At 27.7% G+C, this 60,948-nt stretch overlaps 1 protein-coding gene across 1 annotated transcript; it reads left to right on the forward strand.

Annotated features, from left to right (window-relative positions):
- The first annotated feature begins 15,724 nt into the window (after positions 1–15,724).
- On the forward strand, positions 15,725–55,855 carry LOC113559421 (protein bric-a-brac 1-like). The gene is made up of 6 exons (XM_026965232.1): positions 15,725–17,011; positions 37,860–37,917; positions 45,581–45,847; positions 51,893–52,041; positions 54,393–54,668; positions 55,571–55,855. Exons 1-6 carry the CDS (start codon positions 15,998–16,000, stop codon positions 55,739–55,741), a joined length of 1,935 nt encoding a protein of 644 aa, XP_026821033.1. The 5' UTR covers positions 15,725–15,997; the 3' UTR covers positions 55,742–55,855.
- The last annotated feature ends 5,093 nt before the right edge of the window (positions 55,856–60,948 follow it).

Below are 60,948 nucleotides of genomic sequence, written 5' to 3' on the forward strand. Positions count from 1 at the left end.
GACACAAGCAATTAATTTACAATTTACCGAGTATTGTATTTTATATTACCTATACAAATAAATTCTGTTATTCGTGTCGCTTCGATGATGATAGTATTATACAACGTATGTATATTATACACCATAATCATTAAACCTATTGTGTGTCTAAAAAAACAAAACTTTGTATTTTTAAATGAAGGAAATTTTAATTGTAAAATGCATACGTTGGAACAGTTATTTGATTGTATTGTTCTTTATTATTGATTGAATACAGCTATGTAAGAAACAAAAATAAGGATTCAACTTCAAAGATAGTAGTCTATATATGTATATTGTATATATTTCAATTTAATTTCGTTACTATTCACACATACACACACATACACAAAAAAAGTGTATTTCATAATGTCCCTACACAAATAAACCAGACAAGGGCTATAGAGTACCCACTTGTCCTACACACGATAATTACTAACTATAATTGAATGTTTAAATTGTCGAAAAGGAAGAAAAAATAATCAAATGTTATTAACACGAGTGATGAGTACTTCAGACATATTATAGTAATTATGAATGAAGCCACTGCCACATATCCTACTCGTGATCATCTCGTAGAGGTTCGTGTGAGCAGTATACAAAAACGTGTAAATGAAAATATCATATTTTAATTAACTGATTGATAATCCTCGGAATTTCGCTATGTGCGGAAAGAATTCTCATTTGTAGTCAATCTTGTTTAAAAATACAATAAAAAGTAATTACACAGGTAGGTACTTTTCTACAGTACAACCAAAAACTCAAAAGTATAAAGTTTACTTGTATGGCTCTACATAAATTGATTTATGATGTTGTTAAAACCAAAATTTACTAAAATGTTGTTATTTCTCTTCAATCGAATTTATATAACACATACGTTTTAAAATGGACATTTATATGTTAGGTAACGAACACGTGGCTTGGGGAATATGACATTATTACTATAATATACCTAATGTATACCTAATGTAATTATTCTATTAAATTCATTATTTATTGGTGTATTAATAATACTAATAACAATGAGTAATTAGTATCCAAAATATTTTAGATATTACAGTGTTGTATATATAATATGATCATAAATATAAATGTTTTTAATTAAACCTAACATTAAGCCTAAATAACACTAATTATGCCGATTTATAACCAATTTATTTCTATAAACCTTTACAAAAGATCCAATATTAAATTTAATATAATTTTTGGCGTTCTGAATTTCTGATCCCGGTCCTTATTTTAGATTTCAATAACAGTTAAAACAATATTACAATTCTATACTAAAATAAAAATTGAATTAAATTAAAAATTATTAATTTACTATAATTTTCTACGTAGGTAAGCACAATTATTTATACAATATTATATGTAATTGATTGGCTATTAGGTATAATAAATTATGATTTTTTTATTTTATTTTTAAATTACATGTTATATTTTTTTTAGTATTCTTAAGTCATTTCTATATTAGATGGCATACTATTGCCTTAAATATAAATCATAAATACCCGCAGTTGTGTGTTATTCTATTCAAATTGTTTTTAATTTCTTTCAATAAAATGTAAAATTTGATTAGAGGCTGAAATATTAATAGAACATTCAATGATTAATATTTTACTTCTAAATAATTGTATATTTGTTAAGTATTCGGAGTACAGATTTTGTTCAATACGAGCTACATACTAAGTTTTAAGATTATCCTGAACATTTTTTATAATAAATACGAATTTAAAAAACATACATCATTGAACAACTCGCATAATATATAGTTTTTTTTCATTCAGAATCCAAAATTTCAAATATTTTGTACCTATACTTATGTTATTTACTTATTTATGAAAATATAATTTTTTAATATATGTTACCTAAACTTTAAAGTTATTCGATTATTGTAAATTTATAAATAAATGTTTAAATTTTCCTGATTAGGGTCATAATAATATAAAAAATTAATAATGTATTCTCTTCCATAACTCTCTTATCATTTATGTACCTACGTGTCAAGGACCAATGTATACATTAAGATATAATAAATTATATTATATTTCTTAACCTTTAGAAATATTTTTATAAAAATAAAACCACCAATTTTACATGCGTAAATTGCCAAATTGGTATAACTATATTTTAATTATATAAATCATATAAATCATTTTTGTTTGATGTTATCTTGTATCTATCAGACACCAATGGCCACGTTGTTCAATATTTTATTATACTTATACAAAATATAAAATAAAAACAATTTATTTTTTACGTATATTTCGAACACATTTTAGTTACTTTTTATTTCTTATTTCCCATTCCTTTTTACACGCAGGACATTCCATTTATTATTTTATATTATAATTTATTCTCTACGCCTGTCTCCAATATTTTAATAATTAAAGCTATTTATCACAGAATTATTCTAGTTGAACTAGAACTCAGATTTTTAAGTCGGTGAGATATATGTTTTTTTTTTCATATGAAACGCTAAAAGTTCGTTTGTTATTGATTTGTACTAATTTTGGTTTTTAAAAATTAGTCATTATTAATAACAGAAATAAAATACTTTATTTTATTCTAGTTACACCTATATGATATCGTTGCTTTTTAACTTGAAATTAAAGGTTAGCATACAGCAAATACTGGATAAGTGTGAATGTGCGATAGGAACAAGAGACGTAATATGTATTTATATGCATTACACATGTTATACACACAGGTATTGACAAAATCACTTTATAATAATTTAATTAACATTATTTTAATTTTGCTCGATTTACCGATGAACAATAATTGTAAATGTGATGATTTTTGAGAATTCGATGTATTATAAAATACATTTTGAACATGATAGATACCAATTATTGTATAGTATTAGATATTCGACTATTTACATTTTCGTAAAGTAATATTAATATTATTTAAATATTATTATGATTGAAAAAAAAAAATCCGTTGTCGTCTATTAATGTATATAAAAAGCAACTCTCGTTGTCTCGCCGTATCCGTAGCGGCGGCGACGGCGGCAGAGACGACAGGACAGATGATAATAATAATAATAATAATAATGATAAATAATAATAATAACGATAATAATAATAATAATAATAATATAAGCAAATGTGACTAACGATTTTCAAAGCACGGTAGAATTTCCCAAGGGGCTCCATCGTGGCGTCGGTGGCGGCGGCGGCGGCAGCCGCCGCCGCCGCCACCGCCGCTTCGTCTACGACGGGCGGGGGGGATAATTTCAAACGCATTGCTCACACACACACACACACACACGCACGCACGCACACACGCACACATGCACGTACTACACACGTACACATGGGTGGAGACGCGCGCGGGGTCCGGCCTTGACAACAGAAACGGCTCCATCCATTATTATATATTATTATTATTATTATTATTATTATTATTATTATATACATGCACATATTATTATTTATATAATACAGCGCTCGCGCGCACACACACACACACACACACACACACACACACACCCAATATAATATTATACACCGGCGCGCTCGCTCTTCGTATACACTATACGCACACAACGGCCACGACGCCGTACTATTCTACATTAAATGTAATGTATATGTATATATATATATAATATAATATAATAGCTTTCCGTATAGGCTATATAGTAATTACTAATGCATGTTTTCTATCTTTGTTTCTGTATGTGCATATATGTTATTATTATTATTATTATTATTATTATATATGTATAGGCGGTTTAATACCGGTGGAATCCATCCGTCCCCTTCTCCCATATAGGTATATACATTATTATATGACTCGTAATATATGTGTATATTATAATAATAATATTATTATTATTATTATGTACCCCGGACCTGTGCATACGGCTATATGTATACACATGTCGTCGTCGTCGTCGTCGTCGTCGTCGCCGTAGTCGTCTGTGCAACGACCGACGACGTTGGTCCGGGCGATTCGAAAACAATATATATATATATTATATAATATCATAAAATTATAGTAGTGTACATTCGTGTACGTATATTATTTCATAATATATTATAGGAAGGTATGTGTGTACAGTATAACCGCGTGTAGTGCGTGTAGGAAAACCGTATTGTTTCACCGCGGTAATCTGTAGGTATTATAATATATTCTACACTATCGGTTTTTTGTTTTATGTTATTTCGCTTTTTTTTTTTTTTTTTTTTATCAAATTATTACAATACGTTTACGACGTTATACAATACATTAACGTCTACAACGTTACAACTATCGTTACACAATAATACACGTCCAACGCGCGCGCGTTCGAATCCAGACGAACCAACATCGTGTGTCGAGTGCGTTCGGATGACGACGATCCATAACGCCTGCATAATATCGTTGTACTATAATATTATTATTAATAACATTACGGTCTGCTTCGTGTACCTACCCACTTGCAAACCCTCCTTGCGATATTGGCAAACGAATTATTGGCGACCGTATGGACAGCACACCAGCAGCGCGCGAAGTGGACGATATCCGAATCCGTTCTATAATTATATCAATCTGATATATTTCAAGCAGTTTTTTTGGTGTTGTACAGTGATTTTGCGTGTATATATATAAACACGTCGTCATGCTACAATCGGTGCACCAAAATCACACATTTATTCGAAACATCAATAAGTGTATAGAATCAAGTTTCAACAAGCATCACGTCCGGTTGTGCACAATACAACAAACCATTATTGTCGATATCAGGTCGAAATCTAGGGGTGAGCGGACCGCGAGGTCGAGACGAAGTTATGAAAATAGATTCGCTATTAACGTTTAGCTAGGTACCAAATATTAACAACTAGACTGCCCTAACCTATCTCAAAACAAAAAAAAAACATTAAAGTTAACATCCGGCAGAGAACTACTAATGCCTAGCGTATTATAATCCATAGTTCCTATATTATAATATGGTTATACGTATAGAAACCAAGTTTTTGACAAATCAAGTACCTACTTATACTTCGGTACATCATATACCTACTTCATACTCTTACTTGTATTCTAGGGAGACACCTACTAACGTCTATCCGAAGTAGTCTATATATATTTATAACCCGATAATTACTTTTTCTATAAATGGAAGAAATAACTCAATAATGTTGTTCATTCTTGAAAATAAAATAATAATTAAACTAATTAAACGATATTCTGAGTAGAAGAATAGCACCATGTGGTTAGATCTTAGATGTGTGTTTTGCTATTGCTTCTCATCGCAAGCCGTTTTTATAATGTGGTGAAATTACAATTAAAACTTAAACGCGAGTCACGAAAATTGTACGCGCTTATCAGTATTATTTCAGAACAATCCACACAAAATACAAAATGCAATTCTAAAAATTATTTTTTTTTTAAATATTACTGAAGTACAAAAAAAAGATATTCAATATTTAGTTAGATTACCGCCTGTATAATGTAGTTATTCTTTCTGATTTTTAAATTAGTTATTTTACACTAATTTTTAATAACGCCCCACAACAAAGGTGTCAAGGATGTATACAAACATAGTTTTTTATTTATTACGTACTGGAATGTTGAATAGATGTAAGTATTAAATTAAAGTGTAGGTGTATGTCTTAATAAAAATTAATTTTATCATCTGCTATATATTTTTAATTATGATTTATGCATAATAGTATTACAACTATTTTTATAAAAATATATGCAAGATACAAAATGTATTACATATCGTTATCATAAATAAATTATATATTTTTTTTCATAAATAAATTATATATTTTTTTTCATATAGAAATAATTATTTTATTAAATATAATTATATTACTAGATAGGATAAAAATATATTGGTTTATTTCATTTCCTTTATAAATTAATACATTTAAATTTTACTGTAGTTCACAACTATTATTAGTTAAGAAAAATTTAAAAACAATAATATGTCAGATAGATACTTACTACAGTTAACCATCAACAGTTTTTAATTAACAATCAAAAAACAATTCAATGCTAAACATTATAAATAAAACAATATACATAGTAGATATTTAATAACATACGTCATACATGGTATATGTATTGTACCTACCTATCGTTAACATCTAAAAATAATATGTTTTATCTACTTTTAACATTGATAGCAGTAATAACATTATATTTATGCTTTTTTGAATTTTGAATTGTGCGTCTTTCTTGTACAGACGTACAGTCTGTATAAAGTATAAACTATCACTGAGCTTAACTCATCCAGATCCTAAAGACTTATGCTACTCCATAACAACAACTAATACACGCTGTCTAAATTTTGTAGATACTTATTACTTAGTTAATATATTATAAGTTATACTGTCTGTTTGTTATTGGTAATTAACTAGTAAAGCAGTAACTAATAATATGCAGTGATAAAGTAAAATAAATGTTGGTTATTATTTTGTGGCCAACATTTATTATTATATTATTTTTATGACCAGCGGCCCTTTCAGACTGCTCGCTGATATTCTAGTCTACCATTATTCGTTGACATTCGGAATATAATAAATTATATGCACAAAAATATATATTGATTAAGACAATTAACAGTTTCACAGTTAATAATAAAATGTATAGGTACTGTTTTATGGGGTGTTGAAAACAAAATATAATTTATGTGCATATAATATATATATTAATAATATGGGTAAATGTATAAACGGTAATAATATTAATCTAAATACTTACTGAATTTATTCTTAAAATCTCTTCCAATCAAAAGAGAAATTGTCTTCTAACATAATGTAATGTAACAAAAAATTTTAAATATAAAATTGAATTTAAAATTACTATTGATATTTAAGTAATTTTTTACTTTTATAATAGCTAGTATTTATATTATACTAATTACAATTTATAGTATTTTATCGTATTATAATTCATCATTAACATATATATTTACAATTACAGATGTAATTAATATAAATTAAAAATTAACAAAAGAAAACCATATTAAACTAAAAATAATTCAGGGTTATTAATTTTCTAGAAATCAACACAAACTCATCTCCTCAAAAAAAAAAAAAAAACACCATTAGTTTTTTTTTTTTTTGGTTAATAAAAGAATATTTCTGTATAATATATTTTCAAAAATAGATTAGAAATATAAGTCAATATAAATTTTAAATTATAATATACATATAGCCATATGCACATATAGGTATCTAAAATCATACATTTGATCAATGTAAATAAGGTATGCTTCTGAAATAATAAAATGTACTAAAATAACTTAGATAGTAAAATAATTATAGTTATATAAATGCAATACAATATTATTAGACAACTTAAATGAATTGTTTAACAAAAAGGAATATGCTTAAAATTAAATGAACCAAAACTTAATTTTCCAACTTATTTATTAGATCAAAGTTACATTATTTTCATTTTCCTGAGTAATGATATGTGTCCCTATGATTTTAAGTTTACAGAATGATTATAACAATGAATATATAGATTGAAATATTTGACTGTGTATTTGAAAAAAATATTTTAAAATTAATTTATTATTTTCGATAAAATTTCAAAAATATAACAGAATGTAGGCAATAATGAATATTTATTGGATAAAATTTACCTAATGGCTAATTATTTACCTACTAGTACAACAATTAGTACCCTTTTAGTCAGTTATTTAGACAAAACATAACTTGAATCATAAATTTGTGATATAGGTTTATTGTTTGAAGTTATATACGAGTACAAAGGTAAATAAATATATTAAATAGAGGATATTATTTTATATTTTTTCTTTAATAAAATGTCCTCGAGGACAGTAATTTATTACTATTGTTAAATAAATGGTCGTAGATAAATGAAATTATAATATAATTCATTTTAATGCATCATAATATATTATATCTCTTAAGTTTATACATGACACGGCAATAAATAATAAAAATATAGTACTAATATGTATTTTTCATATGTTAATAAAAAAAAATTTAAACGTTAAAACTATGGATTCTTTTAAATTGTGTTTTATAATATATTTATATATTAATTATAAAACTAATAAAACCAACATAATAATTAGTTAAATTATTAAGTAAAACAGCTGCTCGAGTAATTTAATTCCAATATCTATACCTATATATATATACTGTCATGATACATAAAATCATTTACTTTAAAATTAGGAACTATTATTGTAATGAGTAATGATTATTAAATCAATTCATTGATACTGTTTTCATCGAATTTATGGGAAAAAAATGTATTAAAATCATTAATATGGACAATATAGTAATTAAAACTTATCAAATACCGACTCATTTAACACCTTTTTTTTCGTGACAATAAAATAACGGTTAATAAAATAATATGTGTATTTTTAATTTGTACTTAAACTTTTACTATAATTATGGCTATTATACAGTAACAGATCTTGAGCTAATATTTAATAATAATTTTTATAATATATTACAAATTTCCATAGATGCAAAGTATTAAAATTTACTTATCTATTATATTTAAAAGTTGTAATTTTGTAACCAATTCGCCAGGACGTAAAAGCTCTACCGAAAATACATCTCTCCTCCAAATAGTAAACTAGAATTCATTGAAATTGTGAGCTCATCATAATATTCATCTATGATATTAAAATATATTTATTGTTTATATATTACTTTGAAAACAATAGTTGAATAGTTTATATTAATTAGTGGTATATGGAATCTGGAATACTCATAATAACAAAAACAAATCTAAAAATAATAGGAATCTATTACAAAACTACTCATGTTTAATCTCAATTTTACATATTAATCTTCGAATGAATATGTTTTGCTCTTGACAGTTGAACAGTTTTATAATTTCTTTAACTGATTTCAATAAATAAACAATAATTTTAAAGGACTCCATGTTGTAAGCTTGCCAATAACTAACCAAATAAGATAAACAATTAATAGGAAGGGTTTAAATATATTCGTGTAAATACTTAGATATATACGTCACCAAAAAGAATCCAAATTTTTTAATTTATTTTTTTATTCGTATAAATAGGTAAATTTTACTTTTTTGTAAATAAATATAAATAACATATTATTTGATTAACATAAACCTATGGGTAATAACTAATAAACTAATAAGTAATAACTGATTATATTTTATAATTAATAAATAAAATACATAAAAAATACATTTAAAACAATAAAATAATTATATTGTTGTTGGTATTTGGTAACTTGATATTAATTTTCAGAAAAACTATGAATATTTGACCTTGTTTCTTTAAGGTTTGTTTATCGTATTTTAAAAGAATACTTACGTTAAAATAAATATTGGAAAGAGTGGAAATACGCAATACTTAGGTTTTTACTTTTTACACAATATTTTAATTTTAATGCGAGCTATGAGTATGTAAAATATGTATTTTAGTTTAAAAGTGCTCACAACTCGCTTAAAAATTAAAATATCATAAAAACTAACGTACAAACATAGGTAATGTTCTATTGCTTTAAAGCTTAGTAGTGGGTCAATTCAAAATCAATTTATGATGAACTCAAATTTGTATTTTTTTTTTTTTACTTTCAGTACAATACTATTTAGTTTGACAATTACGTAATTTACTTAACTAAATACAAATATACAATTTAACGAACGTCGAACAATACAACAGAGAAAGTAAGATTGCTAGACAACAAAACCAGCTTCCAAAATAAAGTTGAAAACAAATTTGCTATATTGTACGTTTTTAACACATACAGATACATACTTATATATAGTGTCCTTTTAAGATGACTCCAATTATTAGGCAAAAAAAAAACTATAATTGTTATAAAACTAAATAAATCAGTTAATAATTTATGTATATATTTATATAATAAATTAGTTTAGTGTCAGATCTATCTTGTATTTATTATACAACGAATATTGTATAAAATTCGTATAAAATGAATACAATAAGTAAATATACAAAAAAGATATTATTATCAGACACACGAAAACATGAGTATAGAATGTCCATTGACATTATTATTATTTTCTAGAATGTATTTATTAATATGCAATCTCTGAGCTATTTACGCATAAGCTAAACGAGATGGATTGTCAGGGAGAACGAAGGAAAAAAATATTGGATAAAAATAGATTAGTATGATCATATAAGTATTGTTACTTATTATTAAGAATCTACCTATAAAAGATAATTATTTATTAGATTACTACAATATTATGATTTTGAATAGATTAAAGTTATAATATACTTATACAGTTATATCAATTATTCTTATATGACATTCATTGATATAATAACACGCTTTAGTCTTAGATAAATTAATTTACTTACATATTTTTTTGGTATGTATCGAAGTAAAGCGATTTTGTATCTGTTTATTGGAATTAAAAGCCCTAAATTTGTAATATATTAAGTACATGATTTAATAAAGTTTTGAATTATACTTATAAGATATGAGTATATTTTACAGGTACCTACTGCATATAGTGAATATTTATTTTATAAATAAAATAAAATTAATTTTCTTAAAATTAACTATGTAATTGGTATTTAACATCAATGAGATTGTTTACAATTTATACATTGTGTTATGTTTATGTATTTAAACGAATTTAAAACAAATTATTATATTTGCAATTGTGGTAAATATTGTCCTTGATTAAGAGTAACAGTTATTAAATACATGTATAAAAAAAAAACTTGAGTGTTCACTACCTACTATACAGTGTTTCTAGAAAGTTTGTATTGATGGGTAATTAAACCATAATTATTGTAAAATAATATCATTATTTCTATAATCTCTCACTTCTCTGGGAGACTTATCGATCGATACCAGCAATATAGTATTAACTTTTAATATCCTCTGATGGTATCATTATGTATTAATTTATAATTATTGTTTTATGAATAGTAGATGACGAAACGCATAGTTTATATAGATTAAAGGCCAATGTTATGACTTTCATTCGATAATTTTATTGATTATAAAATATTATTTTATTATATTTTATATTTTCATACTATTTTAGTAATGCATATTATCAGGTGGATTATGGTTAAAAATTATTACAAATATAAAAATAATAAATTACTTATATTGTTCCTGATGCATTAATATTTATGTTAAATATTAGTATAATATGTATACTATTACATAATTACTATTATAGTTTATTATTATTGGTAACGTTGAAAATTTCATTATTTTAATTGAAATATTTTATAAAAATTTTTACTTATACAGGTACCTAATAAAATGTTTTTAAAAAAAGTACCTAATATTTAATATTATATGTAAATGTAAAATACATAATATCTTAATTCAATAATTATTCGAATACCAAATAGTAAATAATACTGAATCCCCTACAAACTTCAAAATAATATGTTGAACAATAATTTTGAATGATTAATATTTCTATAAAAAGTCATATTTGCATCAACTATGTAAAAATAAATAAGTGACGGTTTTTATTTTATAAAATATATACCTTTAAGGCTTTGAATTTTAATTAATATAGTATTAGTATTTTTAATAGTAATTAAAATATTATTTTTCAGGATCTTAAGAATGATTTTTATTTACCACTACTGTCAAATACCATTTACTAATAGTAATATTTTTTAGCTTTCAAGACCATAATATTTGTCAATTATCAAATGACAAATTTATTGTAATCGACAATGTCAGTCTAGTCTGCCGTCAGTAGATTCCATGTATATGACGTATACACAGGACCTATTTTTCTCGCGTCGTTCACTTCTAAATAAAAAACTGGTGCATCTGCATAGTTTCTATATGAATGTTTTTAATTTAATTAAGTTTAATTATTAAGAAAACAAACGAGTGTTGTGTTCAAAAATGATCTTAAGTCTAAGTATGGAGTTACGACAAAAATAATTAATAAATTATAGACCTATCGTTAATTTTAAATATGTTCAACATTTTTTTAAAAACTTTTTGGAATTTTTATGTTTTTATCAGATCTTTTAAATGCCATATTTTTTTATTTGAAACAGCATTTAGAGTACATATTTACAACCACAACAAATGTTTTTCTAAATAAAATATTATAAGCAATAATTATCAAACTGGTTTTCTTTTAATATAAAGTTTACGCCTATAAATATTTCTAAATAAACATAGCCACACAGGGCATAGACATTAAATAAAATATCATTACGTTTATTATTATTCTTTATTACTAATTCAAATATTCAATAATTGTCTTTTTTAAATAATTTCGATAACGACTTATAAATTATAGTTAATATACTTAATACCTTAACATTTAAATAAGTATATGATAATATCTCAAGATGGCACATTTTTACACATCCTTAAATATATAGTTGTATATTTTTTTTTTACCTATAAGCTTGAAAACACTTCAATATGTATGTATCAAGTACCTGTACATAATTATTTCTAACGTTACATTTTACAAACAAATATAAGCAGTATGTAACAGATACCTAGCTATAAGTAACAATAACTTTAGCACCACATTTAATTTGGTGTTAGCTCAAAATAAAATAATTTAGCCAAATTTATTTTGTGATTTATATTTACATAGTTTACTTATTGTACGAGTATACTATAGTTTATATAATATTAGAAAATTGAGTATTTTAAATATTAAAACCATGACAACTAAATACTGAGTAAATGAGAATATAGTATTGATTATATTATACTACTAAATATTATTAGCTAGTAATTATTGAATATTAAGGTCATTGGATGTCAATGTAATACAGGTAGAATAATACGTATAATTATAATATACATATAGTTAATACTATAGTAGAATAGATGTAAATGTAATATGTATAAGTATAATATAGATATTACCATAAATGAGATATTATAATGAAGGTAAATTAATAAATATATGTTAAGAAATTCATTCAAATAATCTATAATATAAGGTGTATTTAAAAATTTACATTTAGCATGAAATATAAACTTACCCGTTTATTTCGAATACTTCGATATAATGAATTTTTCATTTTCATTTTATAGTAAAATATCCGCCATTATAGGTAATCAAATTTTAAAATTTAGATTTTGAAAATGTATAGAATACTAACTATAATTTACTTTAAATTATAAATCAATAAATATTTATATCTTAATTAATAATTGTTAACCACTTAATTAATATAATGAGTATATTATAAACATTAATATAAGATATATTTTTTTGTTTAATATATTAAATTAATATAAATAATAACTGAAATAATTTTTTTACTGTTGCTTACTTGATTAACATTTAAACAAAACCGATATTATGAAGCCGCAGATAGTCCTAGTTATCGTAAACAACATCATTATCTTTCTATCTATACCGGACTGGATAAACTCATTTAATAATGACAATTAACCAATATAAACTCTATCATACATTTATATATAAAAATATGTAATTTAATCTATTAAGAAGTTTTATAAAAATATGCTTAAACAAAGTTGTATACGATAAATGAAAAAAATAATTCCCGATATTTTATAAACTGTGCCAACTTTTATTGGAAAATTGTATTTATTATTTTCCCTGTAGATGGATAAATTATATTATTATTTATTAGTTATAAATTATTACAATATATTTTCAAATTTGGTGAACTAAATTGATAAATGAGATTTTAAAATTTTAAAAGCGATTTTTTCTCGTTAAAAAAAATGATATACCTATTATAATGCATATATATTATATAATCTAATATAATAACAAATATATTTGATTTATAATCTTTTTTAAGTATATATAATTATTCATAGCTCCAAGTAATACCAAAGACTAAAAACAATAACATCTTCCAAAATGTATTTATTTTAAACTGGAATATTTATAATTAAAATAATAATTTATTATCTACAAAAATAAAACTAAACAAATTTAGTAAATGACAACATCATTAATAATTATAACTTTTTGTTTTGTTTGGGTTAGTTTATACATGCTGAGTATGCACACCCATTGCTAATCTCAACACTGAAATTTTGTAATAGGTACAGTGTAAAAAAAATTAAATAACAATATAAGAAAAAAACTTATCTTGTACTGTTTATTCAATTATTTTTTATGCATTACTATGTATTAATAAAGGTAATATAAGTATTTATATTTGAAATAAATATATGTATATTGTATATACTACATGTTATAGAATATATTTATACAATATGTTATATTATGTAAACTGTGTAGTGTGTATATATTAATACATGAATGAAAATTTTCATGGGAAATTTTTTTTTTTAATTTTACTTTTTACTTTAATATTATACTATTGTATAAGCATAATATAATAATAAATATTGTATTTAATATAATACTTACCTATATATTTTTGTAAAAATGTATAGTGAAAATACGATGTCCACGGTTTACTTTTTATTCAATATTAAAATTTTGATTAGCTCCAAACAAATATTTTCGTTTACTCAATAAGACATATTTTAATGAAATGTTGACATATTTAATCTTTAAATTATTTATAATCATTTTCTTCAAAAGTTAATTATCTTAAAATGTATATTTTATGTAGATATTTGTAATTTAAATTAGGAAATACGATTTTACATTTGAATACGTTTAGAGTTATAGTATAATATATTAATAATTATTAATAATATTTTACAATTATAATAATTCTCACTCCAAATAAATCCGATTAAAACACAATTCTGCTAAAGTTCGCGGAACTCTTTTATACTCTTTAATAATATTTCAACAGAACCCATTTCAAAAAACAATTGATTATGCATTTATAACATTTTTTATTTAAATATGTTTAATTTAAAATTATAAATCAATAATGCATGAATACGTTGCCTGTGCACAATATAATACAATTATATAAAAGGAATATTTTTTTTTATATATAAAATGTTTAACTTTTGTTATTAATATTAATACAAATAAGTTGAAAAATGCAATTTTGTTGATAATTTATTTAAGTATAAAAATGTATTAATTAATGTATCGGTAGTCGGCATGCAATATTATATCGGTGTATATTTGAAATTTGATATTTGAAAAACAGATATATTTTAGAGGAGCAAATAAATTAACAAATTCTTGATATCTGGAAGGTGCATACTGCCGAGTGCGTACCAGTATTACAAAATTAATCGTGTATGATGTTGCAAGTTACAAGCGTTATCTATTGAAAAAAATTTATTTGTTATGAAATATTTACACGCCACATGTACTTATACGAAGTTCGTGTTTTAAAAAAATATACCTACAGTTATATATACAATACCTGCGCACTGCACAGGAAAAGAACGTTTTACACGTTTAAATAAAATAGTAATACATTTTTTGTTCTTGTATATATAGCAACAGCAGTAGCGAGTTATTTATATACGTTTATTATTTGATTCGTAACAATTAACGATTTTATCGTAAAACCAACCCGGTGGAGGGTAATTTTATAAACAAGGCAAGACGTGTTACGATAAAAAAAAAAAAAAATAATGAAAATGAAAATAAATATTAATAACGGAGCTGTGGAACGCGGACGGTGTTTTTTTAATTTATTTTTATGTGGTACGGCGTGCAGAAAAGTCGGCACACGGCGGTACAGTAATTTCGTCCTGCGGTCTCTGGTCACACTGCGGCCGTGGCACAAGCACCCGCCGCGGCCGGCGTTTTCGTCAGCGCGCGCCACCGCCGCCGCCAAACAGCCAGCCGCCCGCCTACCAGCCTGCCAAACGCGGCACCCGACGCGACTACAGTCAGTTCCGCCGCGACCGGTGCTCTCGTCCGTCACGCGCGCGCCGCTTTCGTCTGTCGTATTCGCGTTGATAAAAAAACGTGTGCTCAGAGGTGATCGAACGTTGTTATTTAAATATTTTTTTCGTTTCGCACCCGCAACGGACGTTATCCGTAAGTTCGCGATTATTGTCAATTTCGCGCCGAAATTTTTTTTCTCGACAGTCCGTCCGAGTAGTCACGCACTGCACAGCAGCAGCATCCAACCGCCTCTGCCACCATGCAACCGAGCAACGGCTCCAAAGACGTGCCGTCGGCGGCGGCCGAGAAGACTTGCGGCGCGACAGGCGGTTCCGGCAACCAGCAGTTCTGCTTGCGTTGGAACAACTACCAGAGCAACCTGACCAACGTGTTCGACCAACTGCTGCAGAACGGCACGTTCGTGGACGTGACGATCGCCTGTGACGGTCATACACTCAAAGCGCACAAGATCGTGCTGTCCGCATGCAGCCCATACTTCCAGAGCATGCTGGCCGAGAATAAGTGCAAGCACCCGATCGTCATATTGAAAGACGTCCAGTGGCCCGAACTTAGGGCAGTCGTCGACTTCATGTACAAGGGAGAGATAAACGTTTATCAGGAACAGATTGGCCCGCTGTTGCGCGTCGCCGAGACACTGAAAGTCCGCGGTTTGGCCGACGTCAGCAACGAACAACTCACCGGCGGTGGTGGGTGTGAACCACAAGCCGCGGCCACTGTGGTGACACCCACGACTGTAGCACCCGAATCTCCCAAACAGCCAGCCCGGAAGCGGCACAGGCTGTCACCACCGGCGGCTAGCCCAGAGTCTGTCATATCCGACATGGGATCGTCGGTCGCGGACACGCCGCTCAACTTGCACCACATGCCACCACCTCCAGCCCCCCATCAACAGCAGCAGGCGCAGTCGCAATTATCGCACGTGCACCACCAACAACAACAGCAGCAACAACAACAACAACAACAACAACAACAACAACAACAACAACAACAACAACAACAACATCAGCAGCAGCAACAGCAGCAGCAGCAACAACAACAGCAGCAACAACACCAACAACAGCAGCAGCAGCAGCAGCAGCAGCAGCAGCAGCAGTCGTCACAACAGCCACCGGCACCACAGGCCATGCCGCCGTCCGCCTCGTCCGCTTCATCGTCGTCGTCGTCATCGTCATCGATACCACCGCCGAGCAGCGTGGCCGACGATATGGAGATAAAGCCGGGTATCGCCGAGATGATACGCGAGGAAGAAAGAGTGAGTTATTTTCCATCAGATTTAAACCTTAACATCATCTTTTTCTAAATAATACAATCGTCTCGTTTAACATTATATTTTACCATTTATTATTATTTATTAATATTTTATTCTGAAGGTTTTTTTTTCCCATTTCTCTCCCGTCCGGGACAACATCTATTTTAAGTCATATATATATATATATATATATATATATATATATATATATATATTATGTATATTATATTTTATGGTATAAATAACGGACCACACAGTGTGAGTGTGTGTGTATGTGTGTAATATGTAATAACACGTTTAAAAGGAGTTATTGATTGAAGAGCATACTCTCCTCTTCCCCTCATTCTCACTGTTTATATATATATAAATAAAATATGTATACATATATATATATATTCATCTCTCTCTCTCTCTCTCTTCTTCCTTCCCTCCCTTTCACGCCACCCGCCCGCCTCTTACACTCCCCCTCACTCGCTAGTCGTAGTTAAATGAGGCAAGTTGAATTTATTGCCTGAACCGCCCGCCCGCCCGCACGCCCGCCCGTTAACCCTATTTATTATTATTATTAATATAACAATAACAATGGCAGAATGCGCCTCCGTGTATACAGTGACGTCACCGCTCGCCACCACCAACGCCTCCCCCCGACACCGTAATTTCGTTCACACAACTTTTCGAAGCTTTCACCCGGAGCCCCCATTCCACCCCGCAATGTTAATTTTTTCACTCCGCCTTCTTTTTATATTTAAATTGTATGCGTGCGCGTGTTCTTCCGCATTTACTTCCTTTTATCACTACAAATAATAATATAGAAAATATTTATTTTAAAATTAATGTATAAAATAAAAATAAAAATGTAAGTAATACAAAAATGTCGGACGATAAAGGTACCTTATACATTTGTACGAGATAAAATTCAGTAATTATTTATAATTTATCAATAGTATATTTATTTTAATTTTTTATCAATTCAATTATTGGCTAAATTATATCGATAAAATTACAAATTCATTGAATTATTATGTTATTAGTGATATACCGGGTTCTTGAACATAATATTATATAATAGATACCTATAAATATTATGCGAATTGCTCATTATTATATTTATTACATTGACATTTTTTTTTGTTTTTTATACTCTTGCTTTTTAAGTTTGCAATAACACAAATAAAAATGTCATCATTTTTTAAACTATATTGTATACATCCAGTAAGTCTGACGTTATAAATACCCATTAACGATCATCGGGTTTAAGCACTCGCAGCCGATTTTAAAAGTTTCTATTTTTATTTCTTAAGTATCCGTGCAATGTGTTTTTTTACAGTTGGTAGTAGGAAAACGCAGTCCACGCTAATTGTCAAATTGTTTGGTATTTTTTTTTTTATGCATTTTATTATTCTCAAAAATTGCGTTTTTTTCGTTCACTAAATAACTTGTTGATGGGTTTATCTAGTCGATTTCAAAAATATTTATTATAACATTATTAGTTTGTCTCTGTATAGAGATAAAGAAGGATGTATCATACACTATTTATACTGAAACCATTTAAGATTAGTATACAGTAAAAATTATTTTTTCAAAAAATCGTAGCTATTCTTTTTGCGTTGAAGCGTTTAAACTTTACGTTGAACAATATACTTGTCGTGTGTGGTGTGATACGTTGAATTATTTAGTATATATATATATATATAGTCATGCTCACTGGGTGATAATTTAAACCAACCTCGGAGATAATGTGCTAAAGGTAAAATATCCTCTTTCCGAGTGAATTTTAAATCATAATGACTTGTTGTAAAACTATATTTATGTATTAAACAAATTTTGCCGACATATTTGTTGTATTAAAAAAAAATAAAAAAATAACGTAGCCTCATAAATCATTTAATTTCTTATTGTTTTACAAAATAATTGTGATATTAGTTTTAAACGTCAAATTGAATGAATGAATTTAAAAAGCTACAGGCTATAAAACACCTCTACAAGGCGAGAAAAATGAATTGCGTAGAAAAAGCTAAAAGGATCCTTAGAAGTTTGGGAAAATTATCCCCTTTCCCGACATGTTTACCCCTGACCTACAAGTTGTGGTTATAAACTTTATGTTTTTGATTCTACGTTTTTTTTTATTATTATTATTATAAAACATATTTTATTCTTGATAAATGTACATACTTGACTTTAATTGTTTGTAAAGTGTACATAATGGACACATAATACAAATAATACAAATATATAATGGATTTTATACATATTCTAATTTTAATAGATCAAAAGATAAATTTTTTAATAGAAAATTAACAATTTTTTTTATCCTAAAATTCTAAAAAGAACTTTGATTTGGTATTTTTAGATCTGATATAACATATTAAATAAAAGGGGTGAAACTGCCGAGAAAAGAGGTGAATACAGAGTAGGAACAGTAGCTATATTTTCCAGGAATCACTTCGAGGACGACAAAAACGTTTATATTTTTATTATTGTTATCATATTATATATACCTATATATTTTTAATGCGACGAATCACTATACAAAGCATTACTCCATTTTTATTATAATTTTTATTATCATTTGGCGAAACTCGACATTACCCGAACTTAACGAAAAAATGAATATTCATAGCTGGTTATGAATATGTAATTTTTGAGTCTCTGTAACATCTTTTCCGAGATAAAAAAAACTATAAACGAACATTTTATAAACCTATTCCTATTTAACTATTTGATTACCGGTGGTGACAATAATTATTAATTTGATAATTGTTTTAATATTAAACGCAATTATTTGTTTTCCTACTTCATAATAAGTTATGCATTTTTTGATAACGATCCATAAAAAATCAATCACCGAGTAAAATTGTTTCATTTATTTTTACGATGAAATATTTAATATGGGAGAAGTGTATGTATGCGTTTGTGTGAGAGAGAGAAAGAGAGAGAGTGAGAGAGATAGAGAAAAAAAGAGTGAGAGAAAAAGAGGAAATACATAATATGTGCCTTATGTTGTAAACGGAATACGACAGACGTCTGTATATCGAGCTGTTTTGTACTGACCTAAACGAATCGGTTTTGTATTTTTCGTAAATAATTAATGCCTAAGAATAAGTAAACTTCCGTTCGGATTGCAAATAACGCCTAAATTTATTATAAACACAACCATCAGCAAAATTCATAAATAATTTATTTTATAAATCTCCGGTAGCCCAAGTGTTTTTTTTTTTTTATCATTGTTATTATGTTAAGTATTTTGCAATACCACAATGTAGGCCAATCCAATAATAATAATACATAGCCTATTGTTTTATATTTATGTTCGTGGGAAACAGAACATTTATTACTAGGCTGTTATGACCTAAAGGTATGTATATTTGACAAATTATGTTGCCAACAAAATACAAATGGCATTTACATTCATTTTCATATTGTTATCTGCTGACATTAATTTTCATATATTTTGCCGAAAACTAATTTATAATATTATATAATAAATAAATTTTGTATGCACTTATGATGTTTTTATATTGTTATGGTAAATTCAAAATAAGTATCTCTATAGGTACTATTAATACTGATATACCCATTTTTTTTACCGTTTTCATTAAAAATATAGTTATTCTTACATGCTAGAGTTTCAGATTCAAATTTAATTCTTTCTTATTGTCTTATATTATACAGACATAAAAAATAATATAATCATAATTGTAAAATGTAATAATACTATAAAGTATAAATCACGAAGCTGGTCTCCTAAGTCCTGATGAAAAAATAATTGTTAGAACGTAGATTACAACCTACGTATATTGGACTCAGCTGGTCAATTTCAAAGTTAATACCCTAATAACTTTTAATTTTAAATTTTTTTATTCCTAAAACCTCATTTTGATTAATTATAAAAAAAAAGTTATTAAATTATATATTTATATATTATTATGTATATGATTACTCTACGGAACATTATAATGTTATTTTAACCACGATAAATTCCATGCATTCCATTTGTTTTTGTTTTTATATTTTCATAATAAATCAATAAATTTAATATATACCTATCCCATGTCTGTAGTATATCTTTCCGCGGAATCGCTGGACAGAGGGTTGGTATATCTGAAAATTTTATTATAATTTTAACGGAATAAAAACGAAGAGTTTTCTTTTGTAATACAATTATCTCTTCGACCAGTTCTCTTTTCTCGTAAAAGCTGATTGGGGGGCTTATTTATTTAAACAAATTAAACTTAATTTCTGGAATTTGTAAAACTTTAAACTAAAAAAACAAACCTTCGGCTATGCCGTTTCCCGGCACAGTGATAGAGATTAAAACCCCTAAAGGCTGGTACCAACTATAGTTTTAATTAAAACATTGTTTTATTTTTTTTTCGTGGAATATTTTATTCAGATTTATACACAAATCCATGCTGCAGTGTGATGAATATTATAAATATTTATTATCACGTTGTCCCTGGCAGAAAACGTATATAATATAATATATATATTATGTATTATAATGTAGGTATATGCTGTTGAGAATATATTGATCACAGGAAAGGCATTTTAAAATTTATAAAAAAAAAAAAAATATGTAGAATAGTACCCGGTAGAGATTATGTATCTTTTAAGTAGCTTTTGTTTTCTTATATTCATCTTGTGAAAAACAAAATATATGAAAAAATATTTTAGGTTAATTGTTTATTTCATCTCCATCTAATCTAATAAGCTAAATAGATGATAAATGGTAGTATTATATTTTGCTTATATTTAGTGCTATATTTTGTCATATTTCGATTAGAATTTAGGATTTCAACTTTTTCCCTCAAACTTTGACGTGACAATAGTCAATTTAATAATATAATTGTAGTTAGTTCTAAAAAAACTCACTAGCACCATCGTATCATAAACATAAAATGTCACAACATACGATTTTATTCTGAAAAAATTACAAAATAGGTACCTAACAGGCTTAATAACAAAAACCATTTACATAGATTAACAATAATACATTTAAATTATGTTGATTGTATAAAGACTAATTTCGAAATATTCGTATTATAAATAGTAAATACTTTCTTTTACCAAGCTCATGGCAGACATTGATAAATATTTTTATGACAATGGCTGTGAACGGCGTAGTTTGTGTGGGGAATTCATATAAAACCATAAAATATAACTGTTGTTACGTGGAGACCGATTAGCCTTTATGATTGTGATTTTTAATTAATAATTTATCATTATTATTATTATTATTATTATTATTATTACTATAAGAGGACATTAGTGGATGACAAGTTTTTCCATTATTTATATTCTGTTCAAAAATTAGCCTCGATTAATTTAGAATGCAGCTCTTGTTTTCCGAGGACATTGTTGCCGTTAAATTACTTTTGTCCGAAATATTCATTGATCACCATTATTGTTGTCACTATAAATGTGGATTTTGAATGTTTTCATAATAATAATAATAATAATAATTATTATTATTATTATTATTATTATTGTTATTATAACTTACTATACTCGGAGAGAAAAAGAGAATGAAGACGTGTTCTGTGAATATTGGTCTTAACTTTAGACTTTGTTAAAATTCATAGCAAATGATAAATCCCTAAAGCCCCAAGCGGTTGCATGTATATAAATTAAAACAGATAAGGAATCATAAAATAATTTAGATTGTATTATTTTAGTGTCATTGTAATATTATTCAAATATATAAAAAAAATTAAAATAAAATATTATGTTAATTCAATTTGAGAATTGTTTTAAGATATGAATTACAAACAAGTCCTATTTCATTATATATATGAAATGTTAAAATGCCTTTAAAATATTAATTGAACTCATAGTTGGTACGCATATGTTCTAATACATTTAGAATTGTCTATACTACTGTCAATTGTTTGACACGTGTCAAAAAATTAAATGCTTGTCAATGAAAATATACGCACATTTATAAATCATCATTTTTCTCATTGCCACTATATTGCTGTCGTCCATACGGTACCTGGAAAACTATTTAATGACAAGTACCTATACCATAACGTAAAATAATATAAAAATAATTATAGAAAGATATAATTTATTTCTTATTTATACATTTATTTTACTATAAGGATTATTGTTAATACTGGGAATAATAACTAATATATCTAACAAGTACCTAATAAAACGATGTATACGATTATCTTTTATTTCCTTGTAGTTTTTTTTTATATTATATCTTCTTAAAAATAATTTATCTGTGTTAAAAATATTCTTTTTTTATTGTTCGTTATAATATATATATATATATATATATATATATATATATATATATTAATATATTATAATTATACTATTTTCACTAATCATATTTGTATGCATTATGCACTCGTATGAATTATGTGGTATACATTATGAGTGATGCAAAATAATTAGTATATCCAATAATGTAACTTTAACTATTCCAAAATAATCGTTCGATTTTAAATTTTAAATTTTGAACTTATAAAAAAATAAACGTACCATATGAATTTATAAAAAAATCTTACATCCCAGCAAAATAAAGAAATAGGCTTTTGTGTGGATTTATATCGCGCTCTCCTTATGATCTCTTATTATATTAATTGGAATTAATTTATACTTAGCAATTAAAAGAAAACAACTAATAATAATAAGCGGATGGCGAAACGGGGATGTGACATTTGTGCCAACAATTAAACTCGTTAAAGTTAATTACTTCCAATAAAAGAATAATAATAAAAAAATTTAAAAAAACGTCCAGCATTAATTTTAATTACTATACATTTATGTCACACTGCGGATAGCAATTCTCTTTTAGAGTTTCTTATTTTTATTACACAATGCAAACAATATTCTTTAAAAAATGTATACATAAATTTATTTATACATACCTACTAAAGTTTCTAAATCAATAAATAAATATTACCTTTACAAAAATTATTTTTTCAATACTTATTTTTTCTAGTACAAAAAAAAAACTTTGTAGTTACTCTACCTATAAACTTAAATGGGTTTAAAGAATATTCAAATGTTGAAATAAACATCTCATTCCCATCATTCAGTGGCATTGTTCTTATGTAATATTTTTTATAAATGTAATAAATATTATCAAGTTAAGAATTTTGTATTCTACAATCTAATATGATAAAATTTCACTAATAAATCTTCATTACTTTAAATTTTAAGTTCATACAGATCTTGTTTAATATTTCTTGGATATAGTATACATGAATAATATTAGTTAAAATTAAAACTAAACCGTATAAACTCATCAGTTGTAAAGAATTTAATACTTTAAATTATAATTAGGAACCCTAGTATTGATGTTCTAATACGTTCAATCTTATTCAGAACAGTATAGAAAAAAATGCAATGCTCAAAACTATGGTTGATCTTGGTTATGACATATCATGGCAGTTGTAACTATAGGAAAAGGGGAAATAATGTGGGTTTATTACAATCGTATATGCGAAACAATGCTCTCCCTCATTCTTCCGGCTGTTTGGATTATTTTAATTACCACTGTCGTCGACTGTTGTGTCTCTAAAAACTCTTCTTATATATCTAGGATAATGAATTCCTAGATAAAAAAAATAAAAAAAGAATCTTAAAGGTGAAATGAAAAATAATAATAACAAGCATTCAAGTTATATTTCTAGTCGACCCAACCTAACTTTTAGCAAGTTCGCCGCCATCAGTAGATATGCCGGAAGGTGGCGAGTTTTGTTCTAAATTTATTATTTACCAATACTAATTAATCGAATTAAGTTAAACCATTTTCTGTTCTCTACACCGCCACCCTATCCGGCCACCGTTGGCTTAGCGGACTTCGCGAATGCCGGCGGCAGCCAAAACTTTTCTTTTTAAAATTTACGACTGGTAAAACCAATAAATAATTCTCTTCAGTTATATACAAGTTTTCGGGGCGGAAAACGAGCTATGAGCGTCGACCGAATAAACAATTAACGATCGATTTACATTTAATAAAGGAAATTGCGAACGCAGAAGCGACGGCTGCACTCTTTGTATAATTGGAGGAAGTCCCTTGGTTATTATTTATTGTCAAAAAAAAAAAAAAAAAAGGCTTGTGTGTTGTTCGATATAAGCGCGCACCCCTCACTTCGAAAATAATAATAATAATAAAAAAGCTGGCCAAACACCGTAATTATTCATCGTCGATATTTTACGCCAAACACGCTAACCGTTCATATATACTTTTATTGTGTGGACTTAGGATCTTTAAATTTACGTGTAGGGACATTAATTTAGTAAGAATTTAATTATGTTATGTGTTCCCTTAACGTCAATATTAAAAAAAAAAAAAAACTATTGATATTTGAAGGAAGGAGTAGAACGAGTATAAATTCTAGTAGCACACTGTACATACAATAATCATAATATACGTTTTGTAACTACAAATTATTTTTAAGTAAGATTATGGAAAATATAATATATATATATAGTTTTTATACATATTAGGTAGGTATAAAAACAAATTCTTTAAAATTATTATAATTATTATTTATCGTGAATTCTATCAGTGTAATAAATAATATAGTTTAAACCAATTATTTGAATGAATCATAATAATAATAAATAGCTCAAATAAAAATAAGAATTAATTTTGAACCCCATTTAGCCACTTCCATTCTCATGCACCCCCAATAATCACGATAAAAAAATTAACTCGTTTATTGTAAATTTTCTTATATTACCTACTCGTGTTCTTTCAAAATTACACGAAGTCCTAGAAACTTATAAAAAAAATACGACATAAAATCGTTGAAAAAATATTATAATTTATAATATATTTTATTTAAAAAATTAACGACCTAGAAAAAATATATCATCAAATCACCCATATAGTTGCTTCATTACTCTTACTAATTATTTGTTTCATTATATTATAGGTACAATACCCTTTGTTGAAAAATATCAAAACTGTTATATTTGATATTAGTTATGGTAATAATTGAAATAACTTTAAAAATTGTTATCTAAATTACAATAAATTTAATTTAAACAAAAAAATGACCTGGAAAATAATACTTTATAAATGTAGCGACTTGATTTCACAATTAATACGGCAATAAGAAAAAAATATTAGGTTAATACAAAGAACTATAATATAATATGTTGCGATTGTTATCGTTCTTTTAACATTGTACAACATATTCGTCGTCGTCGCTAAGTCCACCCAGATAATTATTGTCTTTGGGTTATGTATGGTAATCGTATGAACTTTCTATAGTATAATATCATGTATTTATGTAGGTATTATAAAATTGTACGTTAAAAAATATTTTTCTCCGTGCACTCGTCTGATTGAATAACTTGGACAGGTGGAACGTAGTGGTAACAGTTGGAATTATAATAATAATAATAAAAAAAAGCACGTAATATATTATTATAATAGACGTTTAGAGCCGATCGTACCGTCTCATTTATTTATTCTCGGTCACCGGTACATTAACTACAGCTGGCGTACAAGAGGTGTATCACCTATGTTATTATATGTTATTTTTTTATACATAATATATTATATGTAACCTTTTTTTTCTAAACCCATTTATATTAATTTAATGTTTCAAAATATAATATATTTGTGAGCTAAATATTATATCAACAACGTTGGCGTTATTATTTTTCTTCTTATCTGTTCTCGAATTAAAATATTTTCTCGAATATTATTAAATATGTTCAACTGATTTACCGAAAATATATTTTATAACTGCACGTGTCTAAATTGTAACTATAATTTATAACAATATAAGGCATTTCATCTTTTTTTTTCTATAGTTATCATTTAAAATCTAGATATTAAAGTTTTGTAATCATAAATTCGCCAATATTATAGGTACACGGATTCCATTAGTTAAAAACATATTTTTCTAAATATAGGAACTGTATAAGTTGGAACGTTAAGTTTTGGCATAAGTACATAATGTATTATATAATAAATTGTTTAATATATATATTTGTAATAATCTATTGTGATCACGACGATGATTGAAATTTATATTTGTAATCTACCTAAATATGCACTATATCGTGTGCGTACAAATTAATACTACTACATATATATAGTTCAAGAGATAAATGTAACATTTTATAATCGATAAATTTTTACCCTAACCGGTTTTACATTGTAAACAATTGTTTCACGGATGACACCACGCCGACCGTCGCGGTCGTCTCAAGTCGTAGCAAGTACCTTTACTCATAGATTATTAGATCTCAGTGTATTGGTAACGGATTCTGAATGATAAACTATTGGGTGCGGGAGGGGGATCGAGAATGAACATAAAAGGAAAGGAGTCCGTATAATTAAGGCCCCCATATGCGGGGCCCATATTATATTATTATTATTATTATTATTATTATTATTATTAAATAAAAACATATATATGTATGCGCTAGTATAATAAATGTATGATTAAAAAAAATAATAAGTAGACTGTATACGTTGGGGATAAATTTAATTGAAATTGCAACAGCGCACAGGCGGTCCTTATAATAAAATAATAAAAGAAAATGGAGGGCCGCAAATTGAATTTTCGAACTCTCACATTGCCCGATTCCCGTGTTTATGTGTGTGTGTGTGTGTGTTACCATCGCACGCGCGTATGTATCAGGGGGCTAAAAATTGCTCTGACAATATATATTTTTTCGTTATTTAATTTCCAGCGGATCGATGTACGTTATAATGTTATAATATGAATAACACACGTTGGGTCATTCAATCTCTATGTCGTGTCCCGGAGTTATTTGTTTGGAACCCTTTTTTTTTGTTTCCCAGAAAAGAACCCGTCACGTACTTGTTTCACGTCTGAGTGTTTTTTCGAAATTATTTATTTGCATAAAATGGCGAGAAATGAAAAGTTTCCACTGGCACGCCTCCGAAAATATTACAGAAGTTTTTCCGCCTACAGGACGTTTTATTTTCGTCAAGCTTATATAATATTATAATATTATATTCATGTGTATATATATATTATATATACAAAAACAAATTGTGAAATATTTATGTTATAATTAATTCTAGAACATTTCCCTACCTATAAGTGTAGCTACCCTTTTTTATTAAAGTTTTACCGTTTATTTTTACCCCATATCATAAAGATGTTTTTCGATTATATATTTTATAATATTTACATTATACATATATAAATATATTTAAAAGGAGGAAGAATCCTGTACGTCTAAATACCATTTTATACCATTACCAACAGGAAACGGTGAAATAAACAAAGTTTATAATAACACCGTGCGAGGCAATAAAACATATTATTTATAAACACGAACACGAACGAAACGTATATTTTTTAGTATTATTCGCAATAATAATAAAAAGAGAAAAAATACAAACACACATATGGTCGAATGTAAAAAAAATGCATTAATTATAAAAATAACAATTCCGCCTTGTAGGTTTATTTATTTTTTATTTTTATTTTTATGATTATATAATTTATGAAATAAAAGAAAAATAATAATTCGTAGGTGGAAGTGTGTGGCATATTATATACGTAGTATAACACTATAATAATATACACGCATATACACGCGTGTAATATATGTATGTATATACATATTATAACCATGTGTGTACCGTGGAGGTTTATATACGTACATACATAATATCATATACAATCTGTAAGCCCAGAGAGACAATCTTCATTCGATTCGGCGGACTTAAGCTCCGCCGCCGCCGTGTGGTGGTGGCGGCGGTTGCGGCGGAGGTGGAGGTAGTTGTGGTAGTGGCGGTGACTACGGTGGAGGTGGATATTATGACGGCGAAGGAAGTTGTACCTGCAGCAGTGGAGGTGGCGGTGTAGTACTGCGTGTTTTAAAGAGGTCGATATTATTATAGTTATAGGTACTACTCATAATATAATATATTATAATATAATAATAATAATAATAATATAATATACGCACCAAGTTTGAATTTTGCGCAACAATAGAGACCAAATGGCCGGACTTGTTGTCGGCCACAATATTATAATATCGTAAATAACGGCCTTATTTATACATTGCGTACATGCGGATGTAATGGAACACGTGTGTTTGTACATGAATAAACGGGATTTAAATGGCCTGTGCTAAGCGCGTACATGTATGTATTTATACGTTATACGTATTTATGTATGTACGTATAAACGTATTATATATTATAATATATACCTATTCATATTATATATTATTGTGCCCAAGTGGTTTTACACACACACACACACACACACACACACACACACACACACACACACACACACACACACACACACACACACACACACACACACATACACACACCACGCGCGAGCGCACATTCACTGACACAAAACACACACGCAGAGAAGAAGATACTCTACATAATATATAATATATATTTTTATTATTATCGTCATCATCGTATACGTAACCTTCGTTCCTGTCATTATATTGTATTGTATAATAATATATTTATATAAATGTATGTTTTTTTCCATACCCATAAAACACATAAATAATAATTATATTTGTTGACAATCATTTCTAGTAAGAACTTTAATTAGGTGCAGTTTTATTTGTACATTTAATAGTAATATTACTAATATTAATAACATAATTATATATTTATATATATAATATACATATAATATATACATGGTGATTCACTATGAACATATTCGCTACTGTTTTTGGATATATTAATATATTTTCATGTTTTTATTTATAAAAATTGTTCAAGTGCAATGTTTCTACATCATAAACAGATTAATTATTGTATAATATTTATTTTTATTTTTGTGAAATTGTTTTTAACAATAATTATTCTTATTGTGTAAATTTTAATAACTCAGAAACTATGCTCATTCGAATTTTGATTTAAATAAAATTCATCAATATCTTCACTAAAAAATCATGTTAGCACTCTGATAACAGAGACATTAAAAAAAAGTTGGATAACAAGTTTCGAATGTTTGCTTAGAAATAATTACTAATTGAAAACTGATTTTCTAAAATAGTTTGAGTTAGGAATTTTGAACTTAGGGCGCCTTCCTGAAATACCTAAAAAATCCATTTGCATTAATAATAATTTGCAAAAAATATTGTAAACATTTTAAAAATAAGTTGGTATACACAGGATACTATTTAAATAGTGTTAGAGTATAAATTCAATTATTTAAAAATGTAGCCCTTAAATATACTTAACAATTCAAAAATCTTAATTTGAATAAATTACCAATCATAATCAAAGAAAAAAATTAGGGTGATAGTGTTAGGGTGTTCTATGAATCTCAATCACTTATGTATATAAATTTATGAGTCATTTGTGTGTGTGTGTGTGTGTGTGTGTGTTATAATATGTACATCGAAACGTGTAATAATGTAAGTATTTAAGTATATACATTAAAGGTTGTTTTTAAATACCTCATATTATTTAAAATAATAATTATATTTTATGTTTGATTTTCTTTTGTACTAACGATCGTAAGTGCTATACAATTATCATTTCTATACCTATCTAAAGAATAAAATATTATTTACAATATTGCGAGTCTAAGTTATTAAAATAATTATTAATATTAGAGTAGATATAGAAATAATGGGAAAATATCGGAGAAAGTAACGTTATAAATTATAATGGTTCTCTGCAGCTAGACCGAGAAAAACATGGCTATGAATAATTAGAAGTAATATAATAATATATGATTCGTTTGTATAAAAACGATATTACAATAATCCTTTCTCAATTCTTTTTACCTAGTTACAACTCTTTGACGATCGCGAGTGCGTGCGTTCAGTGTCTGTTTGTTTTACGAACAATTATTATTTCGAGATGTATATATACTGTATGGATATACAGCACATATTATTATCTATATAAAATAATCCAAAACTGGAAACATCACGATTACTCATTGTGCATAAAATGTGCACATAAAATAGTTTTAATGTCTCTACGTGAGGCCGAATGGTGTTTCAGTAATAGTTTCCATTATTCATTTCTGAACACAATATAATAATAATAATAATAATAATAATAATAATAATAATATTACGCACAATGCGACGCAGGGACACGGGGCATAGGGAACCCTCTGTAAATATCGATTAGAATACTGAAAGCTCTCTCTGTACATTAATTAAGCACCACAACCGTCTAGCTATGAATTTGGAATATATCATATTAGCTACCACCGCCGAAGGTTACAAAATGGGTTTGTGTTCGATGCTTGGGTGGACCCCTTGTGTTAGCACCGTTGTAGACGCCAATTTTTTTATTCAACAATTTTTTTGTTCGGCTTTTGTTTTTACTTACCTGAAAGCATTTATTTAAATATTTTTTTTTGCGGTTGGTATTTTTTTCATGGAAAAGACTTTACGTATTATTCTTTTTTACTTTCCTGAATAATTCCTATGAATAATTTCCGTGGCGCCCATTGCTCTTCCGTAAACACCAATGTATTATATAATGTTCGCATGATTATTCTACAAGTTTTATTAGGTGCCACAAAACGATGATGATTAATTTTTTTACTGAAAAATCTCTGTACACCCCTTTCAACGTAGCAGCAGTTATATATATAAAGTTTTATGAATTTTTGAACTAATTGACATTGACGACTCTCCCTCAGTCTTCTGACACTACTAGAACAGCTAAGCGCGGCCGTATTTATTTGTTTATGTATTTTTCATAAAATCATTTTTTCCCTTTCTAACAAAAAACTATCATATTATACGCTCTAAATTCCGTGTTTTAGCAATGATTTATAACTATTTGCTGTCCGTTTCCATTTTATTTTATTTAATAAAATGTTTCTTTGTGTACGATTTAATCTCATTTAAAAATAATAATTTCTCTAAATTACAATTTAATTTTTGTCTGCTTATAACTGAATATATTTTTATTTTTATATAAATACAATCATTTAATGATATTGGTTAAGGCTGTTAAATTTTTGTGACGTAAATAAATTATTATATGCATTACCATAAATATATACTGTAATATATATTTATATAATATAATTTATTATTAATACTAAAATGTCATATCCCATTAAAACTGCAAAAAAAAACGTTTATATTTTAAGAGCTTTATATTTTTTCACAACGTAGGTAAAACATTTTTACATAATGAAAAGAGGACAACTTTACTATACATGCAACAACAACAAAGAATAATATATATTTTCTCAAAGTTAATAAACATGTTTTTAACACCAAAGTTTTACGTTTTTATCTGTAAATAATTACCATTGTATAGATTTTTAAAATAAAAACATTATAGTAAAGCTTTTGATACAAATGAAAAAATATATTTTTATTTTTATTCTATAAATGGTATTAGGTATTTAAAACCTCTTTGATGCATGAGTAAATAGATAGTTGATATATATTTTTCGATTATCATGTATATTCAATTATTTTGAAATCTAAAACAGAAGGTAAACAAAATCAATTCGATGATGTATTCGTATATTATGTTTACAGTAATTTTGAATTGAAATTTTTTTTTATTCTATTAAATTTTTCACTTCTTTGATCTTTTATAATCCGTATACCTAAATCGTTTAAGTTACCTAATAATAAAATTTTTCAGAAAGTTAAATACATCAATACAGTTCATCAATACAGTATGTCAATATTATGTTATTTTATATCCGTACAATATTATGTGATCCGTGATTTAAGCACATAATAAAATCACAATATTATATTTAAATGTATTCATATAACTAATAACTATTACGGACGCGTGCAATATTGTAATAACTATAATAAGTTATTACAATAATTTTCATGATAGGAAACTGGTGTTGATTTATTGGATTTTATTAAATCTATATACAAGTATGTATTATTATTATTATACTATTACGTCATCGCAAATATTACATAGATATAGAACATACGGGGATCAACGTTTGGAATTATTCATTGTATTCAACATTCAAGTTGAGTATGTTATTCTACGGTGAGATCTACCAGTTAATCTCTATCGCATTCGCTCAGAACCCATTATTTCCCCTCTTTGTCCATTTGTTTCTCCGGTTCGTGACCTGGACTAGCACCGGGTGTGACATGACCACGTATAGGGGTTAATATTTTTAACTATTGGTTAAAATAAATATGCGTATATTATTATTTAATATTATTATTTTATAGTAGCGTGCATTATGTATTTTATTATATAAAATTTAATTGATATTATATGGCCCCTATATTATTTTATTGAAACAGATGTTTTTATTTATAATAAAAATTGACAAATGAGAAAATATCAAAAACAACAGATGTTCATTGGTATTTTTAGAGACGAATAAAATTGGAAACTCACTAATGGAACTACACGTTGTATACTAATTACTCATTTCAATTCAACCGAACTATTTTTTCTCATTCAATTCTAGAATACATAGATTATAGGTTATAAAGAATTATATTATTACCTATGATAATAGGATAGAGTTTTTTTATTTCGTTTTTATACGCCTATCTTCCAGTAAAGGTACGCTATAATTATTTATTGTAACCCAGCATTGAGTTATATAAAGTTAAGGTTATGTATCTATACAATAAAATCTCACGAGGGAAATATATTTTTTTCCAATTATATATATATATATAATTACATATTTAATATTACATACGTCTATTATATATTGTACGCAACCGTTGTCGTATGTATTAATTTAAATAATTGTATGTAAGGAAGAAGTTATTTATCAGCTTTGATTGTCGCATATAAGTAGGTATATATCATACACATTATGCAATTTTTAAACTACGTTACCTTAAATCAAGCGGCGTATATTTTGTTCCGAGAAAATGTACTTTATTTTGCACGAAGTATTATTGTTTATATTGCAATTTATTTGTGCATATTTTGCATTTTATACGGTATTGTTAACATAAAATTAAGTAGGCCAGTAAAAGTTGTTGTTTATGAAAGATTAATAAACCTCAGATATTTATACTTGAAATATTTTCATATTTTTTTTATAACTACTAATTTTTATAATTTAATAGATAAACTTTTTTTACTAATTCACTTATTTTGATTTGATGAACTTCTCAGCTAAGTTACCAACGAAGGTTACCATTCACAGCACGGTAAAACTACCTATATTATTACATGTTTTCCACCACCCTTTATTTAATAGATAAGTATTATCTCGCGAAGTGCGCCCATGTTTAAATATTAATATTTATTTTATTCCGGTTGTGCATACAACACACACATACACAGTAAATATATCCATTAGACCGTCAACGCTAACCAGTTCCCAGGTGGGCCCCAAAAACCGACACATACACATACACAGGCATAAAATAATAATCGTTTGGTATATTATTATAATGTGTACACATAATATACGCCATCAGATATTATATTATACATTTTCTCTTCCCTTCTCTCGTCTCTCGCTGTCTCACTCGCACGCTCTCACTCACTCTCTCTCTCTTTCTCTCAATGCACACACACACACACACACCAGTCTTCCGTCTCTGTTTAGAGACGAGAATAGAACAAAAAGACACATAATATTCCTATATAATAATTACTTTAATGCGGAGCTACGTGACTGTATAGTTAAATATTATTATTATTATAGCCCCCCTCGGTTCTGTTCATATCTTTCCGTCTTTATAATATATATATATATATACATATATATAAATATAGTGAGCGGATAGAAGGGGAAGAGGGTTACCAAATATATATTTTTATTCCGACATCAGACTTATTTTATTAATGTAGCAGTTGCTTTGGGGTACAGTCGGAATAATAATAATAGTAATAATAATAATAATAATAATAATAATAATAATAATAATAATAATGATAATAATAATAACCCATAACTATAATAATAATAATAATAATAGCTGCTAGGGGGTCTTGGTGGAATCGTAACAGCACAATGATAATAACGAGAATGCCTTAGTGTATGTGTGCAATAATAATAAAAATGTATTATTCAGCATAACACTATATTATTATATTTATACAATATAAACCAATACCATACTATTGTGTTCGGCGTATGTGTATAATATATATATATAATATATGTATATGTATGTATGTGTGTACACACCATAGTCTTTAATATTTATTGTGGTTGTGTGAAACAAAATGTGTGTGTGCATGCACGTTCTGTTTCATCGATCCTTTTTTTTCGTGTGGCAAAATATTGTATTTTATATTTTTAAATAACATTCAACTGCGTCGTGTATATCGTATATGCTATTATCATTATTTTTAATATTATATTTTACGATTATTATTATTATTATTATTATTATTGTTATTATTATTATTACAATAGTATCCGGTTTTGTGTATGTGTATTTCCCCTCTCTCTTTTTCTCTGTCTTTCCTGTACTCTCTCCGAGTCTCGTTTGTCAGGGAAATAAATCGATGACTATCTTGTAATGGGGAAAAATGGTAAATGCTGTCCCGTGCAGTGGAAAAATAAATGTAATTTCGTTCTGAAACTAAAGGGAGGGATCATTTTACTGCGGTAGGTACCTACGGATGATAAATTTCGACTATTGATTTTTTCATCGCGGCAGTTTCTTTGGTCACACAGAACATTGAATTTTTTGTTCAAAACCTTACAAATTATATAGATATAGCATATTATATTTTGAGATTAAAAAGAACTGTAACTTTTATCACAAATATTTAAAATTAATATTATAACGAACTTATTTTATTTTATTTAATCTTACATATTTTTAAATACTTGTTATAACCATTAACCACTATACTACAAATACTACAAATACTGTAAATTATAATTGATTGATTATGCTGGCATACTTATTTTGTAATTTGTACAATATAATATTTTATAAGAATTTTACGAGGCGGCAATTATAATACCGTATTTGTAAAAGTGATTTTGTTATGTATATTGTGTACCTATACTGAAACATTACCTATATTAATTACATTATACATTATCATTGCATACTTACAGTATCTAGTTATAGCTAGTTTACAATTTAAATCTTGGTTTTAGAAATGTCTAAAGTATTGGCGAATTCTAGTTATCAATTATTTATTTATTATAGCGGTAAATTTAACATTATTTTACTTTTATAACGATATTATAATATTTGTCATTTTATTCTTTACGTATATTATATTAAATATAACTTTATTATATTAATTGGAATATCATAAATCCCGTCATTTCTAGTTTAATCGACATGATATTGTGTATAATAATCTAAATATATATATAACCAAACTTTTAATAATATATAAAAGTTAAGTTTTTATTTTTAAAACATATTCTATACTCACTGTTTTAGATAGTTTAATTCTCTATATAATTAATTTAGTAGGACCTTCATAACTTCATCCAGCTAGTATTTGTCGCGTTCAAAATAATGCACTTAAATATTTATTGACGTGTGTCTCGCGCCAATTTTCATCCTTATGGTATTGTTGAAAAATTGAACGACGTCGAGACAGGCGACGCCTCCAGACATATGGAAAAAATAAAAATAAAAGTATGTTCACAATGAAACACCCTTTGTCGCGTCAAGTTCTGACCTGTGCATCCCAACCACGTCATTGACCCTCGTAAGCTTGATACAAACTTAACCTACCCTTTTCCATAAATTGTTTTCTAGTCCTAATCGGATATCCCTTTCGTGTTATTCAGTTTAACTTACTGTTCACGCTCTGAAAACTGTTGTTTCCTTGTTAATAAGTATCAACATTTTTCACCAGTGTTTATCTCTGCAAATCAAACAAATAATGAAATAAACCATAGTATTGTTATTATTTGTATCGAAGGTTAGGTATTTCATTATATAAAGAGGTCATTTGACATTTACCCTTATTGTGTACGAATGACCTTTTGATATATATTATATAATATATTATAAATATCGATTATGAATATTCCATTGCATTAATATTTCCAAGTGTGGTACCTATGTTTCGAATATTATTATGAATCGTGAACAAATTCGTAAAAATATATTCAGAATAATTTTAAAGTTCATAGACCGACAATTGATGAATATATATACACATGCACAACTTCGGGTCATTGGTTATGATCATATACATCATTCAAGATTTCGGACCGAGATAAATATAATATAATCTGTGATAGTTGAATTTATAAAAAAAAGTGTAATATTGTATACTTAATGTAAATATCTTTTATTGTTCTCGAATACTAGTTACGTATTTACAATTGTAAATGCGGGACTCTACACGCGTCAGCAGTCATTGCCCGCCCGAAGCTTCGGAATTATAAACAAATTTAAATTTCATAACTATTTTATTTAATAGACATATTACTAGACCTCTGTATGTAATATTAAAGAACGATGTCTATAATGTATTGGCGCGGTATAAGACTCAATTCGGTTTTACACGCATGTATTGGTTTTTTTTTTTAATGGTATACCATATTTAATTCAAGAATTAAGTTAACACAATACAGCATTAATGACTCGTGCCCACCACGATATGCTTACAGAGTGAATGAGAGATGCCTTATAAGGATTTTCCCAAAGCTTTTGATTATTTTTAATGAGTCGGGAGGGTTTACCATGAACTTTCTACCTTTAACCCCTAATTAACCGTTAAGTATTTTACTATTTTTAGTAGATAAACGCATAGGTTAAGCAAGAAATTATCAGGATGAAAAAATTGTTGGATTTCTATAATATATTTAAAATGCAGTTAATTAACGTTTTAGACAACCCCTCTTACTCTTTATATTATATAAAATATATAACATAGAATAGAATGTGTTAATATTATGTTTATTTATTTATAACAAATATGTATACACATTTTTATAATTAAATTTTTATTTTGTGATTCTAGGCCAAAATGTTTGAAAGTTCTCAGGCCTGGCTCGCATCCACGTCCTCGCCAATGACTTGTAAGTTTAATATTTATATTATAACTATACATTATACTATACATGTATAATGATTATACAATATACCTATATAATATATATAAAACATACGTATTGTATTTATCTTAAGAAGACTTTTTGTTGTTATTACGATTTTGGCTTCAATAACATAAAACCTTATTTATTTATAAAGCATGTTTATATTTTGTGAAAAAAATACATTCGATGTAGATTCGTGTTTTAACCAACATTCAGCAATATTCATTGTTCTGTATTGTATATATTTTTATTTAAAATATCTTATTTGGAATTTTTATATCGATGGACTAAATACTTTATATTAATACTGTTCATAATAATTCAACAATTTTATTAAGTTAACATCAATGAAAAATTCCATATTGCACATTTAATTATCACGATTAATGCGTGATTATATAATATAATTTATCAAACCCAAAATCTTAAGTATTTTTACTCTTCCCCGCTTGCAGTCTATGTAAGATATTTTATATATTTCATAAAACTTTTACACTTTTTACGAGGGTTCAAATTTGATTGTTTATTATATGTTTTATATTGAAAAATGATTTATACAGATCGTTGATTATAGTGTTTTCTATTTGATTATCTAACGTAAAAAAAATTTACTTATTCTATTCCGTCAACTATTTTTTTAAACTATTAATTCAATTACTATTATTATTATTATTATTATTATTATAGATGTGATCTATAAGGACACATCCTTGTGCTGCTCTTGAAGTTTTCTAAGTCCATGCAAGTGCGGCCACCCGAATATGTAGGAAAAAAAGTTTGAAAATATTTAGAGCATCTATCCATTTAACTACTTAAACAACATTATAATATCGTAATGAATCGACCACACTTGTTCACAAAAACATTATTAAAAATGACGAATTATAGCTTATTTGTGTTCACTCAATCTGGTCGAAAAAAAAAATATTAAATTTCAAAGGACATATTTTCCTTGTCCACATTAGTAAGTTATAACACGTGACGCGATGATATTATAATTGATTGTGTTTGTGTACAATATGAAAAAAGTGCATTCGACGCGTTGGTTGTGGCGGCGACGCGGTGGTGTTTTCATCCTACTACAACGGCGGCGGAAGATTATCGCTATACAGCCGCCGCCGCCGCCGCTGCCGTCCGCATAGACCACCACCACAAAATACAACAACAAAAACAACCGTTTGCCGCCGCCGCCACCGTTTACACTTTACAGTTACCACCACCACCACCGCCGTCACCGCCGCCACCACCGTCGAATCCGTTGACGGCACCGCTCACCACGTGCAAGCGGCGCCACGCCGCCGGTCACCGGTAGTGTGATTAGTGACTGTAAACAACCGTTCGGCGGCGGGTGGGAGGGAGAAAAAACCCACGTGGACGTGTCGTCGGAAATGCGTTTCGCGTTGTCTCCGCGTATAGTGCACCCGTCCGAGAAGGCGTGCATCGGGTGTCATTCGTACTGACCTTCGATCCTGCGCATCGCTCGATCGACTGCATCTCATATGTGCACCCGGGACGCGCGTTACTTTATCATTCGGTCCGAAAAATTTGCTGAAAACGAATATACGAGACACCTCGCCGACAAGTTGTCCCGTCGTAGGTGCATTTCGCTCACTGCGTTTCAGCACGGCAAGAGACGGATTCTGTATATAAAGTACTACCGTGTATATATATATGCTGGTGATCGTAAAATTATAGAACGCGTATAATTACATTTAGCAACTCGAAACTGCCAACTTAGATGATAATTGTTTTAGTGTTTTTGAATAATATTGTTACAATAATGTTATTATTATATTATAATAGGAACGCAGAGAAGTTCTATATAATAATATATAGAGTCGTCTTGTTTTCACATGTACCTACCTATACCCTTTTAAGTTTGTAGTAATTGAAAATAATTAATTCTATATCCGACGAAGAGCTCCGACCGATCAATAACGTCGCGATATCGAATTAATATAATATATATAGGTACCTAACCACACGCATATACATGTTTTAAATATTTTATTATATATATTATATTATTATCTGTGTACAACAATGAATACACGATGAATATCATATTATAATGTATAGTATATTATGTGTATCGTTTATATTTATATTATATACGCTGAGTAATTAATCCTAATGAAGAAATATACATGTACCTACCTATAGATAATTTTATGTACATACACCGAGTGTCATTATAATGAATTTATGAGAGAGCGATAACTTCTCGTAATGCGCCGTAATATACGAGTACGTAACATTATAATCCTAAATATTCGTATCGTAATTTGATCTTTCGTACTTTTTAATTGTCACGTACTTTCAAAATGTTTTAAAATGTTTATCTATTTTATTTGTATAATATTAAAATATTTTTTTACATCGTTTTCGTGCCTTTAAAAAAAATACGTGCCATATCTGTACTTCTCCTTTTCGGCCTAATTTATATACAGGTGCCTAAATATCTACAACTTCATATAACAGAAATATAATCATTAATCAGTAATCACCCACATAATATATTATAATAGCGAACAAACTATTTACCAACTTCGGAACCGAAATCTATTTCGTCGATCAATGGTTATATGAACGAAATCCGTTCGCTGCGCCGCTGCCGCTCTTCCCCTTGCCCGATATATTTTATTTATATACCGTGTGTTGCGGTGTATTGCAGCTGGCGGTCTGGTTCAAAGCAAATGCCGCACGAGCCATCTATAAAATATCTACATAAAATATATTATTATATTGTTATTATGTCTTGCAATTTTGCACCGCGACCCGCTGCGTCCCGCGTAGATTTACTGGGCCGCCCGGCGATGACTTATGTGCAGTATACCGTATATATATATACCTGCAGCATTTCATCCGCTACTTAGCTATATCGTTACGATACAATATTGTAATATTGTATAGATACCTACATATCGTCAACCGCGCGTTGAGAAATCATTAAAACGTAATCATACACATTATGGAAAATTAATCGATCAGGCCTTAAATTAAAAGACCGATGAGGCGATGACGGTGTCGCACGTCTATAATATTATAATATACCAGTATCACGCGTGACTACGATGGCTTATTTAACGCGCGATTGATATTATTATAATATAGTAATATTAATACCTAACCCACACCTATCGCGACTACTACCACTACTTCTTGGCGGTTGTAATCTGAGCGACTCACGCGTTAACGACAATACGATGCTTTTACCTGTAATACCGATGTAATAATAATATATCGTGTGCATATCTGCCACCTGACGGTCTTGAGGAATTTTCGCTGGTCCACCGAGTGAACTTTTTAAAGTGTGAGAAAAAGTAAATTTATTCTGTTATCAATAACTAGATCGTGAGTGTTTTGGCGTATGTCTCTCATCCCTGTTAAAATGTCGGATAAATTAAAAAACCCCTTTAGTGTTTTGTGACTATATTACGTGGTTAAACGCGGCCATGTTGTGTTCAAATGGTAATTTGTATTAAGATCGTTACAAAAGTCTAAAATGTTATATATACCCACAACATCAATATTCCAAATTTATGAGGAGAAGCTCTAGTCAAGTGTCCCCTGTATTGCGAATTATCAGCCCCTCACAAGACAAAATCCTAACTCTACTGTACGTTGCATAAATAATATGATCATCGTTCGTGATAATATTATTATCGTACGCTATATTGTATAGTCGCTGTGTATAATATTGTAGGCGGCACCTATGCCCCGCCGGATAATGCGAATAAATTGTAATTCCGTATAACACGGGAACTTATTAAAAATTTAACTATATAATATATATTATATAGAGTCGAGCGGTCAAACGCGCGTAATATAATGGTGGTACCTACCATCGTACATTATTCACCACCCAGGGCCCAAGGGATACACAACAAACGGGCTTAGCCCCATCCCGCTACAGTGTACATACCGTCCCTGCCCGTCTTTTTCCCTCTCGCCCTTTTCTCCTTTATTATTATTATTATTATTTTTTTTGTTTCTCGTCCGTATATACACCCATTATCATTGCAGCACAACGAGGTCGAAAGGTTAATGAGTTTGTACACATACATATATATAATAATATTATATATAATATTATAATATATATAGTAACACGTACCCATATAATATACTTGCATACGTACTTATACTACACAACTATGTACCCATTATAAAGATACGATATTATAACGCGTGTAACGATATATAGGAAAAGGAAACCGAATATTATTATAATAATAAGTATGTGCAACGTGTGTCGGGAGACAATATTATTATTATTATTATTATTATTATTATTATTATTTGCCTTATACCGCAGTGATGATGGTGTGATGGTGGTGGTCGCGGTGTGGGGTGTTATATATACCTTATAATAATATATTATACATTCATGCTGAGGTGAGGTGAAGTGGTGTGGTACCTACCTATAATAAACGGACGAGAGAAATCGGCGGTATGTATATTGTGCGTCCAATAAATATACAAGGCATATTATACGTACACAATGTGTTTGTCGTTCGGCGTAGACCAGCAATCATATATATATATATATATATATATTATAATAGCAAACGCGATATATATACATATATATATTATAATATTATAGTGCGGCGACTTGTGATGGATTTACATAAAACAATTTACATAGTACATAATTTTACTGTACAATAGTTAAATGCCCTGTTTTATTATACGAAATGCTAATGAATGGACACGGCCATTACGACACACGGGCGCAGACGCCGGTAACATATTATATTTTATATATATTATACTGTTGCTTACATTATATTATTGCCGTTGTTGTTATTATTTCCCATTTTTTCTTCTTTATACGTTGAAATATATTATTTCTCGACGAAATGGTTATTATTATGCTACGACGTTCAAAGAAAAATATTGATACATTATACATTGCAGGTACATAATAATATGCGCACGCATAATATAAAATATTCTTGTGTACGTACATAATATAGGATATAATATATTATATATTTATATACGTATAATCGTTCACCGTGAGTCGTAAATAAATTATCAAAATTTAGTATTCCTAGCCTTGAAGGGGGGGTTCCACGCGCGTATTATATGGGCACCTATATATGTATAGTAGGCATGTATAATATAAACTCGATCGATTTATTTTCCAATTGCATAAAATATACATATTGCTATAGGTACGCCGTTTATTCATAGGCACCTATACCTACGCATATATACAATATATGATATTAAGCATATATCGCTATCCATCTGCCATATTATATCTATTCTACCTACACATATTATTATTTATCTACGTATTTACGATATGTCGATATCCGTTAAAACAAAATATGTAATATGCATTTAAAACTGCACATATCCGCGGTCTTTGCGTACCTATATTATTATGGTTATTATTATTCGTGTAACGCAATTTTTCGATAAAATTTCCAAAAAAGAAAAACACATAATAAATTATAATACATTTTTATATCATCGATTTATGTAGAAAATTTATTAGTGTATTTATTTACTATACAATATATTGTCTTGAGCTTTCCAATAAATGCCATCCGGACTCTCCTAGAAATTCTATACATTCGAGTGTTTGCTTGATAATAATAGGCAATAAAAAATAAATATTGATTACTACTACTTGGTTCGGTCGGTCGCATTGTTTACATTCCATACAACATTAGACTTTATTTGTATTTAAATTCTACAAAACTCGCCCCTTTTTATTTCCCAGTGTCAATAAACTGCAGCACGGTTATATGGATTGACACAAAATTTCTAATAAGATATTTATTACCAATTATTTTTTAATACAGCCATCCTGACCCTTTTTTCCCCTTCGCGATACTATAAATAATATCAGTATATTCGATGGAAAAAAATTGCGTGTGTACGTATAATGCATAATATCTATAGATACTCGTACCTATATATAATATGTATATTATATTGTATCCCGTTTTTTATTATTCTTTTTTTTTTAGTTTTTTGCACCCCTTATTTGCCACACTGTATATATTAATAATTTGTAATAAATTCAAATTATATATGTTTTTTCGACTTTTACGCACTTTTTTTTTCTGTACGAATAACAGTCGTCGCGCTTGCAGGTAGGTGAGAGTCCGCGATAATTATGCTGCAGGTTGTTGAAATGTGTGTACACTGTATAATGTACCTAAACATATTTTATGTATAACTCTACTGTAATACTCGAATCATACAAATACATATAGTAGTTATGGCTATACTCTATATGCTTGTAAATAATAATATTATATTACAATACGTTTTATTATGCATAATTTATATTATAAAAGTGCAGTCTATATTGTAACCTGGTGGAGGTGCACCGGTATATATTGACAATATTCTACTACCGCCTTCTGTCACTTCTACAGTTATACACCTCCACCCTACATCCACCACCGTTAATATAAACATAAATGTGTGTGTGTGTGTGTGTGTGTGTAGTAGACACGTATATATTTATATATACATATAGACAACAAACGAGCAGCTTGCATTGTTAAAATTAACACGCCACAGTCGAAATAATGTTTATAGATGTTAATATGGTATATATATATATATATTTTTATTTGTTTTTACCGTATATTTGCTTACGTTTTAGTATATAGTGTAGTAGTGTACAACGTTTTAAATTTGGTCGGAGTTAGACCGTCTCGATTATATTATATATTTTAAAAAGTCCCGACCGCCACGCACATGCAAAACTCGTACGTCATCGAAGCGCATATTATATTTATATCGGAGAAAAAAAATTTAAATCTCCGTATATTATATTACACACACACACACACACACACATATATATATCAGTATGCAACAGCCGGGCTTAAATGTAAATCGCGTATGTATAGGCTTTTTAATAATATTATACAGTGATGCCGCTGTCGCGTCGTATAGTGCGCGTATAGAATGTTGTTATGTATGTGTTATTGTTGCGACGTTTAATTCCTACCCCGTACAACCCAGTTGCTGTTTGGACGTTAATTTTTAAATTCACATTTTAGTATTTCGGCTAAACACATGTTAGGTAGTTAAGAATTTAAAAATAATATTTACACGATTGGAAACTTGTAAACAACAAATCTATTGTAAAACCTATTATACCTATAATATATACCTACATTTATATCTACTGATACTTTATTGTAGTTATCTAAATTCTAGTCGAACAACATTAGGAAATATATAAGATAATTTAATGTATTATATATATATTTATTATTATAAACGAATATATTATTTTTAAATAGTAATTTATTTGTTATTAATAATATCTTGAATTTCTAAAATATCATTCTATAAGATGATTTATCTTTTTCGAAAAATCCACATTCTCTAGTTTCCCACTTTAGTACCACCAGTTTGTACTCGGAGTACTAAGCAATTTATAAATCTCTTTTTTTCGCATTATTTCCTTTTCTCGTCCTGTTCTAAGTTAAATAACATTCGTCTTATATATCATTCGTACGCGGTTCACTTTCGTGTAGCATATTACTCGACATCGGCACATAATAATAAACAATATTATTATATAATACCTATTCTTACTGTATTTGTATATAAACATATGCACTTCACTAACCGGCGTGTACAATCTTTGTTTTAACAGCCGACAGTTACCAGTACCAGTTGCAGTCCATGTGGCAAAAGTGCTGGAACACCAACCAGAGCCTGGTGCACAACCTGCGGTTCAGAGAGCGTGGTCCGCTCAAGTCGTGGAGACCAGAAACGATGGCCGAGGCTATTCTGTCCGTGCTCAAGGAGGGCCTTTCGCTGTCGCAGGCAGCCCGCAAGTACGACATCCCGTATCCAACGTTCGTGCTGTACGCCAACCGGGTGCACAACTTGCTCGGTCCATCCGCAGACGGCGGCGCAGGTAAGCGGCGCTGCAAACTGCGCATTTCATAATAATTTTATCAACCGCGTCGTGCCGCAGCCGACCCGTACGCGCGAGGCTAGTAATTCCGAGCTAGGACAGCAGTTTATTAGCAATTTACCTACTAAGTCGTTTTGCGCGTTCATAAACAGAACTAGCTTCGTTTTTATGCTGGCGTTTCGAGTCAGGAGTGAGGTTTAATGGGACAGGGTTCTGTTTACTATTTTCTTTTTTTAACGCCAACCGCCACCCAACTGGTTTGATAGTTCCGTATATTATATTATATTGTCTTAAACCGATCTGGCTTGTGCCGATCCAGGATAGTCACCGGGAAACTCTATATCATCTATTACTATCCTATCTTGAAATACTAACCTCGCGTAGCCACGGACATTATACAATATGTTAGATATATAATATTATATTATAGGTACCAATAATATATGGTTTATTGTATACCAATCTACGAGGGCCAAACGATAATAATTATTATAATTGTATATAATAATAATATTGTGTACGTGTTTATACGACTATAATATACTACGTGTGCGTATAATATTATACGCATACGCGTCACGTTAAATATACAATATAAAATATTATTATTTATTATAATTTCTTTTCTCGTAATCAAAGTGGTGCCGCCGCTTCGAGTATATCATTATATATATATAAATGTGTATATGTATATATAATATAATATTATATTTCGATTTCATAACGTTTATTATACTTACGTATATACACCGTATTATATTATAATGTGAACAATTAAACGTTTCCAGATCGAATTGCACAATAATATAATTTGTTATATTGTACATCATTATTACATATATTATAAATATATATATATGTGTGTGTGTGTATTTTATTTGTTTAGAATGAATACAGGGTGTTTATCCGCGTTTGTCCTCGTAAATATGTATATTATGTATATATACGACTTGTATAACGTATGTCTAAGTACATCATTATATATCATGGTTAAGCCATTAAATAAAATATATATAAGGTTATTAAAATATATATATTGTATAATATCATAGTTAGGTCTCCTGTCTATAACTTATAATGGGAATAATAATAATCCGACATTTTAAAATATTTACTTAAATTAGCTCTGAATATAATATATTATAAATATAATAAGTATTGGTGGTTAGATGCAGCAATAATTTTCCAAAACTATACTTCAAAAATATGTATACATATATATTAAAAAAAATTGACGGAGACATACATATTATATACGCGGTGAGACACTCTGTATATTTATAATAATAATATATTATATTTAATAACCGCTGAACTCTTTATAATTTGTTTAATGTAATTTTTTTATGTTATTAATTTTATGACGACATTGCTTATCGTCTATCGGTCTATTATTCCTATTTCTTTTTATTATTTAAATGAATACCAATAACAATATATTATTATAATATTCACAAAAAAATATACAAAAAATTCCGAGAATATCGTTTGAACTCTGTACTCGTAAGATTTAATATAAATAATTTATATTGTGCAATGTGTACGTAACACTAATATTATGTACGCTGACAGTTATTAAAAAATATATATTTTTTTTTATAATATGTAAATGTCAACGTTTTTTCTTATAATCAAAATAATAATAAAATATAGTCAAAATGTTTTTGTTGAATTTTCAAACAAAGATCTTTAAAGTTATATAATTCTGGCTACGTTATTTCTGAATTTTTTGCTCGAGTAATATAATTAATAATTAGCTTATAATTAAATTATTTTGAATATTATATACTAAAGTTTGTTTGCAAAATAGCTTGTATAGTAGCTAAATTATGAGAAATCTTTATTTATACAATTTTGAGTGATATTTAAACAATTTAATTATTAAAATATTAATTATAATTAAAAAAAAAAACCAATTCGTAAAGTTCAAATACTTTGTATAAATTTCTTTGTTGTGATTTAGTATTTGATAGGTGTGCTTATTATTTAAAAATATGACTTAGACCAATATTAAATCTCTGGTATAATATTTATATAATAATAGCCAACTAAAACTCAGTTAAATGTTTTGTATTTATTTTAATATATATTCATAACAAATACATTTTTAGCTTTATTTGGTCATTTCTATTCATTATCTCGTCCAGTGTTGATTACGATACATAAACATATTTAAAAAAATCATCCGCTAAACAATTTACAGTATAAAAGTTGATCCTCTTTAAAAAAAAGAAATTTGTATCACCACAAGACACTTTAAATGGTATAAAAGTTCTAAATGATTTAAAATACTGGCTTTAAATATCTTTAAAAATTTCAAAAATCATATAGGATAATTTTATTATTAAAAAAAAAGAGGAGGTGGTAAATATATTAGATAAATCCTCATTCAGCTTGTATAATATTAACAGTGATATAATAATAATTTTATCTTCAGACCTTCCAAACAACGTTTGCGTTTGTGTTTTGTTTTTTTGGTTAGGTTAGAATAATATAGTCATGTAGGTACCTATTATTCATTTTTATCCATTAAATATTAAAATATTAACTTCAAAGCGTCGTGGTCGTCATAACGATTATATTATATCTAATTTAATTCGTTCGGACTTTACGGAGATCACAACCACACTAATATTTTCAGTCTCTTCAGATCGTTAACTCGTCCTTTTTTATATTACTATTATTATTATAACTATTAAGTACTTATGTAGTTATATGTATTATTAACGTCGTTGTTTATTGTGAGTAAAACTCCAAAGAGCATCATAGAATTTCATATAAATAATACGTCTTCGTTGATGAGTATGAAGATGGAAGTGGGGGTCAGCGAGTCACTGTTATTAAGAACTGGGCGATCTCCTACATATTATATGTATAGTATATAATTTAATATTTTATAGCTATATAACAATTTTCGGTAACGTAATAATAAATACCTATAGGTACCCAAATACTGCGGACAGCTTATCGAATTTTTTTTATCTTCAAAACCCTTCGATTCGACAAATAATAATAAGGACGTGTATAGTTGTGTATATAGTATGTAAGTATGACCCGAATTTCCAGACTTTTCCACGTCACCACACCATATATTATAACATATATATACGATATACATATATGTATTACGAAAATCCCTAGGGCTTGTAGTGGTATACATAAATATATATGTGCGAGTAGTGTGCAAGCGTGCTATATTCGTACTATACTTGTACTCGATACCCCTACACATACACACACACACGCATATATATATATATTACCTATATGTATTTATATACACTATTATTATGTGCGAGGGGTGCAGAATATTATATATTATGCTCTGGATCGTTGTCGTTGTCGTCGTCGGTCGTCATACACGTATAATACGAACACGTGTAATGAGTATAGTTACTGCACCCTCCGTCGATCATTCCCAATCCCCTCCGGCACCGTCGCGTGTGTTATGATATATATAGAAAATAGGGGCGGTACGATTTTTAACCATATTAGCTCGCCTCGTGGTTTTACCGCCGTCGTCCTACTCTTACCCCACGGCGTTTCCGTCGCTGTGGTCGTAGCAGTTTGGCCGCGTATTATTATATTAATATTTTATACATATACATATAAATAATAAATATATATATATACATATGAACTTGCCGTGCATATACGAGTGCATCTTATCTACTTTATACGTTGTGTACGTAGGATAGGTATATATTATATAAAAAAAAATATAATTATACCACGATTTTTGTATTTCATGTCGACTGTTTTTATATATACATATTATAGTAGGCGCGTTAATATTAGGATACTTTCCAATTTTAATACCTTTGAGATTTTTTTCTCCATTGAATGATTGGGCTATGTTCCCTGTTCAGCATTTTTTTATGGTAAGCGGTGTGCTAAACTTTACACGTATATAACTTTATCTTTTTTTTATTAGTATTTTCTAGTTATTCTCAAAATTATAATAATAGAAACTTGATTTTTTCCCGATTAATTGTATACTTAATTTGTGTTTGTAAAAATGTGTTTGGTACAAATTTTGGGTTTGGGTATTAGGTTTTACTATTTTTAAACTTTTTATTTATAAGCATAAAACATGATTGTTTTTAAATTTTATAAGACTAGACATTTTTATTTATTGCTTAATTTTTATGGATTTTGAATTGAATATCACAACAAATTATTACCCTATGCCTATATGAGCATCGGAGTGAGCAAGTATTTCATACCTTCACCTTTTATGCATATCCTATATGGCTGTTATTTATATTTCTCTTGATAAAATATAACTGTTGACACTTGATGTCTTTAATACAAAATTAATTTTACAATAGGTATAATTTATATTTTATCGAAAATATATCAAAAATATTCTGTCTATATTTTTAGTTTTTGCACACAACTTGTTTTGAAACTATACGAGGGACGAAAATTCAAAATATAATCTCCTCCAGACGATCGCCCAAAGCCGCAGTTCTCGGTTGTTGACACAAAATAAACCTCAAATATTGTCACACTTCACCGCCGTTATAATTTTTTTTTCATTTTTTTCATTTTAAGATTAATTCATTTTTTACCGACCGTGTTCGCAAAGAAAATTAAAAACACAAAATGTTCTAATTAAAAGTTTTCCCGAACAACTAATGCTTTTCTTGGTTGTTCAGTTCCCCGGAAATTCATCAAAATTTGAAAAGCCGCCAATCTATGTTGGTATAACAAATATAACTTTAATAATTGATTAATAGCTATTTTAAATAAATAATTAGACGTAAAGAAAAAATATACAGTCAAGTAGAGAGAAGTAGTTAATTTTTTTTTTAAATAAAATTATTTTTGTGGTTTACACAAATCGAAAACAATTAAATGTCATTATCCGTAAATTGTATTTTATCTTTTTACAGAAAAATAAGATTTATGCTTCAAATTAAAATTTTTCATTCTTACTCATTATACAAGTATACTAAATGCTAATTTGTATACACAAATTAATTAATCTAGTATAGTATATACATTCAAAGGAAATTTAAAAAAAAATATTTTTAAACAAGTATATGTTGTAATTATTATTTTAATATATTTTAATATACTAACTATGAAAAAATATTATCTTCACTGTTTTTAAAGATAATTTGAAAATTTTTCACAATAAGTGTGATTTAATATATATCTTTGAATTATTTTTTTAATGTTAAATATCCAATTAACATACATATATTTTATTACACTTATAATATTCATTAACCATCATATTATTATACATTTTTTTTTACATGTTTAATATGAAAAGGTCGGACAGGATACAGTCATCGGGTGTTGGGCACTCGACTCGCTTCGTTGTTTACATCGACGCAGGATAGTGGTGTGTTGTGATATTAAATTTAAAAGCAATTTTTCCACGTTTTGTCTCGGTAGTTCTCATTTGCGCTTAAAGAAACCTTTGAATTTTTTTATAAATTAGATCACTGATTTGTTTCTATAAAATATGTATCTGCTTGTATAAAATAGATCAGAATATAGTATTTGCATTTTTATAAAATTGAATTTATTATTTTCAATAAATATAATTCATGACTTCGTTCATAGAAATTAACATTCAAATATATTTGTAATTATTTTTCTTAAACAACTTTATTGAATTAATTTTGTGTTATACTTAATAATAAAAACTTAAAAATATTTACCTTAGATTAAATTTAAATTATTATTATTTATTTTTAATTCTATAAATTGAGATACTTTGTTATTTTTTTATAAATAATAATTATAAAACTTGGAACTTAATTACCAGATAGAATACAAATTAATTACTAGTTATGCACATTGTTTAACTATTCATTTATTCAGCGAACCATTCTTAGTTAATAAATCATAAAGATAACCTAAAATATTTTCAATAATTACAGGTATTGAACACAGAACATAACTTACTTTTAAGTTTACTTATATAATAATATGTCCTAATTAATAACTTCTATATTTTTATAAATAATATACATAAATTAGAAATAGATTATAGGTATAAATTCTTGAATACATTTTTGTTTACAGACTTAAGGCCTAAAGGCAGAGGACGTCCTCAAAGGATATTGTTAGGATTTTGGCCAGAAGATCACATTCAAAATGTAATCAGGACTGTTGTGTTTAGAGACGCACAAAACATCAAAGAAGAAGCATTACACCTTTACCCAAGAATACCGGTAAGAAAATAAAAATGTATATATTTCTTTAATTTAATTAAAACCGTAATATTTAACCATAGTTGTCAGGTACCTACATAAAGGGGGTAATTTAAACGTGAAAAAAATCTGTCTGCCGTACTATATAATATAAATTCATAAGTTCTAACTATTGAAAACAAATATTTTGTTATTACTTCTTGGAATTAAATAAATATTCACATATAATTATAGTATTCTTTAAATTTAAATATTTTTAAGTACAATAAAATATAAATTATGTGTACAGTTTGTACGTATTCTTTAATTTAATAAATATTGACAAATTACCATTATTAAATTTTAATCAAGGACGTTTCGCAAAGCTTATAATTTATGATTCAACGATAATGGCATATATAATAATAAATGTACTATACAATACGTCACAAAAAAGAACTGAAAAACATAATTGTTATATTACTTATTTATTTTGCCATTATTTGTAATCAAAAATAAATTTCATCAGTTGCGTGTTTGAAATAGTATTCCATTGAGTCGTTTTTTTATATTTATGTATTTTATTCTGTATATAATTGTATAAAATATATATATAGGTACATGATCTAAAGCCTAATTTAAATATAATTAAAAATATACGGAATTAAAAAATTATGTACAAATAATTATACAATATGTGAATCCAAGAGGGGAGAAAGTCGTTTAGTGAACCGCGGTCCCTCCTGTGGTTTGTGGAAAAACTTTTTCAAATTAATAATGCATTCGAATTTTGATAGTTACTAGCAAAACAATTCTCATCGTACGTATTGTAACAATGAGTAGTCAGTGAAACTATCTAAACTCTATATTATTATTCATTGCCTATCTAATAAATGTGTAATATATAAAACTTGAATGGAACGTTAAAATATTGAAATGACTATTTATTTAATTTCACTGCAATAGATACGCCTACATATACAGATGTAAACATATTGTAATAAATGTATTTTTTTAAATTAATATGTGGATATTTAGGGATGCTTAGGATTTTATGATAAGGCGACCAGGGGTTGAGATGGGATTTTCTGAGATTGTACCCACTTACCGCGAACGTTTAAGCACGCTTATGCGTATACCATTGACATTTAATTTTTTTAAGCAAATGGAACGTTTCAACATCACGAAAGATTATGCGTCGTCATATTATAAAATAATAAGTATTAAGTCATCACTCGTGAATTACGTTATCAGAGTTAAAAGTTATAAGAGTAGCTTATCTCCGATAAATGTTTCATATTATTTTTATAACAGTATAGATACTAGTTATAATTTGTAGGTATGTGAGTACCTAATACCTATGTATTGTATAACAAAAACCTACTATTTAAGTCTTATAACTCAACATTTTAATTTACCAAATCATACAATTGCATGATTTTTTTTTCGATCAATTTTTTGTTTTCCAAGAAGCAATATATAATTCTATTTACTAAACAATATTCAACTTGAAAAATAAAAAATAATATACATATGCTCCAATAAAAAGCCTATTTATAGTTTTATAATATTTTTGTTACACAAAAATATTCACTAGGGTTTAGATACTCAATAAGGCAATAATATAGTTTTTCAATTGAGTAACATGTTTTATTTTTTAATAATTTTATTTAACCGAAATAGTACCAACAATTTTTCTTCTAAATACCGACTTTACATTTTATTTTATCTCATCTATACCTATTTCAGTAAAATGTTATTCTAGTTCACTGTTTTATGGGTTTCATAATTACCAATTAATGTCTAATGTCTGACAACAAAACTGGGATATAAATTAATATTTAATGATGACATTAAAATATTAAACGCATTGAACATTAGCTATCGTCGTAACGTATTATGTAGGTACAGTGTTAGTATTTAATAATAATTGTGTTTAGATTAAAAAAAAAAAATACAACAAATTTAAGCTGACAAATAAAACTCTTTTAACAAAGAATTTTATATAAAAAATGTAATTAAAAAAAAAAAAATACTCAACAAACAGTTGAATTTTTACGTAAATACCTGTTTTAATTTAAATTCGCCTATTGTACATTAAAAATTTAGATCGAGATTAAAACATTTTTTGTCATTATTTTTATTACTTATTAATTATACTTATTTTCCATTAAAGTAATGTCTTAAATAGTAAGGCCAATAATAATTTATTATTCAATCCAATTTGTCTTTTAAAAGTATATGGCAAGAGTAAATTAATTTAAATTTATGCAAATTAAAAAAATAAATAAAAACAAAACCATTTTTAATTTAAAATAATATTTTATAAAAGATTTATTTTTTCCTCCGTGAAACTTATATAATAACAATACCGATATTTTATGTTTATATAGTGTTTATCCGACCCAATGTCTGGTGGTCACTATGGTAACAACGCGGTTCAGTCGGTTGAAGGTCCTGTGTCGCCAAACTCTGCCGCGGCCGCTGTGGCTGCTGTCGCGCAGGGTATACGGCAGCAAATGATGGCCGCCGCCGGACATAACATCTCTCCTTCATCGGGTGTTGACGCGTTCGCCCTACTCGCCTCTTCGCACCTACCCAGTCCGGCTGACATGTCACCCAATTCGTCTCCACCCGATTCACCGTTAGTTTCCAACAACAACGTCGAGGTAAGAACAACAAAAACAATAATAATAATAATAATAATAACAACAATAATAATAACAAAACAACATACCTGCAGTAGTGGGTTTTCGGAAAGGATATTTTAATATCTCAATAGTAATAGTAATAATGTAGAATTACTTCTTATTTTACCCACAATCAACTTCCTTCTCTATCGCGAGTCACATCACTTCGTGCACCTACGCGATGATAACCCCACTCCCATTACCTATACTCAAAACCGATACTCCCTGCACGGCCTGAGTAAACTGTATTTTTGTATTTCTATATAATACAATATATCCTTATGAGGATATCGCACTCGCATGTGTTACACACGGACGACATAGACAAAACACGTTTACGCAGTCTGAGTAGAACTCACTCAATTTCGGTTCTAGAGTAAATATACCTATGACAAAATTAAAATATGACAATATTTTGGGGGGCGTGATGATTTTTTTTTAAAAAATGTAAATTTTGATAAGTTAAAGATTATTTAAAAATGTTGACATTATCGCTAATTCTAAACGATTATAATGAACGTTATATTGGGAACAATGGAAAAAACTCAGCGTGTAGCCCTCCGAAATATTATCATCTTTTAATTTTACAGTAGGTATATTTACTCTAGAATCAAAATTGAGCGAGTTCTATACTCAGACTGCACAAACACGTTTTGTCTATGTCGTACGTGAGTAAGACGGAAAAAGCACATGCGAGTGCGACGTCCTCTTATAGACTCCTATAAATAGGATTTTTATAGCTGTTAACTTGCATTTTTTAACATAATTATATTTTTTTTACCACGTATAAGTTATTACTTATGTGGTGTTTGGTGTGAATATTCCAATAAACAAATAAATAACGTGTCACGTTTTTATTTAACTATTTATTTTTCAAACAGGTGAGCCTTAGCGGTTACAAGCGATCCATCGACCACTCCAACCAAGATAACGTGTTCGTCGAAGACATTGATGAGCTCGTGAAGAACAGCCATTGTACTGGAGGCTCGTCAATGGGCAACAACATCGATCAGCAGCCGTTGCCGTTAGTCATCGAGCAACGGACTGAATAAAAAATAACACCTACACACAGACTGAGATAAACTATAGCGAACAAATCCAATAATACTGATGTATTAAAGACTTTGTGGTCATGTGAGTTGGTCGTCGATTAAAAATCAACAAAACTAAACAAAAAAAAAAAAAATTAAATAAAACAAAAAAATAAACTATTGTAAATTTAAAGCATAGACTTATATTATTATCGATTGGCAGTCCTAGCATTTATTTTTAATAGATATTATATTTATTATTTTAAATTTCGCACTATGTAATCGTTAAAATATTCGCAATTACGTCATTCGATTTCTGTATATACAATATAAAAAAGTATAACATATATTTTATTTTGAAATGTCAGCGGTTTGAAAACAAAACTCACAAATATTTATTGAAGATAATATATTATTGTAATATACGGTTTTTTTAAATGATTTAAAAAAAAAAAAAAACATTATAGTCAAAATAACTATGACTATAAACTATTACTCGCGTATCACGTGAATCAACAAGTAGTTTTTTTATTACATATTTGTATATTATATAATATAATATATTTATTCGTATACTATTATTTATGACATTATATATGTGGGCAATGAGCACCAATGTATAAAATATATTACGTAAAATGTATATTATATATATATACATATATATATATATATGATAGGTGTGTATATATTGTTTGATATGTGTCAATATACTATGTCTGACGGACAATAAAATGTGTTATTAATAATTAACAGTAGGTTGTAAAAAAAAAAAAATTAAAAATATTTAAAAAAAAAACTTATAAACAGTAATGCTTGTAAAATATGACGTGCGGTTGCCATGATAATTATTAATATTATGTAAGAGTAGTTTTTGGAGTATCGAAAAAACAATTTAATACATACTTTTTAAGGCAAGATTGTATTGGTTACCTGTTCCTAGCACGTAAATATCTATTGTAAATCATTTATTGAAAGACAAACATTCTCAACGGACTAGGCCAGTAAAATATATTTCATGTTCTTATTTCCTTATTATTATTATTATTATTTTTTTTTTTTTTAGTTTTAGATTAATTTATTTACACACACTTTTGTTAGCATAAGCTTGTTGTATGCATAACTCTCATATTATACATTTTGATTAATTATGTATTGTTTATAATTGTATTCATTAAAATATTATTATTATTATTATTATTATTATTAATAATGGACTTAAAAAAAATTGTACTTGTTTTAGACTACACAAATAAATAATATTGTAATACTCCGACGTGTATATTATTAATAGAAAAAAGGTAATACTTTTTCTTTTGTTGTATATTTTTTAAAAAAATAAACCTTGCTACATTACATACTCAACGTGTTATTCTCATTATTTATTTATAGAAATTATTTTATTATTTTATTAATTCTTGGCATCAGACAAACAAAAAAATTAAAAATAAATAATAAATAACGTAAAAAAATATATTATCCAATTAATGTACATAAAATACAACTTATAAAAGAAAATATTTTTGTTATATAGTCAAATTAAAATAATAGACCATCATTAATTATTATCATATAATGTATAATATTATGTAATATATATTAAAATATTTTTGATATTAACAGTATTATAATAGTATTTTTAAACAAATACTTTCAGCATTAGTGTAATAATAAACAGATAAAAAAATGTTGTTGATACCATACAAATTATTATTAAAATATTAAATTAATAATAATAAAAAAATTAGACATTGATTTATGTTATATAAGTAGAACGCTAAGAGTATAAAAATATAACATTATGTTTAATACGTCTCTATGTCATTCTGATCATGTAAATTTGACATAAATATGTCTATATGCAGTAAGTTTATTCAATATTCATCATTAGAAATTATTTTGTCCTGAAAATAAATATTTAACAAGTATTTTTCACGTAAATATTTTCTTGCTAAAATACATCAAAATCTGTCTTATTGCGATTTAAACATATTAATTATAATAAACACCAACATCGATAAACACAACTTTAAGTTGCAATTTCACTGTAATGTATAAACGATAGGTATATAATAAATTTACATGACACATATATTGTAAAGTATATAAACAAAGAGTTCATTTAAGTAATAATAATCGTTTTTTATTAGAAAAATAAAATAAATATATCTACAACACAGGTGCTCAGTGCTCACGTTTTTTAAATATTATTCTGATTTCTGACTAAATTTTTAAATCGTATTTGCCTATAAATATTATTATTATTTATTATTTAATAATTAATTAATTAACCAACTATGCAGCTATACGACGGCCTAAAGCTATAGATATAGGTATTATCTTTAAAATATTACTTTAGGCAAAATACATAATATTAATCTTATACACATTATTAATAAACATAATATATTGTGTATAGTGCGTATACTTTGTAGTCTTATAGATAAAATATTATTTAATCTGCCTATATGTTACTTTTAATCCCGAGCTTGTTTAAACAAAATGTTTATTGTAATGTAAATTAATATCATTATGAGTAAACTAACGCTATGAATACTGTAATATTATTATGAAATTGTCAACGTGACCTCCAAAATAAATAGCATAATAACACAACATTATATTTATATACATGTATGTGTACTATAAAGTGTAAATGTACATATTATTATAATATTTATAAATATATATATATATATATGTGTGTGTAGTTTGTGAAGATTAATCAATTCGTTATTTAAGTTATCATCAACTGCACATTTCACTGCGATCGTTGTCTATCAAGGACTAAATTTTAATGATAATAATTTTGTCCATGATTTTAATATTCGATAATAAGAATATTACAATAAGAAATATAATTGTGCTTGCTGAGACCAATAACGATTGGAAACACGTGTACCTAAATGGCTTAACAGTAAGTATACCAACTATCGATTTATTTTTTTAAAACAATGGACATTATAATAATAATACGATGTTATATTTGCACTATACAATCATAATATTCATTTAATTGAGTTTTACTCGCCACATTCTCTTAAACATTATAGGTATAGGTACCCCACTACAGCAGTGGTCTAGCTAGAATCTGAGAGGTCTACAACTCTTACTGAAATTTGGGGAAAATTTTAAAATGCATTCAGTGCTTACTGTTTAAATGGACGTATTACGTAAAAAGTAAACCACTTATACTCTATATTAAAACATTTAAAACTGTAATTTGTACCTCCCAAAGCAAAATCCCGGCTATGCCACTGCCATATTAGATTAGGTATATATTATAGTACGTCTAACTGTAGTAAGTACTTACTCGTAATTCGTATATACTTATGTATAAATTGTATAAATATATTCATATAATGTTTACACGTATACGCGTAAATAACTTTTGCAGCGTGCGGTGTATACCAAGTAAAACAGGCCTAAACGGGTCTTATTTTGATGTGCTTTTTTACATATTTTGCCTAAATCTAAAAATAAAAATTCGTTTGTGTAGGTACTTATATTCTTACTTGGTGGGGGTAAGGTGTGCATCAAATCACTCATGCGGTTACTAAATAAAAACCTTCAAAATGGTACCTAACACTTTTCGTACAGCAATAATATAATAGGTAATATATAGTTATGACTATAATACCTATAAGTATTACCGATGTCCTCCATCACACACACATACACACACATATATTATTAGAGGTGAATATAGGATTCTTTTATAGGGGATGCTAATAAATTATTATTTTACACATTTATTAGACACAAAAATGAAAATAAAATTATATAATTGAACAAAAATAAATAGGACGATAGCACGCATCAAGGAAGATGAACACCTCCTGCTAGATCCACTCCTGTATATGTGCACAACATGATGTTTTTAATATTTATAGATATATAGGTAGATACATAATACCTAGTTAATACTAATAATATTATTATTATTAATCAAATATTCAAATTATACACAGCGCTGACCGATGCAAATCATGTGAATCATTGGTAAGTACGAATTGTTAAAAAAAATAAATTCAAAGTAAGAAAGTGTAATATATTGTATATATAATAAATAGCCGATATGCATTTTAATCAATTTATATTCGTCTACTCGTATAACAGAATTGGTCTTTCACTTATACTATAATATTAATCTTAATTCTATATCGCACGGTGGAGGGTCTATGAAACTAGTACCTATACGCAAGTTTAAATACAAAATCATGAACCTCATAATTTATATACTAGTTTTATAGTTTATATACTTTGTAGCCAAAAACACGAACAGAATACATACCGTACAAATATTATATTTCATATATTACATAACTAATAGTAATACTAATAATAATAACTTGTCAACACAATTACACAATAATAATGCATAATAATAGATAGATGTATATATTATACATGCATAAGGGTAAGCATTATGATGAAAACATATACTGGTATTGCATTCCCATAGTATTACAATTATACAAACCAGTTAATAATAATAATATGGATAATAGTGGGCTCGGTCATTATCAATTTTATATATAAAATAAATAAAGGTACCTATAGTATAAGTAAATATAATGCACACGCGGGCACACAGCTCTACTACAACAGTAGGTACTAAATATACTATAAACTAACATAAAACAAATAATATTATATGTTGTACTATGCGCGTCTGTGTACAATTTGTTAACTTAAATATTAAATTCATGAACCATAATTTTATTCTATTCCAACCTTGGAAATAATGATACATTATAATATAAAACATGCAGTTAAAGCATTTTACATGCCCCGAAACAAATTGAAAAACACAATTGAAAGTTAACTAAAATATAAATATTTAACAAAAAAAAAAAACATTAATTATACTAAAATTCCTATATGGCTATATATTATAATATACCTATCATTTATACGTATGTAATATTTAATATTATACAACCTATATATTATTATAATCATAATATGTGAAATAGCAAAATACACATTTATATTTATTATATATATACTTACGTACAAATTAATATACGTATATGATAATAGTCGTTATTATATATTGCGCTACTAGGTATACTTTTAAAATACATTATTAAAACTACCTATGACGAGTCATTATATAAGTCCGTGGAAACTTTTTTTCATACCTTCCTACATCATCTATATGCTGGTTCTTTTATCAAACAACACTCATTATATTGTTTCAAAACTAACAACGTAGTATTTTG

The sequence above is a fragment of the Rhopalosiphum maidis genome, chromosome 4, assembly GCF_003676215.2.
Source record: "Rhopalosiphum maidis isolate BTI-1 chromosome 4, ASM367621v3, whole genome shotgun sequence".
Lineage (NCBI taxonomy): Eukaryota > Metazoa > Arthropoda > Insecta > Hemiptera > Aphididae > Rhopalosiphum > Rhopalosiphum maidis.

Excerpts from the sequence above, each read along its gene's own strand:
- LOC113559421 (XM_026965232.1), top strand. The coding sequence starts at position 15,998 with ATGCAACCGAGCAACGGCTCCAAAGACGTGCCGTCGGCGGCGGCCGAG. Across the intron at positions 45,848-51,892 it reads ATCCGCAGACGGCGGCGCAG|ACTTAAGGCCTAAAGGCAGA; the intron begins GTAAGCGGCGCT and ends TTTTGTTTACAG. Across the intron at positions 54,669-55,570 it reads TTTCCAACAACAACGTCGAG|GTGAGCCTTAGCGGTTACAA; the intron begins GTAAGAACAACA and ends TTTTTCAAACAG.